A 72,089-nucleotide genomic window follows, 5' to 3' on the forward strand; every position below is an offset into this window, starting at 1 on the left:
GGCCACACCCTCACAGATTCTGATAAGAATAGGAATAATAATGTCCTGTCTAAAAAGCAATACGTTTTATTTTTATATTTTGCTTTTAGAGTAAGAGACATGCCAAAATTATGAGGCTGGTAAAGTGATAGATCTGACTTAAACCGGGGCTTTATGTCCTAAAAGACTGTACTATTTTTATCATATCTATTAGTAAGAGAAATATCTGTGCTATTTCTGCATATTTTCATGGCATGAAGATGGGAAAGTACAATATTTATGACTAATGATTTTCCCTCTTGCAATCCATTCTATACAATTGGATTTAGAGTAAGTGGCAATAATCTGCTTTTATTCTACTATTTTTCAAAATTAAAAAAAATTATTTTGTGATACTGTCAACAAATCCTTTCTCTAGTCTCTTTTTTTTTTTCCTCAGGAAAGCTTGGAATTGCTCCTATTGCCAGTTTCCTTCACTACTTTTCAAAGTCAATTTCATGCTTTCTTTTATGAAAATTAAACAGTGTCACCGAGAAATGTGTGACAGATGAACCTGGTCTTAACTCTCGTAGCTGAAAAACAAACCATGAAAGAACAAAGAACCAAGGCTACCTGTTTGTAACTTTTGAGTCAGTTTGAAAGATTTCGAATTAAAGGCTTAGAAAGTGATTTATCCATGTTGATTGATCCAGTAAGTGCTGACTAAGCTTCAGAGAAATACTTTTATTATTATTTTTAAGTCTGCTCCTCCACAGTCTAGAGTCTGTCTTGGATGTTAAATTGCAGACAAAATATTTTGCTCTATTCATTTTTATGTTTAATCTTAACTGAATTGATATGGACAGTAGAATGTTTTCTGCTTGCATTCTCAATTCTTCAGAAAGATCAACATTTCTTTAAAAAAAAAAATCCATGCTGCCTATGAAATATTCTTGCTAAAGCTTCAAACTCTGAGGCTATCAAGGTTTTGGAATTAACTACAAAGAGTACAAAAAGAACAGGGTGCAGAGGGGCCTGATGAAATACACCACTGTGAGGTAATCTGAAAAATATAGATTGTGGCTAAAGCTCCATATCCACTGGGAGTGGTTTCTCAAACAAATAAATTTCAAAAAAAAAAAAAATGATAGAAGGGAAGCCTATAGATTAAGAGACATATTAGCCAATTGCAATGTATTCACGTTATTTGAATTTCAATTCAAACAAGCTATCATAAAAAGTTTAATGGGAAAGCATGAAAACTAAATTTACATTTTATGATATTAAAAGAATATTTAGGTATTATAAGAGCATTGTCATTATGTTAAAAGGGACTCCATTCTTGAGAGATACATAAAAAATATTTATGGAAAAATTATGGGATATCATCAAGTTCTGAGATTTGCTTTAAAGTATTCAAGGGGTGTGAGTCAAAGATGGTATAAATTAATCAAGGTAGATGGTGAATTAAAAATTAATGAGGATTAATTGGACTGGTTTCTACTTTTGTGTGTATTTGAATATTTATACCTAAAATAATCAGCAGGAATAATATCAGCTATTTGATTTCTCTTTCAATAATTTTGTGTTTTCAGTTCTCTTTCTTGACCTACATGTTCTACTTTCAAATATTTTAAAATATTTAAAATGTGCTTAATTGTGACTTTGAGCAAATAACGGCCCTGTGCCTCCACGTTTCCTTCATTGTAAAATGGAGATAATAATAGACTTCCTTAAAATATTGCTATGACTATTAAATGATACAGAACATATAAACTACTTAGAACAGTAAATGCTAGCTCTTATTTTTAATATTATATTGCGTGAGGTGCTTACCTAATTTAATTTTATGTATTTGAGGACAGACTTGTAGCAATTTTTGTTTGTTCCATTTTGTCTTTTTGAATGACAAGTAAAAGGAAGTGAGGGTTATTTACTGTAATAAACAGATGTCGTAGAGGTTGTGATAAAAACATTCACCAAAATCCCACAAATTGCCGCTAAAGAAATTACTCATGTAACCAAATCCCACCTGTTCCCCAAAAACCTATAGAAATAAAAAATTTAAAAAGTTCACATATATGAAAGAATATTGAAAGAATGGAGATAGCCATTGTGACAGGTAATTTTATGTATCGATTTGATTGGCCTAAGGGATGCCCAGATAGCTGATAAAACATTATATCTGAGTGTATCTGTGAGGGTGTTTCTAAAGAGATTAGGATTTGAATCCGTAGACTGAATAAAGAATATGGTCTTCACCAATGCAGTGGGCATCACCCAATCCACTGAAGGCCCACATAAAACAAAAAGCTGGAGGAAGGGTGAATTTGCAATTTCTGAGATGGTGCATCCATTTTTCTCCTGCCCTTGGACATCTGTCCTCCTGGTTCTCAGGCCTTTGGACTCAGATTGAATTACATCACCAGCTTTCCTGTTTCTCCAGCTTGCAGACAGCAGATCATGAGACTTAGCCTCCGTAGGCACATGGGCCAATTCCCGTAACCTCTCTCTGTCTCAATCGCTGCCTCTGTTTCTCTGGGTAACCCTAATACCAATCTCCTCCATTGCTCTTGAAAATGGAATGATGATTTGCACATGAATATCCCATACATACAATTGTTAGTCATCAGAACAAATAACAGAATTTTTATCTATGGCAATGAGATATTAGGTAAAATGCCAATATAAAGATAAATAAGTTGTCAAGGTAATTCCTGGAGAGACTTTAAAGCACTGTGATTTAAAGACCTTACATTTTTGTTGTTGTTTTAACTTTTAAGTTCAGGGGTACAGGTGCAGGTATTTTGCATAGGTAAACTTGTTTCATGGGTGTTCGTTGTACTGATTATTTCATCACCCAGGTATTAAGCCTAGTAACCATTAGTTATTTTTCCTGATCCTCTCTCTCCTCCCTCTCAACTACCCTCTGAAAGGCCCCAGTGTGTGTTGTTCCCCTCTATGTGTCTATGTGTTCTCATCATTTAGATCCCACTCATAAGTGAGATCATGCAGTGTTTGGTTTTCTGTTTCTGTGTTAGTTTGCTGAGGATAATGGCTTCCAACTCCATCCATGTCCCTGCAAAAGACATGATCTTGTTCCTTTTATGGCTGTGTGGTATTCCATGGTTTAAATGTACCACACTTTCTTTATCTAGTCTATCATTGATGGGCATTTAGGTTGATTCCATATCTTTGCTATTGTCAATAGTGCTGCAATGAACATATGCATGCATGTGTCTTTATAATAGAATGATTTATATTTATTTGGGTATATACCCAGAAATGGAATTCCTGGTTAGAATGGTATTTCCATCTTTAGGTCTTTCAGGAATCACCACACTGTCTTCCACAATGGCTGAACTAATTTACAGTTCCACCACATGTATATGTGATCATGTCCTTTGCAGGGACATGGATGAAGCTGGAGGCCATTATCCTTAGCAAAATAATACAGGAACAGAAAGCCAAATACCACATATTCTCACTTATAAGTGATGAGAACACATAGACACATAGGGGGAACAACACACACTTGGGTCTTTCAGAATGTAGAGGGTGGGAGGAGGGAGAGGTCAGGAAAAAAATAACTAACGGGTACTAGGCTTAATACCTGCATGATGAAATAATTTGTACGTTATCTATGTTACGAACCTGTACTTGTACCCCCAAACTTAAAATAAAATTTTAAAAAAGATTTATTTTTATACTTTCTCTTGAGTTTTATAATTTTCACTCTTTTATTTTGTTCCATGATTCATTTTGAGTTATTTTTGTAGATGAAGTGAAAAAAAGAGTTCAACCTCAGTCTTTTTAAATGTAGATATTCAGTTTTAAAACCTTTTGCTCAAAAGACTGTTTTTCTCTTTTCCTTTTTTGAAAAAAAATCAGTTGACCATAATATAAGAGTTTATATCTAAATTCACAATTTATTTCATTGATTCTTTTTCATTGACTTATATGCCTATCCTTATGCAAATCATACTGTCTTACTATAGCTTTGTGTTTGGAGTATATTTTGAAGTAAAATATGTGAGTTCTCCAACTTAGTTTTGATTTTTGGGATGATTTTGGCTATTCTAGGTTTCTTACATTTCCATATAAACTTAAAATAAGCTTGTTAATTTCTACAAGAAAAAGCAGTTGTGATTTTCATAGACATTGTGTAAAAGCTATTGATCCTTTTAGAAAGTATTATCCTTTTAATGATATTAAGTTTTTCAATCCACGAACATGGTAGGGGGGTTTCTATTCATTTTAATTTCTTTGATTGCTTTAATTCTTTAATTTCTTTCAGCATGTTTTATAGTTTTTAAGTGTAAATTTCACCCATCTTTTGATAAGTGTCTGTTCATATCCTTTGCCCACTTTTTGATGGGGTTGTTTTTTTCTTGTAAATGTGTTTAAGTCCCTTGTAAATTCTGGATATTAGACTTTGTCAGATGGGTAGATTGCAAAAAACTTCTCCCATTCTGTAGGTTGCCTGTTCACTCTGATGATAGTTTCTTTTGCTGTACAGAAACTCTTTAGTTTAATTAGATCCCATTTGTCAATTTTGGCTTTTGTTGCAATTGCTTCTGGTGTTTTTGTCATGAAATCTTTGTCCTTAATTGTATGGCCTAGGTTTTCCTTTAGGGTTTTAATGGTTTGGGGTTTTATATTCAAGTCTTTAGTCCATCTTGAGTTAATTTTTATATAACGTATAAGAAAGCGGTCCAGTTTCAGTTTCCTGCAAACGGCTAGCCAGTTTTCCCAGCACTATTTACTGAATAGGAGATCCTTTCCCCGCATTGCTTGTTTTTGTCAGGTTTGTCGAAGATCAGATGGTTGTAGATGTGTGAGGTTATTTCTGAGGTCTCTGTTCTGCTCCATTGGTCTATATGTTGGTTTGGTACCAGTACCAGTGTCCCAGTACCATGCCGTTTTTGTTACTGTAGCCTTGTAGTATAGCTCGAAGTTAGGTAGTGTGACGCCTCCAGCTTTATTCTTTTTTTCTTCTTTTATTCTTTTTGCTTAGGATTGTCTTGGCTATACAGAGTCTTCTTTGATTCCTTATGAAATTTAAAATAGTTTTTTTCTAATTCTGTGAATAATGTCAATGGTAGTTTGATGGAAATTGCATTGAATCTATAAATTACTTTGTGCAGTATGGCCATTTTCACTATATTGATTCTTCCTATCCATGAGGATGGAATGTTTTTCCATTTGTTTGTGTCCTGTCTTATTTCCTTGAGAAGTGGTTTGTTTTTCCCCTTGAAGCAGTCCTTCACATCCCTTGTTAGCTGTATTCCTATGTATTTTATTCTTTTTGTAGCAATTGTGAATTGGAGTTCATTCATGATTTGACTCTCTGCTTGCCTATTGTTGGTGTAAATGTTGCTTGTGGTTTTTGCACATTGATTTTGTATCCTGAGACATTATTGAAGTTGCTTATCAGTTCAAGAAGTTTTTGGGCTGAGTTGATGGAGCTTTCTAAATATAAAATCATGTCATCTGCAAACAGACAACTTGAATTCCTCTCTTCCTATTTGAATACCCATTATTTCTTTTACTTGCCTCATTGCCCCGGCCAGAACTTCCAATACTATGTTGAATGGGAATGGTGAGAGAGGACATCCTTGTCTTGGACTGGTTTTCAAAAAGAATGCTTCTGGCTTTTGCCCATTAAATATGATATTGGCTGTGGGTTTGTCATAAATAGCTCTTATTATTTTGAGATATGTTCCATCAATACCTAGTTTATTGAGAGTTTCTAATGTGAAGGGATGTTGAATTTTATCAAAGCCCTTGTCTGCATCTATTGAGATAATCATGTGGTTTTTGTCTTTGGTTTTGTTTATGTGATGGATTATGTTTATTGATTTGCATGTGTTGAACCAGCCTTGCATCCAGGAATGAAGCCAACTTTATCATGGTGGATGAGTTTTTTGATGTGTGCTGGATTCAGTTTGCCAGTATATTATTGAGGATTTCTACAATGATCGTCATCAGGGTTATTGGCTTGAAGTTTTCTTTTTTTGTTTAATCTCATCCCTGTTTTGGTATCAGGATGATGGTGGCTTCATAAAATGAGTTAAAGAGGAGTCCCTCCTTTTCAATTATTTGGAATAGTTTCAGAGGGAATGATACCAGTTTCTCTTTGTATTTCTTGTAGAATTCAACTGTGAATCTGTCTAGTTCTGCAGTTTTTTTTTTTTTTTTGGTTGGTTGGTAGGCTATTAATTACTGCCTCAATATCAGAGCTTGTTATTGGTCTATTCAGGGATCCTACTTCCTCCTGGTTTAGACTTGGTAGGGTGTATGCATTGAGGAATTTATTCATTTCTTCTAGATTTTCTAGTTTATTTGCATAGAGGTGTTTACAGTTTATAGTTGATGGTAGTTTATATTTCTGTGGGGTCAGTGGTGATATCCCCTTTATCTTTTTTTATTGTGTCTGTTTGATTCTTCTCTCTCTTCTTCATTAGTCTAGCTAATGGTCTATTTTGTTAACTTTTTGAAAAAAACAAGCTCCTGGATTCATTGATTTTTGGGAGGTTTTTTGTGTCTCTACTTCCTTCAGTTATGCTCTGATATTAGTCATTTCTTACCTTCTGCTAGTTTTTGTATTAGTTTGCTCTTGCCTCTGTAGTTCTTTTAATTGTTATGTTAGGGTGTTGATTTCAGATCTCTCTAGCTTTATGATGTGGGCATTTAGTGCTATAAATTTCTCTCTTAACACTGCTTTAGCTGTGTCCCAGAGATTCTGGTATGTTGTCTCTTTGTTCTCACAGGTTTCAAGGAATTTCTTGATTTCTGCCTTCATTTAATTATTTACCCAGGAGTAATTCAGGAGCAGCTTGTTTAATTTCCATGAAATTGTGTGGTTTTGAGTAAGTTTCTTAGTCCTGAGTTCTAATTTGTTTGCACTGAGGTCTGAGACACTGTTTGTTGTGATTTCCATTCTTTTGCATTTGCTGAGGAGTGTTTTACTTCCAAATATGTGGTCAATTTTAGATTTAAGTGCCATGTGGCACTGAGAAGAATGTATATTCTGTTGATTTGGGGTAGACAGTTCTGTAGACATCTACTAGGTCTACTTGATCCAGAGCTGAGTTCAAGTCCTGAATATCCTTGTTAATTTTCTGTCTTGTTGATCTGTCTAATACTGATAGTGGGCTGTTAAATTCTCTTACAATTATTGTGTGGGAGTCTAAGTTTCTTTGTAGGTCTCTAAGAACTTGTTTTAGGAATCTGGTGCTCCTGTATTGGGTGCATATATATTTAGGATAGTTAGCTCTTCTTGTTGAATTGTTCCTTTTACCATTATGTAATGTCCTTCTTTGTCTTTTTTGGTCTTTGTTGGCTTAAAGTCTGTTTTGTCAGAGACTAGGATCGACACCTCTGCTTTTCTTTTTTTTTTTTTTTTTTTTTTTGCGTTCCATTTGCTTGGTAAATTTTCCTCCATCCCTTTATTTGGATCCTTTGTGTGTTCTTGCACATAAGATGGGTCTCCTGAATACAGCATACCAATTGGTCTTGACTCCTTATCCAATTTGCCAGTCTGTATCTTTCAATTGGGGCATTTAGCCCATTTACATTTAAGGTTAGTATTGTTATGTGTGAATTTGACCCTGTCATCATGATGCTATTTGGTTATTTTGCACACTAGTTGATGTAGTTTCTTCATAGTGTCATTGGTCTTCATATTTTGGTGTGTTTTTGCAGTGGCTCATACTGTTTTTTCCTTTCCATATTTAGTACTTCTTTCAGGAGCTCTTGCAGGGCAGGCCTGATAGTAATGAAATCTCTGAACATTTGCTTCTCTGGAAAGCATTTTATTTCTCCTTTGCTTAAGTAACTTAGGTTGGCTGGATATGAAATTCTTGGTTGAAAATTCTTGTCTCGTTCAAAGACAAAAAACCAAACACCGCATGTTCTCACTCATAGGTGGGAATTGAACAATGAGAACACATGGACACAGGAAGGGGAACATCACAACCAGGGCCTGTTGTGGGATGGGGGGAGGCGGGGAGGGATAGCATTAGGAGATATACCTAATGTTAAATGACGAGTTAATGGGTGCAGCACACCAACATGGCACATGTATACATATGTAACAAACCTGCACATTGTGCACATGTACCCTAATACTTAAAGTATAATTTAAAAGAAAATTCTTGTCTTTAAGAAAGTTGAATATTGGCACCCAGTCTCTTCTGGCTTGTAGTGTTTCTGCTGAGAGGTCTGCTGTTAGTCTGATGGGCCTCCCTTTGAAGGTGACTTGGACTTTCTCTCTGCTCCTCTTAACATTTTTTTCCTTCATTTCGACCTTGGAGAATCTGATGATTATGTGTCATGGAGTTGAACTTCTTGTGGAGTATCTTAATGGTGTTCTCTGTATTTCCTGAATTTGCATGTTGGCCTCTCTTGCTGCATTAGGGAAGTTCTCCTAGATAATATCCTGAAGTGTGTTTTTTTGGCTTCTTTCCGTTCTCCCTGTATCCTTCTGGCATTCTAATCCATCACAAGCTCGGTCTTTTTATTGAGTCCTATATTTCTTGAAGGCCTTGTTCATTCCTTTACATTGTTTTTTTTCTCTATTCTTGTCTGCATATCTTATTTCAGTAAGGTGGCAGTCAAACTCTGATATTCTTTCTTCTGCTTGGTCGATTTGGCTGTTGATACCCACGTATGCTTCACAAAGTTCTCTTGTTGTGTTTTTCGGCTCCATCAGGTCGTTTATGTTCCTCTCTAAACTGGGTATTCTAGTCAGCAATTCCTCTAACCTTTCATCAAGGTTTTTAGCTTCTTTGCATTGAGTTAGAACATGCTCCTTTAGCTTATCATAGTTTTTTAATACCTATCTTCTGAAGCTTACTTCTGTCAATTTATCCATCTGATCCTCCATCCAGTTCTGTGCCCTTGATGGAGAGACATTGCAATCATTTGGAGGAGAAGAGACACTCTGGCCTTTTGGGTTTCCAGCATGTTTTCTTTGATTCTTTCTCATCTTCATGAGTTTGTCTAGTTTCGGTCTTTGAGGCTGCTGACTGTTGGATGGGGGTTTTGTGGGGGCCTTGTTGTTGTTGTTGTTGATGTTGTTGTTATCACTTTCTTTTTTTTGTTTTTCTTTCAAACGTTCAGTCCCTCTTCTGTAGGGCTGCTTCAGTTTGCTGGGAGTTCACTTCGGGGCCTATTCATCTGATTCACTCCCATGCCTGGAAATGTCATTCAAGGAGGCTGGAGAACAGCAAAGATGGGTGCCTGCTCCTTCTTCTGGGATCTCTGACCTCGAGGACCACCAATCTGATGCCAGTAGATCACTCCTGTATAGGGTGTCTGACAATCCCTGTTGGAGATTCTCACCCAGTTGGGTGGCGTGGGGAGCCAGACCCATTTAACAAAGCACTTTGTCCTTTGGTGAAGAGGGTGTGTTTTGCTGGGGGGAAACCCACTCATCTGGGCTGCCCAGGTTCCTCCGAACTACCAGGAGGAGAGGCTAAGTCTGCTGGTCCACCCATTCTAGATTTTAACGACTTGAGTCTTATTTCTTTTTGTCTCGCTCAGTTTAAGCTCAAGGTTTCTCAATTTTGCTGATCTTTTCAAAAATGAACATTTAGTTTTATTAATTTCTCTATTGTTTTTCCATTTAATTTGTTTTATCTCATTTTTATAATTTTCTTTATTCTTTTTTTAAGTTTACTCTGTTCTTCTTTTTACAGTTTCTTAAGGTGGAGAGTTATGATATAGACTTTGCATCTCTTTACATTCCTCTTCTTCTTTTTAAATGTAGTTATTTGTCACCATAAATTTTCCTCTAAATAATACTTCAAATGTACTCCATAAGCTTGGGGATGTTGTATTTTTTTTTCATCTATCTAAAAGTATTTTCTAACTTTCCTTGGCATTTCTTCTTTATTCATTGATTATTATTAGTTTATTGCTTAATTTCTTAATATTTGTGAATTTTCCAAATTTTATTTAATGAATTATAATTTTATTTCATTGTGGTCAGGAAACACTACTACTGCTCCTCCTCTTAATTGCCTACTATCACAATTTCCATTGTTTTAAAAAGTACCCTCAAGTTTGGACTTCCATACACTCAGTTACACATAGTTATCTCTCTTGGGGAGAGCTGCACTGTTCACTGTTCTCTGTTCTTACTGTTTCTTCCTTCTGAGCTAAACATTTTTACTCCTGTTCTACAGCTGGAGGCAGGGAGAGTGGCCTGTGTCTCTCAGAGTAATAACTCTTCTTCATGATCAGGGCACTGGGCTGGGCTGGTAGCCTCTGGTCCTCTTGGCTTCTCTCTTCCAACATGGCATGTCCTCCTTATGACTGAACTTGGGCAAGTTTTATCCAGAGCCCATTATCCTCAACCTTCTGCTCAGGAAGTAGAGCCTCTACTGTATGAATGAAGGGTGAGTTTAAGAACGGAGGCTCAAAATTCTCAGAAACTCTTTCCTGGAATATAGTTTCTGCAACATGGAGCTAAGAAAGGAAAGAAATGCTGGTGTATTCCCTTTCCAAGAAGATAAGGCCATCTTTGTTTTATATCTAGAGGAAGAGGGAGCCCTGTGTTCTTAGCTGTACTTAACCAAAGTACAACTTTCCTTTTACTTAATTTTTTTGTTGATACATGTTAAATGTACATATTTTGGAGGTACATGTGATAATTTGACACATTCATATAATCAAATCAGAGTAACTGGAATATCTATCACCTTAAATATTTTTCTTTATGCAAAGAACATTCTAATTATTCCATCTAGCTATTTTAAAATGTACAATCAATTAATGTTTACAATAGTCACCCTACTGGTCTATCAAACACCAGGTCTTATTTCTTTTATCTAAATGTATATTTGTACCCATTAATCAACTACTTTCATAATGTTAACCTTGGAGAAGGAAGAGAAACAGTCATGGTTCAAATGTCACTGACTCTTGCTCTTTCTCAACATTGAGAAGTTGTTTTTTGAATAAATGTGTCTTTAATTGTTGGATGTTGTTAGGGCAATTTCTAGAGATTGTAAACTGTTATTTTTTAAAGAATTGTTCACCAGTTATGTTGTTTCATTGCAGAGATGGTCCATGAAGATCTTCACACTGCCATTCTAGAATGCAACTCTCTCTATTCTCACTTTGCCTCATTGCATAATCATCTGTATCTACGTTGATATGCACATAGTCAATTATTCTAGTATATGTATATTGTTTTATTCTTATGTAACTCTTCTAGTTTGCTTATTCATATTTACAAGGCCAAGAATGGCCATTAAGACTCAAGGCTTGTCTTATCTTATAGTAGGCACTTAATTATAATATATAAATAAAATAACTACCAGTGTTTGTATCTACGTTAAGCACTTTTAATATGACATTTCATTTAATCCTATAGCATACTATGAATTAGAAATTATGATCCTGATTTTACACAGAAAAATTTAGGTATGAGAGATTAAATAGCCTCTCAGGATTGAAACCAGACTTATTTTTCTTTAGAGTACATAACCACTCATCTGGTTATAATCAGATCTTAAATAAAACATTATCTGATTATAACCAAATAGGATGTTTTCTCTTTGTTTCAAATGTTGTAAGCTAAATATAGCTGTTTTCAGGGACACAGAAACATAGGGAATAGTGGGAAAACTGTTCTCACTTTCTCTCTCTTTCTCTGCATAACCTCCCACCACAACTTTCTCTTTCCTTAACTGATCCATTTCTCCTTTTTTATTACCCCCAAACATGGACTTTTGAATAGCTAATACATTTCACCAATGGTTATGTAATATTTTAAATAAGACATTTTGGATTCTTCTATAAAAATTATTCATTCCTTTTAGTGCTAGCAATTTAAATACTTTGACTGTATCCCAATTTGAAGAAAATACTTTTGCTCTATTTTAAGGCACAGGATACTATTATGAGTAATTTGTCTATGGGTTCAGATCTTCATAGCCATTTGCTCAGCTCACAGACTAACAGACTAATGCTCATCTAAGTCACATTTTAAGTATGTTTAGAAGAATGACAACAGATGTTAAAATAGGATACACAAAAATTACATTAAGTATCAAAGCTTTATTATTCAATTCAATTGTAATCTTGGTCAAAGATTTTTGAAGTTTGTTTATTTATTTTTTAGGAATCCTATTAAAGACATTGATGTCACATGATTTCTTTTTTCTGTTTTTAGAAAGTCTGCAGCAATACTGTTCCTTGGGATGTCTCCTCAGAGCCCAGCTGATCTTTACACATTTTCATAAGCTAGAAAGAAAAAAAAAGAGACTGATAGAAAAATAGTGAGGCACTTATAGGCTCTGATCAAAAGGGAATTTAAGCAAATATTGCATAGGTATGGCAAACATAGAACACCAAATCTCTGTCTTCTTGGTTTCTGTTCTCAAAAGCCATTTCCTTTTTCTTCAACATGCCCAGTGTTTCTCTATGACAATCACAAGTGGCCAGGTATACGTTCAAGATATTTTATACAAAGATATTGAAAATATTTAGATACACATAATTGCTTCCTTGAGAATAGATTAGTTTGAGCAGAGTGTTAAATTGTAGGCCCTGGCCAAGAAGTGGTGATGAAATTTTAGTTGAAGGATAGAGGTAGTTTGTTGAATTAAAAACCAATTTGGTTTCTAAGTTAACTTTTTTCTTATGGGCTACACATAATCATATAATTAAATACAGATTGTATATATATCAAGAAAATATAAGGCATATATTTTCTGCCTTAGAAAAATCAGGAAATAAGGAATATAAAGAGTGAAATAAGACTAATTCCTCTTACATAACAGGGCAGGTTAATTAAGTGATCATGAAAACGAGTAAGAAGCAGCCCTGACATTAGTGAATTTCTTTTAAGGCAAGAAGCTGAAATAAGCGTGATGGGAGTTTTAAAACACAAAGAACCAGTGACTAACTGTGGCCAGGCATATATTTTTCCAGAAATAGAAAAGAAACAAAAGTTCAGTTAAGAGATGATTTATACGTGACAAGAGAATTTACTGTCAAAGATATCAGTTTATTCTTAAATTTTATGCTTTTTCTGCTCTTGCTTTAAAAGACATCTTAAGCTTTCTTAAAGGTCATTACAGGTATCTGATAAATATTTAAGCTACCAACTTAACAAGAAGTTGTGTTTTAAAGAGAAAAGCATCTGGAAGGGAATTGTTTATTATTCCTCACATTTCCAGTGGCCTATGTCTAGGAAAACCCCCTGCAGTGGAGAAATTTGGATTTTAATTGGTAGCTTCCAGTACTGCAGGCTCAGTACTTAGGAGGAAAATGATTGGTATCAGTGGAGTTAGTCCTACATTTCCAAACATGTTAAGTGACAATAAACATCAAAATTTCCTTTTAAAGAAAGCACCTTTTTTTTTTTTTTTTTTTTTTTGCTATTCTTTGGAAGAAAAGAGATAGAGAACAAGAGGCTGTTCTTTGAAATACAATCTCATTTCCAAAAAGGCAGTGTGTTTGAAATCACAGCTATGGCAAGTATTAAGCTCATCTGCCTGTAAAGCACAAGCACAGCTGTTTCCCTATGGTGCATTGTTAGACTTTTTGATTTTCAAAGAACCAACGGAGCTAAGATACATGTAACCCTTTTTGTAACAGCTCCTCTTAGTGCTTAATCCCTCTGCACAGTCCCTCTCTCCTGCTAGGCAATTAGAATGGTCTGGAGCTTTTCAAAGCAATGGTACAGGTTGTCTTACCTTGATGTCCTGATTGCCCAAGACTCAAAGGGAAATTCTTCTAAAGGGGTTAAAATGCAGTGATCTCTTGCAAAGTCATGGTGTAGCCTAAAATCCAGCCTCCTGCAGGGAAGACAAAGGAAAGAAAGCAGGGTAGACAATTTAACAAAATGATATAGTCAATTCAACAAATACTTCTGTTGTCTCCTGCTTATAATAACCTAGTGTATTTGTGGCACTGTTCTCTGTGCTTTCTATACTTTATTTTATTTAATCTTTATAATGAACCAGTGATTAGCATATTTGTTGGTTTCCCAAGAAAAGCATGCAGTGTTCCTCTTGGGCCCTTTCCCAATCCTCTCTTCAGTCATTTGCTAAAAATGAGTTGAGACCAAGATCTAGTTGCCTCACCTCAAAAAGGAGGTATCCATATCTGGATCCCTCAAACTTCGGGTTTCATATTGGACTTTAGTCCTAAAGTATAATAATTTGCACAAAACACAGAAATAGTAACAGCTAGAAATGTTCTTCGCTCACTCTCATTTGGTAACCAGACTTTGAACAGTGGCATGAGGTGGTTACACTCTAGGCTTTGGGATAAATGGCCCTATCACTCTCACTCCTTTTCCTTTGTCACTAAGAGGTATCATTTTATATTTATTTATTTTACTGGGTAATTCATAAAGAAAAAGAGGTTTATTGGACTCACAGTTGCACATGGCTGGGGAGGCCCCACAATCATGGCGGAAGGTGAAGGAGGAGCAAAGGCACATCTTCATGGTGGCAGGCAAGAGAGTATGTGCAGGGAAACTGACCTTTATAAAACAATCAGATCTCATGAGACTTATTCACTATCACCAAAATAGCATGGGAAAAATAACACTCGCATGATTCAGTTACCTCCCACTGGGCCCCTCCCACAACCTGTGGGGATTATGGGAGCAGTTCAAGATGAGATTTGGGTGAGGACACAGCCAAACCATATCACCATCAAAATGCTAAATTGAAATAAAATTCAGACTTTGGTGTAGACATAAATGGAACAGGCTTACCTACTTTGATTTGAGGTCAAAAGGAAAAAGAGAAAACAGCAAATTTTCCAGCCTTTGTTACACACTTCTGCACTAGAGTTTGAGTTTAGAAAACCCCGCTTGCTCTGTGCTAGCTTCAAGGACTTCTTGGGCAGAGGTGACTATGGTAAGGCAAAATTGGGGCATGTGGCTTTGGTCAAATGTCAGAATGCCATCTTAATTGCCCTACAGTGCATAAAATCTCAACAGAATTGCTATTTCAGTTTCACACATGAGGTAACTCAATAGCAGGGAGTTTAAATAATTTGCTGAAGCTCATAGAGTGCTAATACATAGCAGAAGCTGACTTGGAACCCAGGGTCACCTAATTCCAGAGTTTTTACTCTTAACAACTATCTTACACTAAAACAGTTTTTAAGAATAAAGTAGCAATCCAGACCATGTACAAACACCAAGTGAATGGGGTGGTGGACTGTGCTAGTGAAATTGAGATGAAGTAGCTATTGCAGTGGACAATGAATCTTCATAAGGATCTCCTGATCCGTAATGAAGCACAAATACTGAAAAGCAAGGAACTTTAAGCAGGACACAGAAACAGGAAAGGGAAAGTCCAGCCCAGTTCAATATGGCATGCTTTCAGTGGGCCATTTGTAACCTGATACATTTATGTTGGTGTCCAGGAAGAATGCCCAATGAAATAAACCTGAAGATAGCCAGAAGCTCGGAGTCTCTCTCCCAACTCTGCTATGGTACCCCTCTTCCTGTATTCCCTCTTAGTGACCCCACCCAGGCCTTAACTCATTTAGAGAGCTCAATGTTTATTTTGACTTTACTTCTTCAACCACACACACACAAAAATAAAAATAAAATAAAAATCGGCCTGGGAAATTCAAATATATACTTTAAAAAACCATGAAGCAGAAGATGAAAATTTTGAAAATTCTGACATTGTATTTCATGCACCAAAATTGCCACTCCAGTTATAGAGTATTATCTCCTAATCAAAATTCTCCCTTTTCAGTTGAGTTAACAAGCTGTGAGTGTTCTTTCTTAATATTTGATTTTTAAATTAAGATGTTATTAAACTAAATAAAAGCCTAAATGATGTAAGTCATGTGAACGAACCTTATATGAATTTGAATACATGTAATAGAAGATCATGTATGATGTGTGTATTTTTATATTTGACACAAATTTCCTGAAGCTCTTTAAATAACATTGTCTTAAGATAGACCATAATGACATAACTTTTTTTATTTTTTGGTAAATATGAAATATCTGAAGTGTCCCCTGGGAGGCATGGGTTTGAAATTTACAAAGTTTTTCTGTTTAACATTTCTTTATTATGTTTCTCACATAATGTATGTTATTTTTCTATTTAAAGAACTAAACACAATTAGGAAATAAATTCAAAGATTCTAGTTTTTTTACTATGAATAATTGGACAATCTTTTTCATTAAAAAAAAAATTTTTGAAACGAGCCAATTGAGTATTTCAGGGCATTTCCCATAACACTTCATGCGCACGAGAAAATTTTTCTTTTCTTCCCTAGTACATCTTATTTGTCTTGGCGGAGAAAAGCCTGATGGTAATAATAATGAAGCTGTATTTTAGGAACAATCGAATGGGATTCAAATTTTGGGTTGCCATTGGATTTAAGATGTATATGTGTCTTTGTGGTAGGCAGGGAGTTCTAAACTCGAAATGCAACTGATTTGCTGTGCGACTTTTTCACTTGAGAAGTGTGCAAATTTCATTCTGCTTCCTCTAGAGCTATATTTGATGTGCTCATGTTAGTTTGTAAGTAGAGAAAAAGCAGAGTATGTAAGTTTTTATATACTATGGGTGGATTTGGAATACATTGGAGGATTTAGAATACTTTTTAAGCAGACGGCACTTTTTTTCAGATAAAGGCTCCAAAAATCAAATTTTATATAAAATCTATCAAAAAATATATTTTGGCTAAAATTGGCTGGAGTCCAGATTCCTGCCCACTCAGAGTCTTGTGATGGGACTGGAACACTAAGAAGCTCATGGAACTTTACAGCTTTGCCTGAAAACTTTTTGAAAACCTCTGCTTCTGACTACTTATTAGAATATGTGAAACTCTGGGATTAAAAAAAAGTTTCTCAAAGTGGAGGAATTAAAAAAGTATTCAAGGGAGGAAAAGAGCACAGCGTGGTCCTTTTTGTAGAAAAGCATATTTTCAAAATCTATTTGGAGTTCATTGTATTTGACAGTGTTAAAATGATATACTTGTTCCTAGCCCAGTATTTCAAATACCCAAATGTCTGAGGAAACAAAAACATGACTGAAATGAATCTATTAAGAGCCTTAAGTTCTTCTGAGATGTAAAGACTAAACCACTAATTTCACCTTAGGACTGTGATCATATGGTTTATGATGCCCCTGAAAACTTTTAGTCCTTGAGTCGGAAAAACTTCGACATCATCTGCTAGAAAATAACCTGGTGGAAAATACAAAGAGAATTAAGGTTCAATAATGACATATTCTGAATTTTGGAAGGCAATGCCTATTTAAAATAGTTGATCATGTGGTCAGACTCCTTGTCCCAATTTTTGGTTCAGAAAATATTGTATCCATAATTATGTGGGGTGTGCATGTGAATAACAAATACGTAGAAGACTAGTGGCAATCAAAGCTTGTAGAAGATTTAATTTAACAATAGTCCACAATTTTAGTCTAATATGGCTCTCTAAGAACAATGTTTATAAATTTTAATAATAAGATAAAAAGTAAAATAAACCTAACTGTATAAGAAATTGATAATATAAACTTATTAGATAATTATTTCAATTTATTCCAAAATAACTATTTTGACCATATATCCCTGATGATATATCTCTTAAGGGAAAAAATATAACCACAAAGAAATACTTGGCTTATCTCAATATTTCTTCTAAATAAGAATATTGTTTTTTTTGTTTTGTTTTGTTTTTGAGACAGAGTCTCTCGCTCTTGTCGCCCAGGCTGGAGTGCAGTGGCATGATCTCGGCTCACTGCAAGCTCTGCCTCCCAGGTTCACGCCATTCTCTGGCCTCAGCCTCCTCAGTAGCTGGGACCACAGGCACCCGCCACCATGCCCTGCTAATTTTTTGTATTTTTAGTAGAGACGGGGTTTCACCACATTACCCAGGATGGTCTCGATCTCCTGACCTCATGACCTGCCCATCTCGGCCTCCCAAAGTGCTGGGATTACAGGCGTGAGCCACCGTGCCCGGCAATATTGGTATTATTATTTTGAGGTAGATAAAACAAATAAGCAATTGTGTTAATGTCTTGAGAATCATTTTTGTTTAAGATAATCAAATAATTCAAATATGAACCTATTATTTAAATTTGAATATAAAATATATTGTTCTTTATTTCACTCTAAAAACATATATTTTCTGTTCTGTACATTGAGAAAACTTAGAACCAACAGTACTCCAGTAAAAATGAGCATTCCTACAACCAGACTACAGTCTATAAACATGATTTCTTACCAAAATGAATCAGGACTCTTTGAAGAAAATGCTGATTCTAGTTTAGGGTGATAAGTATGCAAGCTGAACCTGGGATACGGTCATGTATCACTTAATGTTGGGGATGCATTCTGAGAAAAGTACTGTTAGGCAATTTCATCATGTGGGAACATCACACAGTGTACTTACGTAAACCTAGATAGTATAGCCGGCTACACACCAAAGCTTTATGGTGTAACCTATAGCTCCTATGCTACCAATATGCACAGAATGTTACTGTACTGAATAATGTAGGCAATCGTAATGCAATGGTAAATATATGTGTATGTAAACATAGCTAAACATAGAAAAAGTACAATAAAATTCCCTTATAATCTTATGTGACCATTATCATATGTGGTTCACAGTTGACTAAAATGTCATTATTGGCACATGACTGCATTTTGTCATATCAAAAAATGGAAAAGCAAGTTAAAAAAGCTATCGTGGCCAGGCGTAGTGGCTCACACCTGTAATCCCAGTAGTTTGCGAGGCAGAGGCAGGCAGGTTGGGAGTTTAAAACCAGCCTGGCCAACATGGTAAATCTCCGTCTCTACTAAAAATACAAAAAATAGACAGGTGTGGTGGCGGGTGCCTGTAATCCCAGCAACTCAGGAGGCTGAGGCAAGAGAATTGCTTGAACCCGGGAGGCAGAGTTTGCAGTGAGCCGAGATCGCACCACTGCACTCCAGCCTGAGCAACAGAGCAAGACTCTGTCTCAAAAAAAAAAAAAAAAAAAGAAAGAAAAAAGCTATCTCAGTTCTCAGTTGTCTCACAAGGACAAAAAAAAAATTCTACCTGAAGAGACCTCCAGTAGCAGTTCAAAGATTTGACCGTTTGAGCATGACAAAGAATAATGACTATTAATTAAAACAGCTTATAAATATGAATTTTTGTAAGTCCATTAATATAAAACAAAACCACAAATTTACTGCTTATCTTTGGAGCAATATCTACTCATTTTTTAAACATGATAAAGGGAAGAAGCAAAGAATTTACCTGACATCACTCAAGCCTACCGATTGATTTTAGCATTACTAAGTGAAATAATCAGACATTTCATGTTTCCTGATGTAGTGCAATAACAAACATGCACAAAAAATCCATAGGATATGATCATCATTGAATCTGAATTTAATCAGTCCTCCAGTTTTAATAATGATCGAGGAACATGTTAAAAACACAACCCATATACAACCTGCCAAACCAATAATGTGGAAACTACAGAATGAATAATTTAGTTTATTTGAAAAATAGATCACATAAAAATGGGGAAATTAAAATATACCTTAAAAGTTACCAATAGAGCAATGAGGGACATTTATATAAATTTAAAAAATACAAGGCAATACTATAAATTTTATGAATTTCTATGTACATCGTATCAAAGTCATTGAATCAAACATATTTATTGCTTTTCCCCTCATCTTTGCTCTCAAATTCTCCTCTTCTGTTTGAATTAGATTCTTAAATATATCATTTAGTAATGTTCCTTTAGCACAAGAGTTTGAGAGTTACTGAACTGTCAGTTTCTCAATGTTGAAAATTATCTTTATTTTACCCTAATTATTGAATGATATTTTAGCTGGGTATAGAATTTTAGGGTGAAAGTTTTTTCCTGTCAGAATGCGAAGGTAAAAATTTTATTGTTTTCTAGGATCTGTTATAGAATGCTGTCATCAGTCTAATTAGTAATTCCTTTGAAGGTCAACCACCTTTTCCTTCTGTTTACTTTCACTATGTTATTTCATGTTCTATTTCATGTTCATTGTGCTATTTCTAAATGTGATTTAATTTTATTTACATTACTCTGGAGTCAGCTTCCTCCATTGATCCTTTGACCATTTATACTTTGTGGGTGACTCTCTTTCAAACTATGACCCCAATCCATTGAAACATTTTCCTCAACTGGTAGACAGAACTGTCTAATTTCCAATTATAGGACAAAGAGTCCTTTGTGAAATCTGGATTTGTGGTGATTGATCAGGTTCAGCTATGCTTCTGGACCAAATGTTTTTATTTCTAGAAGGCATTTGAAGCCTTATTCCTAGCTATTAAGGCTTATGTGATTTTGATGCTTTCCTGAATGTTTGGACCTAAGCTGGCTCTCTTCTGATACATTCTCTCCCCCTGTATAAGTAATTGAAACTTTCTCATTCAAAGTTTTCAACCTGAGTAGTAATTTTGAATACATTTTATCCAGAATTTCTAAGTGTTTGTAGAAGAGAGATTAGAATGGCTCTGTCTTGTCATCACAGCCTGCCATATTAACTGGAAATATCTGAACATCATTCCGTTTATTTTTAGTTATGGAAATATGAAAATATTGCTGACCAAAAATATCGTTTCCACTTTTTAGATGCTTGATATGTAATTGGAGATATACAGATACTCATAAAACATAAACAGAAAAAGGTTATTATACAGTGTTGCATAACAGTTTAAGCAGTATAGACTAGTGATTAAAGGCCTCAGATAGGATGATGCCACAGTGCCAAAATTTGAATCAAAGCTCCAGCATTTGACTGTGTAAATTTGAGCTAAACTTTTAATATCTCTATGCCTTAATTTTCCTTGTTTGCAAAATTTGGGATAATTTTACATATTCCATAGCCACTGGTAAATCAGTTAATGCTGACTCCTGTTCTATTCTCTATATCTATGAGATCAATTTTATTATATTCCACATGTAAGTGAGATCATGTGGTATTTGTCTTTCTGTGCCTGGCTGTTTTCACTTAACAAAATGTCCTCCAGGTTCATCCATGTTGTCACAAATAACAGGACTTTTTTCATTTTTATGGCTCACTGGTATACAGTTGTGTATGCATACCATATTTTCTTTATCCATTAATTCATTCATGTATACAGGTTGATTCCATAACCCTAGCTATTGTGAATAGTGCTGGAATAAACATGGGAATGCAGACCTCTTTTCTGCATACTGGTTTAATTTTCTGTAAATAAATACCCAGTAGTGGAATTGCTAAAACATATGGTAGTTCTGTTTTTAATTGTTTGAGGAGCCTCCATACTGTTTTTCTTAATGACTGACTAATTTACATTCCCACCAACAGAGTGCAAGGATTCCCCTTTCTCCACATCCTTGCCAGCACCTGTTGTCTTTTGTCTATTTGGTAATAGCCATTCTAACGTAGTGAGGTGATAAGTTATTGTGATTTTGACTTGTATTTCCCTGGTGATTAGTGATGTTGATCATTTTTTTTTAATATACGTGTTGGCCGTTTTGTATGTCTTCTTTTGAGAAATATCTATTCCGGTCTTCTGTTCATTTTAAAATTAGGTTATTTACTTTTTTTCCTTTCGAGTTGTTTGAGTTCTCTATGTATTTTGAATATTAACTCTTTATCAGATGCATACTTTGCACATGTGCTCTTCCAATCTATAGGCTGTCTATTCACTCTGTTGATTTTGTTTCTTTGCTGTACAGAAGCTTTTTAGTTTGATGTAATCTCATTTGTTTATTTTTGCTTTTGTTGCTTCTGCTTTTGAGGTCTTATCTTTCAGAAACCCCTGCCATACCAATGCCATGGAAAATTTCCCCTAGATTTTCTTCTAGTAGATTCATACTTTCAGGTGTTTAATGCACTTTGAGTTAATTTTTTTATGTGGTGAGAAAGATTCTTTTTGCAGTTTTCCCAGCACCACTTATTAAAGAGACCTCTTTTTCCATTGTGAATTCTCAGCACCTTTGTCAAAAATCAGTCAGCCATAAATGAGTGGATATTTTTCTGGGCACTCTATTCTATTCATTGGTCTATGTGTCTGTTTTTATGCTGGTACCATGCTATTTTGGTTACTTTTGCTTTGTAATAGATTTTGAAGTCAACTGGTATAATGCTTTCAGCTTTGTTCTTTGTGCTCAGGATTGCTTTCCCTTTTCAGGGTCTTTTGTGGTTCCATATAAATTTTAGGAATATGTTTTCTATTTTTGTGTCATTGATATTTTGATAGGGATTGCCTTGAATCTCTAGATCACTTTGGGTAGAATGAAAATTTTAACAATATCTATTCTTCATGTGAAGACTGTATATATTTTCATTCATTTCTGTCTTATTCAATTTCTTACATCAATGTTGTATAGTTTTCAGTATAGAGATCTTTCATTTCCTTAGTTAAATATATTCCAAGTACATTTTTAAAACTTGTTTTATTGTGACTTGCTTTATTGCACTTTGCAGATATTACATTTTTTATAAATTGAAGGTTTGTGGAAACCCCACATTAAGAAATTCTTTTGATGCTATTCTTCCAAGAGCATTGGCTCACTTAGGTCTGTATGTCACATTTTGGTAATTCTCATAACATTTTAAACTTTTATTATTATTAATATTATTATATCTCTTATGCTTTCTAGTCAGTGATTTTAGATATTACTATTGTAATTGTTCTGAGGTACCACAAACTGTGCCCATGCAAGATGGTGAACTTAACCAATAAATGTTTTGTGTATTCTATCTGCTCCACTAACAATCTGTTCCACCGTCTCTCTCCCTCTCCTCAGACGTCCCTATTCCCTGAGACACAACAATATTAAAATTAGGCCAAATAATAACCCTAAACAGAGCCACACATCTCCCATTTTAGATTGAAAGGTAATATGATTACGCTTAGCGAGGAGGGCATGACAAAAGCTGAGATAAGCCAAAAGTTAGGTTCTAGTACCAAAAAGTTAGCCAAGTTGTGAATCCAAAGGAAGTGTTCTTGGAGAAAATTAAAAGTGCTACTCCAGTGAACACACAAATGATTAGAAAATGAAACAGGTTTATTGCTCATATGGAGAAAGCTTTAATAGTCTAAATAGATGATCAAACCAACCACAACATCCCCTTAAGACAAAGTGTAATCCAGAGCAATGTCCTAATAAGAGGTGAAGCCAGCTGGACTTCCTGGGTCGAGTGGGGACTTGGAGAACTTTTCTTTCTAGCTAGAGGATTGTAAACGCACCAATCAGTGCTCTGTGTCTAGCTAAAGGATTGTAAACGCATCAGTGAGCACTCTGTAAAAACGCACCAATCAGCGCTCTGGGTCTAGCTAAAGGATTGTAAATGCACCAATCAGCACTCTGTAAAAATGCACCAAATCAGCACTCTGTGTCTAGCTAAAGGATTGTAAATGCACTAATCAGCACTCTGTAAAATGGACCAATCAGCCCTCTGTAAAATGGATCAATCAGCAGGATGTGGGAAGGGATAAATAAGGGAATAAAAGCTGGCCACCCCAGCCAGCAGCAGCAACCCACTCGAGTCCCCTTCCACACTGTGGAAGCTTTGCTCTTCACAATAAACCTTGCTGTTGCTCACTCTTGGGTCTGCACCACTTTTAAGAGCTGTAACACTCGCTGCGAAGGCCTGCAGCTTCATTCTTGAAGTCAGCAAGACCACGAACCCACTGGAAGGAAGAAACTCCGGACATGCCATCTTTAAGAGCTGTAACACTCACTGCAAAGGTCTGTGGCTTCATTCTTGAAGTCAGTGAGACCAAGAACCAACCGCAAGGAACCAATTCCAGACACACTAACTCTCTTCAATTCTATGAACATGAGCAAGCAGTAGGAGAAATTTAACTAACAGAAGTTGGTTTATGAGGCTAAGGTAAAAAGCTATCTTTATAACATAAAATTGCAAAGTGAAACAAGTGCTGATGAAGAAGTGTTCTTTCTACAGAAAGAACATACGTTAATTTAACATACATTAATTTAAAAATACTTTATTGATAAAAAATACTGACCATCATTTAAGCTTTCAGTGAGTTGTTATCTTTTTTTTCTGGTGGATGGTCTTGCCTTGATGTTGATGGCTCCTGATGGATCAGGGTGATGGCTTATAAATGGTGGGGTAGCTGTGAACATTTTCAAAAATAACAGTGAAGATTGCCGCATCAATGTACTCTTCCTTTCACAAAATAATTATCTGAAGCATGCAATGCTATTTGGTAGCATTTTACCCATAATGGAACTTTTTTTCAAATTTGGAGTCAATCCTCTTAAAACCTACTACTGCCTTTATTAACTATTTTTATAATATTTTAAATCTTTTAAAAATCATTTCAACAATGTTCACAACACCTTTACCAGGAATGGTTTCTATCTAAAGAAACCATATTCTTTCATCATCCATAAACAACTCCTCATCCATTCATATTTGACCAGAGATTGCAGCAATTTAGTCACATTTTCAAACTTCACTTCTAGTTCTAGTTCTCTTGCTGTTTCTCCCACATCTGCAGTTCCTCTTTCCACTGAAGTCTGATACTCTCAAAGTCATCATGAGAGTTGGAATAACTTCTTCCAAACTCCTGTTAATGTTGATATTTTGACCTCTTCCCATGAATAGTGAATGTTCTTAATGGCATGTGGAATACTGAATTCTTCTCAGAAGGTTTTCAATTTATTTTGCCCAGATCCATCATAGGGATCACTATCTATGGCAGCTATAGCCTTAGGAAATGTTTTTCTTAAACAATAACACTTGATTTAAAAAATCTTATTTGTATATGTGTATGGGTTACAAGTGTAATTTTGTTATGTGACTAGATAGCATCTTGGTGAAGTCAGGGCTTTTAGGATATCCATTACTCAAATAATGTATATTGTACTTATTAAAGAATTCTCATCATCAGCTCCCTAGCCCTGCAAATCTTCCAATTTTCAACTGTCTATTTTACATCCATGCAAACGTCTATGCAATATTTAGCTCTCACTTATAAGTGAGAATATGCAGTATTCGTCTTTCTGTGACTGACTTCTTTCACTTAAGATAATGGCCTCCAATTTAACCCATGTTGCTGCAAAAGACTTGAAACTTGAAATTACTTGATAATGCATGGGCTACAGAAGGGATATTGTATTAGCAAGCATGAGAACATTAATTTCCTTGTGTTCTTTCTACACCCAGTTTTTTGAGAGTTTTAATTACAAAAGAATGTTGAATTTTATCAAATGCTTTTTTACCGTCAATTGAAATGATCATATGGTTTTAGTTCTTCATTCTGTAGATAGGATGTATCACATTGATTGATTTGCTTATGTTGAACCATCCTTGCATCCCAAGGATAAATCCTACTTGGTCATGATAAATGATATTTTCAATGTATTGTTGAATTTGATTTACTAGTATTTTGTTGAGGATTTTTGCATCAATATTCATCAGAGATATTGGTCACTAGTTTTCATTTTGTGATTTGTCTTAGTCTGGTTTTGGTACAGAGTACTACTGGCCTTGTAGAATAAGTTTGGAAGTGTTACCTCCTCCTTTTGAAATAGTTTGAGTAGCACTGGTATTCATTCTTCTTTAAATGTTTGATAGAATTCAGCAGTAAAGCCATCAGGTCCCAGGCTTTTCTTGACTGGGAGACTCTTTATTATGGGTTTAATATTGTTACTTTTTATTGATCTGTTCAGGTTTTGATTTCTTCATGGTTCCATTTTCATAGGTTGTATGTGTCTAGGAATTTGTCCCTTTCTTCTAGATTTTTCAATTTGTTGTCATGTAGCTGTTAAGAGTAGCCACTAAGGACCTTAGTTATCTAAGCATTTCTGCAGTTATCAGTTGTAATGTTTCCTTTTTTATCTTTGATTTTATTGATTGGGATTTTTTCCCCTTTATTCTCAATTAGCCAGGCTAAAGGTTTGTCCACTTTGTTCAACCTTTAAAAAAAAAAAACAACACTTTTTGCTTCCTTGATCTTTTGTATTTTTTAACTTCACTTTCATTTATTTCTGTCCTGACCTTTATTATTTTTTCCTACTAATTTTGGGTTTGGTTTGCTCCTGCTTTTCTAGTTCTTTAAGATGCATCATTAGATTATTTGAAGTTTTTCTTCTTTTCTGATGTAGCATTTATAGCTATGAGCTTCCTTCTTAGTACTGCTTTCGCTATATACCAGAGGTTTTGATATGTTGTGTTTCTATTATATTTCAAGGAATTTTTCAATTTCTTTCTTCATTTCCTCCTTGACTTACTGGTCATCCAGGAGCATATTGTTTAATTTCCATGTATTTGTATAGTTTCTAAAATTCCTCTTGTTATTGATTTGTAGTTTTATTCCATTGTATCAGAGAAGAAACTTGATATTATTTCAATTTTTTGAATGATTCAAAACTTGTTTTGTGACCTAACATATGGTCTATCCTTGAGAATGATATCTGTGCTGAGGAAAATAATGTGTATTCTGCATCCATTGGATGAAATGTTCTGTAAATATTTATTAGATCCACTTGGTCTATCATTCAGATTAAGTCCGATGCTTCTTTATTGATTTTCTGTCTGGAAGATCTGTCCAAGGCTGAAAGTGAGGTGTTGAAGTCTTCAGCTATGATTGCATTGGAATCTCCTCTCTAATTCTTATAATATTTGCTTTGTACATCTGAGTGCTCAAGTGCTGGGTGTATATACATTTAAAATAGTTATATCTTCTTGTTGAATTGACCCCTCTATTATTATATAGTGACTTTCTTTGTCTTTTCATAAGTTTTTGTCTTGAAGTCTATTTTGTCTGATAGAAGTTGAGCTACTCCTACTCTTTTTTGGCATGGATTCTTTTTCCAACCCTTTATTTTCAGTCTATGTATGTCTTTAGAGGAAAAAAATGTTTCTTGTAGACAACAGATTAATGCATCTTGCTTTTTTAAACATTTAGCCCCTCTATGTCTTTTGACTGGTGAGTTTAATCCAATCAATTTGAGTTTACATTCAATGTTATTATTGATAAGTAATAACTTATTTCTGCCATTTTGCTATATGTTTTCTGGTTGTTTTGTGGTTTTCTCTTCGTTCTTTCTTTCCTTCCTGTCTTCTTTTATTGAAGGTGATTTTCTCTGGTGATATGATTTAGTTTCTTGTTTTTGATTTTTTATTTATCCATTGTATATTTTTTGGTTTGAGATTACCATGAGGCTTGAAAATACTATCTTATAACCTCTTATTTTAAGCTGATAAGAACTTAACACTATGCATAAACAAACAAGCAAAAAGAAAACAAATAAAAATTCTATGCTTTAACTTCGTTTCACCGCTTTTTAACTTTTTGTTGTGTCTATATCTTATTGTACTGTCCATGTTTTGAAAAGTTGTTGTAGTTATTATATTCAGTCAGTACATTGTTTATTTTTTCCTGCTTAGGACAAGAGTAGTTCACATGCCACAGTTACAGTGTTATATTATTCTGTGTTTTTTCTGTATGCTTACTATGACTAGTGAGTTTTGAACCTTCAGGTGATTATTTATTTCCCCTTAAGGCCCTTTTCTTTCTGATTAAATTACTCCCTTTATCATTTGTAGGACAAGTCTGTTGATGATGAAATCCCTCAGCTCTTGTTTCTCTGGGAAAGTTTTTATTTCTCCTTGATATTTAAAGGATATTTTCACTGGACACAATATTCTAGAATATTTTGTTTTGTTTTGTTTTTTTCCTTAAGCACTTTACATATGTCGTGTCTTCCCTCCTGGCCTGTAAGATTTCCACTGAAAAGTCTGTTGCCAGACATATTGGAGCTCCATTTTATTTTCTTTATTTATTTTCTTGCTGTTTTTGGAATCATTTTTTAATCCTTGATCTTTGGGGGTTTGATTATTAAATGCCTTGTGGTAGTCTTTTTTGGATCAATTCTGCTTGGCATTCTACAACCTTCTTGTATTTGGATATTGATATCTTTCTCTAGCTTTGGGAAGTTCTCTGTTATTATCCCTTTGAATAAATTTTCTTCCTCTGTCTCTGTCCCTACCTCCTCTTTAAGGAACAATAGCTCTTAGATTTGCTGTTTTGAGGCTATTTTGTAGATCCTGTTGGCATGCTTTATTGCTTTTTATTATTTATTCTTTAATCTCCTCTGACTGTGTATTTTCAAATAGCCTAACTTCAAGCTCTCTAATTCTGCTTGATCAATCCTGCTATTGAAGACACTGATGCATTCTTCAGTATGCCAATTACATTTTTCAGTTCCAGAATATTTACTTGATTCTTTCAAATTATTTCAATCTGTTTGTAAAATTTATCTGATAGAATTCTGATTTCCTTCTCTGTGTTGTCCTGAATTTCTTTGAGTTTCCTCAATACAGATACTTTGACTTGTCTGTCTGAAAGGTCACATATCTCTGTTTCTCCTAGATTGGCTCCTGGATCTTTATTTCCTTTATTTGGTGGGTTCATGTTTTCATGGATTGTCTTGATGGTTGTCTGTATTTGGGCATTGAACAGTTAGGTATTTATTGTAGTCTTTGCAGTCTGGGCTTGTTTGTACCCATCCTTCTTGGGAAGGCTTTCCAGATATTCAAGAGGACCCCAAAACCCATAACCTTAATCTATTGATAAGAAAACCATTAAATACACTCAGATTAGGGGACATACTGTAAGATACCTGACCAATACTCCTCAAGACTGCCAAGATCATAAAAAACAAGTAAAGACTGATAAAAATATCATAGGCCATGGGAAAATGGAGAAACATGAAAACTAAAAATAATGTGGTACCCTGGATTAGATCTTGGAACAGAAAGAGGGTATTAACTAATGGTAAAACTGATGAAACATAAATAGGCTGGAATTCAGTTAATAGTAACTCACCAATATCAATTTCTTAGTTTTGACAAATATAACAAAATGAGGTAAGATACTAACAATAAGGGAATTAGATAAGGCATATGCAAGATTTCTTCATATTATACTTGTAACTATATTGTAAATCCAAAACTATTCTAAAAGACACTTCATTTAAAACATAAAACAATTTTTTAAAATAAATTGTTTTAAATGTAGGTAAACAACATCCCATTACTGTAAAGTTGAATTAACAGTATTTTATACTTGAAGCAAACATGGAAAAAGAAGAGAGAATGTTGTCTTATTTTGACTGAGCATATATTAGCTAGTTAGTCTTAAATATTTAAGTAATTAATCCTCAAAAAAGTACAGTCACTGGGCTGTTTAACAACATAACACAGAGATTTCATAATTTTGTTCCATGTGGAATATCTTTTATGCTTGGTTTCAGTTAGGAAATTACTTTTTATTACAGCAGGTTAGGGGCTGTTAAACTACTGTCATTGCCACAGTGTTGGGCAGATCCTAGAGAATAATCAAACAAATAGAAAGCCCTTGGATGCTGACCATAGAGCAGAGTGCCACATTGCATGAACAGATGCCTTTTTTTAAAAAATTAAAGCAGGCAGCTGGCATTCTACAGGGTATGTTGGGGAGAAACAATCTTCTTAGCAGTCGTGTAGAAAACTGCATTTAAAATCTAAAGTGTGAATAACTGTTGATACAGAGAGCAAGAATTCTGATGAGAAATGCTAACTCAGCACTTCTTGCCAGGTTTGCAGCAGCATGAGACAGAAGGAAGAAAATCTGCAAAGCTTGAGTGAAAAAGTGGAAGGAACAGAGAAAATTACATGAGTAATCTCAGCTTCAGGTTTCTACCAGTTTCTTGGAAAAATACTAAATTCAAAATGAGTACCTAAACTATAATTTGTGTATGAATATTTGTGTTTAGCTATGATGAGCTATATGTTGTTCCCATTCTGTTGCCTTTTAAACATTCTCAATTGAATAATAAGATCAAGTGTAACTATTGATAGATATTTTGTTGTTGTTGTTCGTGGACATATCACAGCACCTAGAACAATGTCTGGCACAAAATAAATGCTAAGTAAATATTTGGTGAAGAGCAAAATGAATGATATCTCCTACTGGTGCCACGGGCTACTGATGTCTCTCAGTGAGGGCAGGGAGTCTTAGAGGCCGCAGAGAAGGAAAGTGTGTCTCTAGCCAATTTTTATTATTGGAACATCTGATAATTCCCTCTTGCTGGGCCACTAGGCTTTCCTGTTGTTGTCAGCAGAGCCCCTGTTTTATCTAGAGGAAGAATGACCTACTGGGCCAATGTTTTAGTCAGTTTCAGCTGCTATAACAAAATACAATAGACTGTGTAGTTTAAACAACCGACATTTATTTTCTTCCAGCTCTAGATTCTGGAGGTCTGAAATCAGGATGCCAGCACCATGGTCAGGTTCTGCTCAGGGCTCTTTTCCTGGCTCACATGTGATTCCCCTCTCAGTGTGTTTTCAAATGGCCTTTCCACAGGGCATGCAAATGAAGAGAGAGAGAGAGTGTTTTCAAATGGCCTTTCCACAGGGCATGCAAATGAAGAGGGAGGGAGTGGGAGGGAGAGAGAGAAAAGAATGAAGAGGGGTGAGGGGAGAGGGAGGGAGGGAGAGAGAGAGGGAGAGAAGAGAGTGTCCAATCTGTCTTTCTCCTCTTAGAACTATTTCCATCATGAGGGTTCTGCCCTGTAACTTCATTTAAACCTAATAACCTCTCAAAGACCCTACTTCCAAATACCATCACACTGGAGGTTAGGGCTCCACTATATGAATTTTGGGGAATACAAACATTCATTCCATAATAGCCACCTTCTGTTGCCAGCTTGAGCAGCTTGAGTGTCTAGAGATGCTGGGCCTGGGTCACCTTTCTTTGGGTAGGAGGTCCTATGAAGCTTTGATATTATGTCATTCCTTTAGTCCTTGGGTCTTTAATCAGTTTGCCTTCCTCTTCCCATTTTTTTCAGTGTTCTCTTTTAATTGCCTCTTGCATTATTTCCAGAATTTTTAGTTGTACTTAACAAGAATGAGCAGGGAGAAATGAGTCTATGCTGACTTGTTCTCACCGGAAAGTGCATTTAATTTTGAAGTCCACAGAAAGCTCAGCTAAATCTCAATGTCTTATTGCCATAAGCTTCCCACAATTATTCAACAACTTCAAGTCCAGTGGTTTTCCTGCTGTGATGTCAATAGCCAGAACAAACTACCTTCGCCTAGGGAGTCCCTGAGCTAAGTATTCTGTTAATAAAACCAACTTATAAGTTCTGTTCTTAAGCTACTTGATTACTGTGAGAGTGAACTCACTATATCAGAGAGCAAAAAGTGGAAAATTACTTTAAAGGGTTAATATTGGTCATTTTAATCTCATTGGCATAAAAATGTGCTCTGAGTTGTCTTATGGAATTTTCCTCTCTCTCCTTGGCAAGCTTGAGTCTCTTAATTTTGATTTCTTTTAGTTTTATTCAGAGAATTAAGATATCATTTGTGTTTGTATAAAAATGTTTTAACTGAGCTTATTATGCTTGAAAAGAAGTGACAATAACTATTTTGACTTATTACTTTCTGTCTGGTTAGGATAATCAAACATTCAGCAAGGAAGAATCAAAGCACCGTAGGTGGTATAAATGAGCATGAGAAAGAGCTTCCGAAAAATCTCTTCCAAATAGAGAACACATCCAGCTCCCTTCTCTCCCCTCTTCCCACCACCCACATTCTCCCCCTACTTTTAGACTATTCCTGAACCAGGAAGTAAAAGTTGTGAGTGGGAAGGGGTGGGGAGTGTGTATGTGTAACCAACAAGGGAATTTATTCTTTTGATGAATCATGATTGTACTATAATCACATATTCCCACATGCAGTCCTGAATTCCTGTGCCAGCATTCAACTCCCTTTGCAAAGCTGGCACCTTCTATTTCCTTCACCAGCATTTCAAGCAAAATGATATATCAGAAAATTAGAGCTATAAAGAGCCCTTAGATGCTCAAATTCCAGTGTCTCACTTACTGAAGAGAAATGGAGGACCTGGAACATTGTGGAAATCATTCAATTTCATATTCTTCTTATAGGCAGAGCTAGAGTTAGAAGCCCTATATTCTGGCTCCTGGGCCAGTGCTCTTTCTATGATATCAGGATGTCTCAGTTGTAGCCACCATAGCTCTCATGCTTTAACAAATATATTCAGTAAAGCTAGGAGTAGGTGAGAGGCTACCTCACTGCTGCGTAGGACTATAAAAATGTCAAAAAAAAATAAACAGGCAAACAAGTGATGACTGTAGCTGTAAAAACACAACTTGAAACATACACTCAATGCTATGATTCCTATGACTGGTACTCTGTGTATTCCCACATCTCTTTCATCTTTACTACTTCTTCTTTGTCTTTGTCTTTTTCTTTTTTTTTTTTTTTTTTGGATGGAGTCTTGCTCTGTTGCCCAGACTGGAGTGCAGTGGCATGATCTTGGCTCACTGCAAGCTCTGCCTCCCGGGTTCACGCCATTCTCCTGCTTCAGCCTCCCAAGTAGCTGGGACCACAGGCTCCCACCACCACGCCCGGCTAATTTTTTGTAGTTTTAGTAGAGACGGTGTTTCACCGTGTTAGTCAGGATGGTCTTGATCTCCTGACCTTGTGATCCACCCACCTCGGCCTCCCAAAGTGCTGGGATTACAGGCTCTTCTTTTTTTTTATTTTTTGCTTATAATGATAGGGACATTATAGGAGCTACAGGGGTATTTTTGTTTTAATATTAAAAATATTTCTACTGGAATAGGACAAAATGTCTCACAGCCAAAACCCAGGGACTTAAGGGAAAAGTCTAATAGCCAGACCAAGCAGAAGGTTCCCATTTCCCCATATGCCCAACTTTAACAGAGGCCCTAGCATGTGGGAAATATATGAATCTTTGAATGATATTTCCTATGATAAAGGCCTGTTTTATTCCAGGTTTTGTATATTAGAACAAAGAAATTGATGCAGATATTATTAGAGTGTTTAGCAATAATATGGAAAGAAGTCACAAAGTCTGTTAAGTTAACCATACATCAGAGCAGGATCAGAACCTGATATCTGAAGAGTTGGAATCCCACCTCTGAAACGAGGAGTTGTACCTGGGAGAGAAACAATATTATTAATTGGAAAATATTCCCTATAATGCTAGGATTAAATAAAAATGGATAAAATAAAAATGTACAAGACCAAACACTTCTTCATTTCTATATGGACCTGAATATCATCCTGTCTGGATGAAAAAGAGTAATCATAGTCAAGAGTAGGTACACTCATGGCAAATTAAGCAAGATTTGATTTTTAGCCATGGTGAGTTTGCAGACTAATTGCTCTAATATGTGAGGTGAATGAGGAGCTTATACAGAAACACAGGCAGATTTTGAAAGCATATCAGAGATCAAGGTGGTTTGACATAAGTTGGGAAACTATAAAGTTAATTCTGCTGATAAGGGGAATTTTCTCAGAGAGACAGAGAAAAGCTGAGGAAATAGAAATAAATTATTTTTAAGTGCTGTCTAATTATATAGCTATGGAAAAAAATTGTAAAGCTGTTGGAAAAAGTTGAAAAAAATTAGAATAAGCATATTTGAATATCTGAAAGATGATCATGTGGCATTGGGATTAGACATCTAGAGGATGTCACTGAAAGAACTAGGACCAGTGGGGAAAGTTACATGAAAACATATTTATGTGAACACGAGGAAAAAGTTTCCAAGAGCAAAAAGTGTTCAAAATAATAGTAGCTTTAGAAATGAGTAGTTTACTCTTATCATTGGTGGGATTCAAATATAGGCTTAATGTCATAATGAAAGCAGCATAAGGATGTATTAGTCCGTTTGCATTGCTATAAAGCAATACCTAAGACTGGGTAATTTTAAAAAGAAAAGAGGTTTGTTTGACTCATGGCTCTGCAGGTTGTACAAGAAGCATGGCACCAGCATCTGCTGTGCTTCCGGTGAGGGCTTCAGGAAGCTTTCACTTACAACGGAAGGCAAGTGGAGACAGTGTGTCACATGGTGAGAGAGGGAGCAAGACAGAGAGGAGATGCCAGGGTCTTTTTAACAATCAGATCCCATAGCAACTAATAGAGCGAGAACTCACTCATTACTGCCAGGATGGCACCAAGCCCATCATGAGGAATCCACACTCATTACCCAAATAACTCCCAATAGATCCCACCTCCAACACTGGGGAATCACATTTCAACATGAGATTTTTGGAGGGGACAGATATCCAAACTATATCAAAGGGGAGAATTCAAGAGTCTAACAGATTCGTAACTATAAAGTTCTTAATAAACCCTCACACAACAAAACTCAGCCTGCTATGACTTTGTGGAACTCTTAAGATTACTCTGGCTAGTTGAGCATTAGGAAAACAACAAGACCCTGGTTGGCCCTTTCAACCTCCATTCCAGAAACAGTAACTCAGTATCTTTAGGAACTATGTGCAGATTTTGACACCAGTGTTTCACATCAACCTGACTGTCTTAATTTCTCAGATTCAGTAAATGTCTGTATTCCCTCAGGAGAGCTACATCTAAGTGTTTGTGTTTATATAAATACACACATAATTATATATTGTTCACAATGGAAAACATAAATGGAACCCTTGCTAGTGGATATAACAAATACCTATTACATAAATCAGGTTCTTGGTAGGAAACATAACTCCCTCCAGATGGTTCAAATTAAGAGACTTTAATGAAGGGACTGCTTACAGAATTGTGGGTTGCATTAAGGTAACCAGGGAAAATTCTGAGGCCAGCAGTAGCTGGAAGCTATTATTGCTGCTAAGGATGAAGGTATCAGTGAGAGATCAATATTCCAGGAGCCCATGAAATCCCAAGGAGCTGCAGACTCTTCTGTGGACAGGGAAGTTGATAGCTACTGCCCTGCTTCACCAGGAATGAAGCAACAAGAACTTCTTTGCTTATTTGCTGTCCCCTCTTACTCTGTGATCTTCCAATGCCACTCTGTGGTCAATTCCTACCAGATGTCAGCCCAGCAAAGGGAGCCCTGCTAAAGCAAGGCTGGAAATGACAGAGAATGAATCTGGATGATCAAAGGTCAAATGAAGAGCAGCCAGCAAGCCAATAAGAGACAACAGCTGAAATGTAGCCCTCAGCCGTGACATATATTGCTAGACGTTGATTAGATGTGTGTTTTATTCTTGTTATTGTTTGTAATTTTTATTTTGTTCTTTTTTTCTCTCTTTTTTTAATTTTATTATTATTATACTTTAAGTTTTAGGATACATGTGCACAATGTGCAGGTTAGTTACATATGTATACATGTGTCATGCTGGTGTGCTGCACCCATTAACTCGTCATTTAGCATTAGGTATATCTCTTAATGCTATCACTTCCCCCTCCCCCCACCCCACAACAGTCCCCAGAGTGTGATGTTCCCCTTCCTGTGTCCGTGTGTTCTCATTGTTCAATTCCCACCTATGAGTGAGAACATGCGGTGTTTGGTTTCTTGTCCTTGCGATAGTTTACTCTGAGAATGATGATTTCCAATTTCATCCATGTCCCTACAAAGGACGTGAACTCATCATTTTTTATGGCTGCATAGTATTCCATGGTGTATATGTGCCACATTTTCTTAATCCAGTCTATCATTGTTGGACATTTGGGTTGGTTCCAAGTCTTTGCTATAGTGAATACTGCCACAATAAACATACGTGTGCATGAGTCTTTATAGCAGCATGATTTATAGTCCTTTGGGTATACACCCAGTAATGGGATGGCTGGGTCAAATGGTATTTCTAGTTCTAGATCCCTGAGGAATAGCCACACTGACTTCCACAATGGTTGAACTAGTTTACAGTCCCACCAACAGTGTAAAAGAGGAAAAAATGTTAAGGGCAGCCAGAGAGAAAGGTTGGGTTACACACAAAGGGAAGCCCATCAGACTGACAGCGGATCTCTCAGCAGAAACTCTACAAGCCAGAAGAGAGTGGGGGCCAATATTCAACATTCTTAAAGAAAAGAATTTTCAACCCAGAATTTCATATCCAGCCAAATTAAGCTTCATAAGTGAAGGAGAAATAAAATACTTTACAGACAAACAAATGCTGAGAGATTTTGTCACCATTAGGCCTGCCCTAAATTGCTCCTGAAGGAAGCACTAAACATGGAAAGAAACAACCAGTACCAGCCGCTGCAAAATTATGCCAAAATGTAAAGACCATCAAGACTAGGAAGAAACTGCATCAACTAACGAGCAAAATAACCAGCTAACATCATAATGACAGGATCAAATTCACACATAACAATATTAACTTTAAATGTAAATGGATTAAATGTTCCAATTAAAAGACACAGACTGGCAAATTGGATAAAGAGTCAAGACCCATCAGTGTGCTGTATTCAGGAAACCCATCTCACGTGCAGAGACACACATAGGCTCAAAATAAAAGGATGGAGGAAGATCTACCAAGCAAATGGAAAACAAAAAAAGGCAGGGGTTACAATCCTAGACTCTGATAAAACAGACTTTAAACTAACAAAGATCAAAAGAGACAAAGAAGGCCATTACATAGTGGTAAAGGGATCAATTCAACAAGAAGAGCTAACCTAAATATATATGCACCCAATACAGGAGCACCCAGATTCATAAAGCAAGTCCTGAGTGACCTACAAAGAGACTATTTTGTTCTTGTTGCTGTTTTCATAAGGCCTTTCAAGACAGGTTTGAGGTAGTGACTTCTTTTATATCTAGCAGCTCATTTCATGGAAGCACAAACCATATTCAGCTCTAATTTTCTCCTACATTGTCTTTCCTTTGGTTTTGTCGAAGTAAGATATTTCTCAACATTTCTCCTTACATTTGCCCCAAATGCTGCAAATCTGGTGACATTCTCTTTATCAGATAGTTGTATTGTTTATATTACTAATCTAATGATTGACCAATATGACTGCTGAACAAGTGATATAAAGTAATGATAAATTGTAGTAGCTACAATCTGCCTGTCATGCCAGCTGTTTAAACCAATGGAGTCATTACTAAAACATTGGGTGATATTCATGGACATAAGAAACTCAGTAATTTCAAGAACTGATCATTTTTGAAAGCATATCAAATATTGTATCTTAAGCCTTTGATGCTGACTTTTGCAAAACTGAATATTTGGAAAAAATACATATTCACTTCTTTTGAAGTTTCTCTTACACTGATTTCCCGAGATACTTCATATTTCAACCTAGAAATGTCTTTAGTTTTCTCTCTCTGCTTCCCTTTATTTAGTGTCCCCTAGTTTTCTCTTGTCTCTTCAGTCCTACATTCATCATCTAAACATTATTTCATAGTATTAATATTTAGACTTACAAGGCTTCTATAACACTGTAAATATGTTATTTAAAATAAGATCAATTTCATAGATTGGAGAATAGAAAGTAGAATTGTGGAGAGGGAAAAAAAGATCTTGTATTTCTAGAGTTTCCCAAAAATTTCAACACAAAAGTTAAGAGATAGTTTGCCCAGCACTTCATTCGGTCCCACATTACCAAGGCCTAAATCTGGCAAGAACACATATTGAATTACATAGAAAAAAATAACATCGGCCGGGCGTGGTGGCTCACACCTGTAATCCCAGTACTTTGGGAGGCCGAGGCAGGTGGATCACCTGAGGTCAGGAGTTTGAGACCAGCCTGGCCAACATGGCAAAATGCCATCTCTACTAAAAATGCCAAAATTAGCAAGGCGTGGTGGTGGGCGCCTGTAATCCCAGCTACTTGGAAGGCTGAGGAAGGAGAATCGCTTGAACCTGGGAGGCGGAGGTTGCAGTGAGCTGAGATCACACAACTGCACTACAGCCTGGGCGAAAGAGGAAAACTCCATCTCAAAAAAAAAAGAAAAAGAAAAAAAGGAAAAACAATATCTTCTTTAATGCTTCAAGATACAGGTTTACATTAATTGAGTGAAAGAACAATATATATTTATGTATCGATGATATTAATACATAAATATATATTTAACTCAGTTTTTTTATATCTATAACAAAATGGAACAAAATATTTTGTTATAGATATAAAAAAATTAATGAAAACTAAAATGAGTTCATGATCCTTAGCAAGAGTTTCAGAAAGAGAGGTATCTAGATAATTTAGGTTTTGTTAATATTTTCCCTTTATTTTTCTTTATAGTACTTGGTATTACTGAATATAAACCCAGGACATCCACGATATGGAAATAATATTAGAATTCACAGTAAAAGCAATAGGATAGGTAGCAAGAAGGATTCCTTTAGGAAAAGATGAACACTATGTAAATGACTAGAGGAAGGAACCAAGATAGGAAGGTCTTGGTTTTCAGACACATAAGCTTCTATTAGTGGAAGTTAGGACTGCCACGATACTGCTTTGATGGTGAGGTACATGGACCTAATTTCTCTCAATTATTGTGGGAACTTGTGATGTTTTTCTGACATTTCACAGTCATTAAAGAAGAGGGTTGTGTAAAACAGCGTTAGAGAGGATGGTCTCTTTTAATGTGGGTTACTACCAGCTTTTATTTCATTTCTATTTCCTCTCCAACCCTGTACGCTCTGCTAAAATTAAAAAACAAAGAATCAATTCCTCATTTCAAAGCAGGAAGAGGATCTTTTTCAGAGGACATATAATAAGGCCACTAAATCTCAGCTCATTTGGACCAGCCCATGGTGTCCTGGAAATGTAACAATCATACATAAATGTTTTATCAATTCTAATAATTTATTAATTATTCATATTTAACATTTTTACTTTAGAAAATGAGGTTACAACTTATTGAAAGTATTTAAAAATATCTGTAGGCCTACCATTGATACAGTTGTCGTTTCCTTAAACCTTCAAACTTGTTTTTGTTTGTTTGTTTTTGTCTTGGTAGCATGGCTTGACAACTATATCTAGTCAACATACAAACCAATAAGTTGTGACCCATTTGAGGGTAGAATATAGGTCTTGTTTGTTGTTTGAAAATTGTCCATTGATACCTTCAAGTAAGAGCAAAAAAGATCTTAAACTTAAAATTGTATATAATGGGGGCCAATAGGTTGGTTGAAAATTTTGTAAATATAAAGCATTTTGAAAATAAATACTACATTGTGCAAGCTCTGGTTAGCACATAAGTTGATGTTGCATGAAATAGGAAGATATTGGTGACACTGAGGTCACAATAGAAAAAGCAGTACTCATCTTGCTTTCTGCCATATACGACCACAAATTTTTACTATTTTAAGATATTGAATAACTAGCAACACATGTCTACAGTCCTTACCTTAAGGAGAAAAAAAGAGGTATCAAAGAGCTGATTTCAGAAAAATAAGTCAGTGAGACTTTTCAAAGCTCATTACTGCAAAAGAGGCAGCTATGCAGAAAAATAGTTCTAAAAATCTGCCCGGGGTCCCCTTGAGTCTGTTGCTGAATAATAAATTGTCTTTATATAAGGTGAAAGTTCATGAATCTAGGCAAAAAATAAAATAACAAAGACAGAGAAACTTAAAGATTGTCAATTTCTGAAGCTTACATAAGACTGGGATACATTCAAGTTTATCCAGAGTAGAAAATCCCCTTAGAATACCAGGGCATTTAATAAAAATCCCAGAAGAGTAAAATCTTAGAGTATGGCTAAAATAGCCCTGTAATAAAAGCTCCTAGATACCTTACCAAACAAATCTTAAAAATACCAAGTTAATTTGCAAGTAACATAATTGCCAGGCAAAATGAAATTTCATACACTATAAAGAAAACAGTAAAATCCAGTTGTGTAGTAAGAGAGCATCTACAAAGTCAAACATCAAATTAAAAAAAAATCACCAGACACATAAATAAACAGGAAAATGTGACCCATAACCAGAAGAAAATTCAGTCAATGAAAATAGACTCAGAATGGACAGAAATAAAGCAAATAAAGAAATAAAGCAATTAGCAGAAAGGAACTTGAAATAAATGTGATTAAAACTTGAGAAGACATGAACATACAAAGATAAATAGAAGATGTAAAAAGAGGCATGCACTACTTCTGGTGATCAAAAATATAGCATTTAATGTAAAGAAATTTGCATGAGAAAACATCAGTAAATCCGAAAACATAGCAATAGAAACTACCACAATGAAGCTGTGAGAGTAAAAATAAAGTGGAAAAAAAGCTGAACAGAGACTCAATTATCAATGGGAAAATAGCAGCCAACAAAGAAGTTGGAATTGGAAAGATGAAGGAAAATTATTTGAAGAATTAATGGCTAGGTCTTTCCCAAATATGATGGAAATTCTAAACACAGAGATCCAAGAATGTGGAAGAAACTCCAGCAGAATAGACACAAAATTGCACTATGATAAACTGTAATAAAATTCCTGAAAATAAATGATAAAGAAGTATTAAACACTGCCAGAGAAAAAGAGAGACAAAGAATTGCCACAAATTTCCCATTAGAAATCCAAGCCATTAGATAATGGAACAACATCTTTAAAAGGGTTAAAGAAACAACAGAAAACAAAACAAAAAAAACCCTGTCAACTGAAAATGCTACAGGAAGAGAAAATATCCTTAAAAAAAAAAAAAAAAAAAAAAAAAAAAAAAAAAGATACTTTGTGACACACATAAAACCTGAGAGAAATATTTGCCAGGAAACATCATGGCCCACTTAAAAATTACTCGAAAGATGTAAGTATGCCTGAAGTGTTGTTTGGTTTTGCTTTTTGTTTTGCTTTGTTTTATTTAAAGGAAGAAAATGTGGATCCCAGAAAAGTATGAAAGATTCATGGGGATCATGGAAAAAATTACAAGTTTTAGGAAGGATCTTTTAGTCAGATGACCTGCAGCAGGTACAAGAGAATGTGTCATTATCAGTAGCCAGTAAAAACTTAGAAAGTGCAAAGACAGGCCAAATGACTTCCTTCCTTTCTCTATTGGTTTACGATACGAGACAAAATAACATCCACCAGCATATCGTATTTCTAAACTCACCCAAACAAATTCCCTTGTGACACCTGTGGTCAAGACGGAAACATTTATGTATGATGACTATACACTTGAGTGTATTCTTAGTCAATTAAGGATTGTACTCTAAAAGTATTAGTAACAGAAAAACAGAAAAAATTAATAAACAGGATTTTTTGATAAGCATTTTCAATTATTGAAAGGAAAGTTTGTCTTAGAAGCTGATACTCTTTTACAATAGAAAATTTTTTTTTCTAATTAAGATAAATTTTATGCAGAGTAATGTTATGAAAAAATCATTGATTAAAGTATGCAAACTCTGCCTTTCAATAACTTATGACTTTCCTTATGTTAGTCTATTTCCCTGTGATTTTATAGTTTTTTTTGTGGGGGGGAGACGGAAATATGCACTATTTGGATTTTAAAAATCTCTAGACATTTTTACAGTTTCAATAATCTTTCTCTAAATTTCCATATAGTCACAAATCTCTTTTTGTCATTCAGCTACTTTTAAGTGGCAAGGTAAGACCACAGTTAATCCCTGGAACTGCATTCTCACAGTAAATCCATGGAACACTGAAGATGTAGTTTAAATTTGAAGCTCTGTTTAGTGTTTTATAATAACTTGTTTTTGCTAGATTTTTCTGAAGTGGTTAATAAACCTATTATAAACTCTGGGTAAAGGCAAATCCTTTAATTAAACACACCGAAACCGCCTAGGTACACACTGGATAAAAAATTAGAAGGCTTTTAAATATTTAAGAGGGAGGAATATAAATTGGTAAGAGAATATTATTGGAGAAGACAGGTTGCAGAAAGAATAGTGAAACAGAGATTAATTATTTCTCTCTCCTCCCCCAAAATAGTAGACATGATTACAAGTTGATAAAGTTCAAGGCATTATGATTGCTTCATCTTTGTCTAAGTTTTACTCCTCTTTCTTCAAGAACTTATTGATTTATAGAATATTTATTAGTGAAATATTAAAGGTGGGAGGTCTAGTATCTCTCTCTGTCTCTCTCTCTCTCTCTCTCACACACACACACACACACACACACACAGAGCCCACAAGTACTGCTCTTTCCCAAAGAAGCCTAAATATGTAGGCAAGACCTGAAACCAAGCAAACTGTGAGTATTCCAATGGAGACTTGTACAGGTGGTGAGGATTACACTGCTTCCATGACATATGGAGCCAAATATTTGAGGGTTATAAATATCCTTATTAGTCTCCGTATATTAAGGATTCTTAAATAGTAGTTTTATTAAATGAGCCAAATTTGAATTTTATTAATATTTATACTCAATATTACTTAAACACTTAAAAAATATTCTTCAAGTAAAAATTTATCCTGGAACTTTTCTTGATTGGGCAGTTAGATAATACTAGGAAGCATTGCCATCTGATTTCACCTAGGGCTTCACTGTCACCTCAAAATAATAACATTTCGGTCTCTGCTCATTCATGCATAAGAAACAGAAAGAATCTTATTTCATGACTTGAAATATAAAACTAAAGTTGTTCCTTTAAGAAAGAATTTTTTGAATCTATTAAGAGGCCCCAGGAGAAATGGAGGCACTCGGAAGTCTGGCTGTGGAGGAAGAAGTAAGAATATTAACTTCCATAGTTCAATTACTATCTATATCTTGGTGATGCTCAAATTTGTATCTCAAATCCAGATCACTCCCCTGAGATTTGGACCAACATGTCCCATTGCCTATTTTTATTTCTGCCCAGATGCTTCACAGGCAACTACACTGAACTGTGCAAAACTGGAACTTGTTTCCTCCTCTAAACCTTCTCTTCATCTTGGGTTTTCTATCTCTATGAAAGTCTCCAAACGAAAAAGTGGCTAAAATGAGGTGGGCAATGCTGCGACAGGCTGTGTTGGTAAGATAGGGGGAATAGTGTGATCTAACATGGACATGGTAGATCTTTCCATGAAAAGGCACTGGTCATTTTCTTACATCTGTTAAGAAAAGTTATGAAATATTTCAAATATATTTGTTTTGTTTTTGGTATTATCAAGTATTTTATCAAGCTTATTTTATATATTATCAAGTATTATGTCTCACAATTCCAAAAGTCATACATATTTCCCCCATTCTAGGATTTGCAATGGTATATAGCAATATTTGGAAGTGTAGTATAGCACAGGATACAGAATTTAGAAAGACTCCAGGGGCATGGGCTAACATGTTTAAGATGGCACCACCGCTTGCTAGATTCCCCAAAACAGAAACTATTTTCCTGGATTACTTATTCTCCCTCCTTCTGACTTCCAAGCAATCATCAACTACATTTGATTATGCCTTTCAAGTATTTACAAGAGTGTGGTGGGATTCTATTCACTGAAACCTACTCTTTTTTTTCTGCTCCAAGTTTCTCAGTCATGTGAGCATGCACAGAAGAAGCAGTAGCCAATAAGAAACAAGATATTATATGTGATTTTTAGTGATGTTCACCCCAAATGTATAGCTTTTCACTCCCCAGCCCCATGGCTTCCATATCATACTTTGAAGTTAAGTCTGTCTATGAACAATGAAATGTGAAGAGACATGACATGTATCATTTCCAGATGGATCCTTTAAAGGCCAAGGAGGGAATTCATCATGTCCCCTCTCACTTCTGTAGTGATCTGAGAACTGGGAAGCATATGCTAGCATGAAGCTTTACTATGTCAGCTTCCTGAGCAATTGTGATGAGCGGCAACCCCCATCAGCCCACATTGAACACGGACCAGGAATAAGAAATAACATTTTGATATGTTAAGCTTCCCACATTTTGGGTTTGTTCATCTTGACAATATAAACTAGTCCATCCTGACTGATGCTTATTATTTAAATAATAGTTGCGCACCTAATATTTATTTTTCTCCTATCCTCCATGGAGTGTTTCTCAGAAGACAATAGATTGAACAATTTGAAGAATAGCAGCTTAAGTGAAGTCTCTCATTTCTTTGACCATTAAGTGTGAAGTGCCTGAGACTATAGAGGAAACTGCAAACATGTCCTTCTTCACATGAAAGCAGGAAGGAGAAGAAATGAGAGCCAAGTGAAGGAGAAAGCCCCTTTTAAAATAGTCAGATCTCATGAGAACTAACTCACTATCACAAGAAAAAGATGGGGGAAAATGCTCCCATGATTCAATTATCTCCACCTTGTCCCTCCCACAACATGTGGGGATTATGGGAACTATAATCCAAGATGAAATTTAGCTGGGGACACAAAGCCAAGCCATGTCAATTTTCTTCATCCTTTTAGGAAAGGTAGATACTTAGAAACAGCATAGTTCCTCCTCCTTAGCAAATCTTCCCCTCTAATTTATTGGCATTTCTCACCTTAGTTTCACTAAAGAAACTGAGGTCATCATGACCCCCACCCCCCACAACTCTTAAGAGGGCTCCCTGACTCAGCCATAGTCGTCTTCTGTCAGCTTTTTATATTGCAACCCAAGTGATGTTTCTCTAAAAACACGTCTAAGCCTTCAGGATCCTTTTAAAAATCCTTCAGTGTTTTTTCTCATTGCCCTAAGATAAGGTACAAAATTCCCTACTAGGACCTATATGATTTTGCAATGTCTGGTTCTTCCTCTATTCTTGCCTTATCCTGCACCACTACTCATGATTTATTACTACCACCCTGAGCTTCTTTCAGTCATTCAAAAGCAGTATGTTCCTTATTGCCTCTAGGCAATTGCACTTACCATTCCACTTTATGGAATGATCTTCCTTTTCTTCACTGACTAGTACCCTACCAGTGCTTCAGGTTTTAAACTTAAGTGCCCGTTCCACTGGAAAATGTTGATGAACTGCTATTTGCAGAAATTATGGCAAAAGCAATCCTGGAACCATCTTGTACTTGGAAGGTTCTATTTCTCCCATCCTGACTTCTCTCCTATAAAAACTTAGAGATGTGAAGAACCAAAGGCAAGGGATGCTCTAGAATTTAGAGAGAAACTTGGTTTCATCTTTCCTAATATTATATATTAGTAGGATTGCAAATGTCACCTGAAGGTATTCACCTATAGAAATAAAGATCATGAAGGCTCACTTCAATTTTGTAATTGAAGGTCTTGGCCTGATCGGGTTCACAAAAAGGCCCATGCCCAGGATTCCATCCACATAAAGAATTATGGCTAAGGCCTTGTAATAATAAACAATGAATATTATTTTTGGACATTACTTTAGTCTTTTTTTTTGTAGATATACCATATTTTATTTTATTTTATTTTTTTGCCAAACCCCTACTGGTAGATATTTAGATTGTTTCTAGTTTGGACTATATTATATAATGTTTCAAGGTACTTTTTTTTTTACATTGTTAGTGTATCTTTTTTTGATTGTTTGTTTTTTGTTTTATTATTATTATACTTTAAGTTTTAGGGTATGTGTGCACAATGTACAGGTTAGTTACATATGTGTACATGTGCCATGCTGGTGTGCTGCACCCATTAACTCATCATTTAGCATTAGGTATATCTCCTAATGCTATCCCTCCCCCCTCCCCCCACCCCACAACAGTCCCCAGAGTGTGATGTTCCCCTTCCTGTGTCCATGTGTTCTCATTAATTCCCATCTATGAGTGAGAACATGCGGTGTTTGGTTTTTTGTCCTTGTGATAGTTTACTAAGAATGACGATTTCCAATTTCATCCATGTCCCTACAAAGGACATGAACTCATCATTTTTTATGGCTGTGTAGTATTCCATGGTGTATATGTGCCACATTTTCTTAATCCAGTCTATCATTGTTGGACATTTGGATTGGTTCCAAGTCTTTGCTATTGTGAATAGTACCGCAATAAACATACGCGTGCATGTGTCTTTATAGCAGCATGATTTATAGTCCTTTGGGTATATACCCAGTAATGGGATGGCTGGGTCAAATGGTATTTCTAGTTCTAGATCCCTGAGGAATCGCCATACTGACTTCCACAATGGTTGAACTAGTTTACAGTCCCACCAATGGTGTAAAAGAGTTCTTATTTCTCCACATCCTCTCCAGCACCTGTTGTTTCCTGACTTTTTAATGATTGCCATTCTAACTGGTGTGAGATGGTATCTCATTGTGGTTTTGATTTGCATTTCTCTGATGGCCAGTGATAATGAGCATTTTTTCATGTGTCTTTTGGCTGCATAAACCCCATTGTCTCAGCCCAAAATCTCCTTAAGCTGATAAGCAACTTCAGCAAAGTCTCAGGATACACAATCAATGTACAAAAATCAAAAGCATTCTTATACACCAATAACAGAAAAAGAGAGAGCCAAATCATGCGTGAACTCCCATTCACAATTGCTTCAAAGAGAATAAAATACTTAGGAATCCAACTTACAAGGGATGTGAAGGACCTCTTCAAGGAGAACTACAAACCACTGCTCAAGGAAATAAAAGAGGATACAAACAAATGGAAGAACATTCCTTGCTCATGGGTAGGAAGAATCAATATAGTGAAAATGGCCATACTGCCCAAGGTAATTTATAGATTCAATGCCATCCCCATCAAGCTACCAATGACTTTCTTCACAGAATTGGAAAAAACTACTTTAAAGTTCATATGGAACCAAAAAAGAGCCCACATCGCCAAGTCAATCCTAAGCCAAAAGAACAAAGCTGGAGGCATCACGCTATCTGACTTCAAACTATACTACAAGGCTACAGTAACCAAAACAGCATGGTACTGGTACCAAAACAGAGATATAGATCAATGGAACAGAACAGAGCCATCAGAAATAATGCCGCATATCTACAACTATCTGATCTTTGACAAACCTGAGAAAAACAAGCAATGGGGAAAGGATTCCCTATTTAATAAATGGTGCTGGGAAAACTGGCTAGCCATATGGAGAAAGCTGAAACTGGATCCCTTCCTTACACCTTATACAAAAATTAATAAGATGGATTAAAGACTTAAACGTTAGACCTAAAACCATAAAAACCCTAGAAGAAAACCTAGGCATTACCATTCAGGACATAGGCATGGGCAAGGACTTCATGTCTAAAACACCAAAAGCAATGGCAACAAAAGCCAAAATTGACAAATGGGGTCTAATTAAACTAAAGAGCTTCTGCACAGCAAAAGAAACTACCATCACAGTGAACAGGCAACCTACAAAATGGGAGAAAATTTTTGCAACCTACTCATCTGACAAAGGGCTAATATCCAGAATCTACAATGAACTCAAACAAATTTACAAGAAAAAAACAAACAACCCCATCAAAAAGTAGGCGAGGGATATTTTAGTCTTAAAGAAATGTTTGGTTACCTTAATCTATTCCTCTCTCCCAACTCCATTTAACTTATGTCTCCATTTTTTTCTTCATTAATTTTTTTATCTTTCACCCATGAGTACACTTATCATAATTGAATCATTTAGTTTGTTACTGTTCAAGTTGTTCTCCCATCTCCTTCCTCTTGTAACTACACCTATTGATAGAATAAACTATACCAATTATCCTCACTCATTCAACCTAGAGTCAATGATTTGATATGAATGATTTGACCCTACCTTAGTTTGTTATTCCAACTGACTCTTAGTGGTCAGGAAATTCCCTGTTATCCAAAGAGAGTAGCTCACACTCCCTTCTATGATTTCTCTGCAGTACAGTTATATGTCACTTAATAATGATAATACATTCTAAGAAATTGTATTGTGGTGTGAACATCATAGAGTACACTCACACAAACCCAGATGGTTTAGCCTACTGCATATCTAGGTTAGATGATAGAGCCTATTGCTCGTATGCTGCAAACCTGTACAGCATGTTAGTGCAGGCAACACTGTAGCAACAGTGACATATCTAAGGTACAGTAAATATAGGCAACACTGTGGCAACCGTGACATATCTAAACATATCTAAAGATAGGAAAGGTACAGTAAAAATGACGCAGAAAAGATAAAAAATAATATACCTGTACAGGGCACTTACCATGAATGCAGCTTGCAGGACTGTAAGTTGCTCTGGGTGAGTCAGTGAGTGAATGTGAAGGCCTATAATATTATTGTATTCTACTACAAACTTTATAAACACTGTGCACCTAGGCTACACTACATTTATTTGAAAATATTTTTTTCTTCAACAGTAAATTAACCTTTACTTAAATAACATTTTAACTTTATAAACTTTTAAGTTTTTTAACTTTTTGACTCTTTTATAATAACAGCTTAAAACACAAACACATTGTATAGCTATACAAAAATGTTTTCTTCTTTTATATCTCTATTCTGTGAGCTTTTTTATTTTTAGATTTTTTTTTACTTTTTAAACTTTTTTTGTTAAAAATTAAGACACAAACACGTTAGCCTAGGTCTACACAGGGTCAGGATCACCAGTATCACTGTCTTCTGCCTGCACATCCTGTCCCATTGGAGAGTTTTCAGGGGCAAAAACATGCATGGAGCTGTCATCTCCTGTGATAACAATGCCTTCTGGAATATCTCCCAAAGGACATGCCTGAGGCTGTTTTACAGTTAGCATATATTTGGTATACTCTAAAATGAAATTAAAAAGTATAGTAAATGCATAAACCAGTAACATAGTTGTTTATGTTATGTTTATGTTATTACCATTGCTGACCATAATGGACATACAACACTTTATGGTGCTATGGTTTTAAGGAATAGATGAGAGAGTTCTAATGCACTATGCTGGTGGTGAAATATCTTCCCAGGAATGATTGGATGACTGCAGATTACCAAGAAGGCTGGTGAATAGGTAACTATATTGCCTGTGAGGAACAACAGACTTAGAGTGACCAGGTCACTGCTTATTCTAAAATGCCCTTGCACCTCAGTGGTTGTATTCATGAGCTATTATATTTATGGATTTCCCAGACCACTGAAACCCAGAAACAAAAAGGATCATTTGGAAATTCCAGAATAGTAGATTAGCCTCAGGGTAAAACCAAACAAACAAATTTTATTAGTCTGTTTTCACACTGCTGATAAAGACATACCCGAGACTGAGCAAGAAGAAGGTTTAATTGGACTTACAGTTCCATGTGTCTGGGGAAGCCTCACAATCATAGTAGAAGGCAAGGAGGAGCAAGTCCCATCTTATACAGATGGCAGCAGGCAAAAAGAGAATGAGGAAGACACAAAAGTGGAAACTCCTGATAAAATCATGAGATCTCGTGAGTCTTATTCACTACCACGAGAACAGTATGGAGGAAACCGCCCCTGTGTTTCAATTGTCTCCCACAGGGTCCCTCCCACAACACGTGAGAATTATGGGAGTACAATTCAAGATGAGATTTGGGTGGGGACACAGCCAAACTATATTGTAAACAATAAAAAGGATGCCAGTAGCCAGGGAAAAGAGGCCTGTCTCAGCAAAAATCCAACAATGGCACTTGCATGCAGGGTCAATACTTACAGCCAGACACTTATTCTATGGCAACTGCTTACAGATCAGGAAGGTATATGGGAACACAGAGAAAGTCATAACCTCTGCAGATATGCAGAACAGATTTAGGGAGTTACGGGGAGAAGCTCAGCAAGAAATTTGAGAAGAGCTAGGGCTGGGTTCTTATGCCATACTTTCTTCCCATTCCCCACCGAAGGGCTATAGGAAAGGGTGAAGGGAGACTCGTATAAGGCCTTACTGTATATTGGGGCTTCTACAGCTGTTGCTGGCTTTTTCATGTGGACTCACTTGCTGTTCTTTTGTTAGACTGTATAATCAATTTGGACTTTCCGAGTTCCCTAAATTCAGCTCCAGTGAAAGGACAGGGTGGTTGAATGAAATCATTATCAACCCCCAACCATGATGGCTCCTTTTACATTTGACCAGAGGCATTGTTAAGAAATGAATATAACCCTAAAACTTGCTACAGCCATGCAATGGAAACAATCCTGCTTTCCAGGAGTAGACAAATGAATTAGTTTCCATAGAAAAGATTTAATGCAGGCAGAGATATTATGCAATGTGATTTCCCAGTTTAACGACTTTATCTGACTGAAACATTTTTAAAAAGTCACTAGTACTCTGCACTTCACTGTGGACCGTCAAAACTAAACAGAGAAGTGCCCTCTGTTCCATACTGGCATATATCATAAAGGTGACTTAACAAGTGTGTCTGTTACTGGCACTTGGTATGCAGCCTTGCATCAGCTTTCTCCTCAACCCCCACGATCCTTCACAAACAGGATTAAGATAAGTTTGCCATTCCCCACTAAGGAACCCAGTGCAAAATCACGGTCCTGAATCCTCAGCTAGTGATATATCATCAGTGGTTAGGAAAACCCTAGCATAATATGAATTACTCATTGGAATCCAAACATGTTATTAAAAACATTCTTGGTTTAAAAATTTTAACTATACACAAAATAGAAAGATTGAATATTAAACCATCATATATACATCCTATAATATCAACATGCACATTTTTAATATTAACATTTATCAACATTCTGACATTTTTGTTTCATTTACACTTCCCATATTTTTTTCCCCCTGGCAGTATCTTGAAAGAATTTCAGATGAATATTCATGGTATTTTTAGAGTGGCTCCACTAAGGAAATAGCTTGCATTGCTTTGCATGTCATCTACAGGCAGTCAGCTAAAGATGGAGTAATATGAGGATAAAAATCCAAAACCTTCTTAACACTATATGGGCAGCAGCTCAAAGTGACTTTCTCCAGCTTAATTTGGGGAAATATGGGCCTTGGAACCACCACCTAAAACAAAAGTGGGTAAATACCTGCTTGGAATCCATAGGTATTGGAAGCAGCATATTCCAGGTTTAAGGGTTTTATGATAGTCAAGTCACCAGACAAGTCACTTAAGTTCAAATGGGACTCAAAACAGAAACTCTTGAAAAGCTTTCAGGCATCAGTAAAACAAGATATGCCCTCTACATTTGGAATCAATGTTATAATTGTTGTCTGTGAATAGTCTTAAAGATGACTGTGCTCCTGCCAGTGAGATTCTGCCAATACCACGTGCTCGTGAATTTTTGAATTGGAGGATTTCCACCCACTGATGACCAGTACACAGCCTTTGGACCATGATGCTAACCTCTCCTGAAGTCATATACTAGTCTCACCAATGGAAAAGTCATGATTTCCTGACTTAAAATCCTCATCCATAAAGTGGGTCATCTCTGAACCAAAGTCCCATATGTTGAATTGTGAGTTCCTAAAATGCTCAATTTAAAAATGATTTTCTACTAGGATCAAAGCCTGGCCTTATGTTAACTTTATAATTCTCTTACATTACAATAATGTGAAGACTTTCCAATTCTCACAGCTATAGGGATGAGATCCTGAATGTGACTATGGTCATGAATGAGCAAAATCCTTGATTTTTATACAAAATTATCCAAAGTTAGATTCTAACTGCTCTTCCCAGTCTTATTTCTTGACTGCCATGGACTTAATTGTGTCCCCCAAAGTTTATATGTTGAAGCCCTGAGCCCTAATTTTATGGTATTTGAAGACAGGGATTTTTTGAGATATTTAGGCTTATATGAGGTCATGAGGATGAGCCCCTTATAATGGGATTAGTATCCTTTTGTTCTCACTTATACATGAGAGCTAAATGATGAGAACACATGGACCCATAGAGGGGAACAATACATACTGGGGCCTATCAGAGCGTAGAGGCTGGGAGGAGAAAGAGGATCAGGAATAATAACTAATGAGCACTATGGGTGATGAAATAATCTGTACAATGAACCTCCATTTCACGAGTTTACCTATGTAACAAACCTGCACTTGTACCCCTGAATGTAAAATAAAAGTTAAAAAAAGAGACCCTAGATAACTTGCCCTTCCCCTCTGCCACCTGAGGGCATAGCAGTAAGGCAGCTGTCTGCAAGCCAGGAAAAGATCCTTCACCATAACCTGACCATGCTGGTATCCTGACCTCGGACTTTAAGCCTCCAGAACCATGAGAAAATAAATGTCTGTTGTTTAACCCACCCAATCTATGGTATTTTGTTTTAGCAGCCAGAGGTGACTAATATCCTTGGCTTTTCTTCTCACGTCATGCCTGAGAGCGCTTATGAGCTCCCTCTACATTCAAATACCTCTCTTACTCCATTTCTGCACATTGACATTTTAATGATTTTTTTAAACCTAGAGCAAATGTTACCTCATACTCTCTTCTCTGACCTCTTAAAGCACTTCATATTTTCTTGTGACACATTTTCATTGTATTAAGGTTACTTATATTTATGACAAGCTTTCAGTAATTATGTGTCAGGAATTGCATTGCATGAGGTTAGGCTCTGAAGAAGAAACATAAAGTCAAAGTACCTGTCCCAAGGAGACCATGGTTAGAAGAGAGGGTGGACAATTAAATAGCCTTAGTCATAGGGTATGGCTGGGGCTCTACTGGAGGAGATGCGTCAAGAGTGGTAGGGGAGAGCAGAAGACGGGGTGGGTCCCACTATTGTCCATATTATTAAAGGCTTCAGGAAGAAGTGATGCCCAAACACAAAGTGTAAGGATGTGTGGGAGTTTCGAGATAGCCGAGAGAGAAAGAGAGAAAGGTATGCCAAGGAGAGTGTATCACATTTCCCCTCTCTGTTATGAAACTGCAGGTGCCTTCAAGGCAGGAATGGTGCTGATCATTAACAGACTCAAAGGACTTTTATGCCTGGTATAAAGGACAGATTAAATCAATATGTAATGTCTGAAGGAGATTTTTAGGATAAATATGGCCAGAATAGCATGTGGAATTTGGGTAACTGAAGGGCAATGGAACAAGAAGAGTAACATTCAATAATTTACACTGTTACTTAAGACTAGCCCTGCCATTATGAAAATTGGGGCATGGAGGAGGTTGCTTTTATTCAAGTCTGGATAGAAACTTAGGAATATAGCATATTTTTTGTCTTTGCATTTAGAGTCTCTGAGGACTTAATACTGTTTCTACTATCATTAAGAACCCCATCCTGTTATGCAAAGAGGATACTACTGATGGATGACCTATAGTTTGCACAGGATGATAATGAGGTTTCTGAGCCACCCACAGTTCCTCATTTCCTCTGTTCAGTCAAAAGGTACACATTTGTAAAGCCATCACCCAGGGCCAAGAGTATGAGCTATCATGGAAAGAACTTTCACCTCATTAGCTGCAAATTCTAACCAGCTAAACTAATCGGCTTAGAAGAGAACTATCTTAATAGTTTATAAATCATCATTTTAAAAAAACAGAAAAAGTGGAACATAAGAATTTGGAGTTAGGCTGCTTGAGTCCAGGTTTTAGCTCTATGTTTCCTTTATATACTAGACAAATCCATTCATTCCTTCATACCCAAGTTTCCAGAAGGAGTTGTTTGCATTTGCAGTCTTCACTTTGTCACCTGTGGTTCACACAGAAATCCATCTGATTGGCCATGGCATCATCATTCATACGTCCTCACTGGAAGGGCTACCACCAGAGTCTCCACTGTGTCCTTTATGTAGAGTAACTTAATTTTACTGCAATACATGATCCCTTTGACCACTCCACCCTACTTAAAACTGGTCAGATTTGTTTTCTTGCTTGTTTTGCCTTTTTCACAGATTTCCCTCCCCCTCAGACTCCTTTGCATGTGCTTGCCCAGAGTACTGCCTTCAGTTATTTTCTGTTTTCGTTTTAATTGTCTGATTAATTTAATCCTGTCTCCTTGGTTATGTAAATACTGATGGATCCAAAATGTAATTTTAGTCTGGGCTTCTAGATTCATGTATTCAAATCCACTTGGATGTCCATCCCATTGAACACGCATTTGAAATTGAACTCCATCAACATTTCATGCTTTTATCCACTTAATTGGTCAAGTCTGAAAACTAAGTTGTCCTGTGTTTTGTATTCACCTTAATATCTTCATCCCCCTTTTCTTCTCAGTGTATCCACTGCCCTTAATGGAGGCCTTGAATTGTTTCACTCTCCTACCTAATCTACACACCTCCAGGCCTGTCCCTTCGCTAAACTATTTTCACAAATGCTGCCAGGGATTTTTTTTTTTTCGTAAAAACAAATATAGTAATAATAATTTCCTAGTAAAATGTCTCCATGGTTTCCCTTTGCCTTCAGGCTGCTATCTAACCTCCTCAGTGTAATATATAAAGATCTCTCATAATTTGGCTGCTCACATCTGCAGTTTCATTTGTTATCATTCTACTGTTGGACCCTGTATTCCAGCTATCCTGCATCAATGGTGAATTCTTAGTCCGACAGTCATGTAGAAATCTGTTTCTTGTGAAATACTGATGTTACTGCCTGGAATACCCAGTGCAATTCTTTACTTAATTAAGCCTCATTGGTCATTAAAATTTAATTAACTTTTAGTGGTCCTTCCTAACACACACTGCTAAACTGCATCAGCAGCCAGTATTTTATATATTTTCATAACATTCTAGACTTACGTTCTGGCTAACAACAATATTGTATTTGGAGAAATTAGCTTCTCTCTCCATTGTACTGTGTCTCCTTGCTATTGGCACTGTGCATTAGTTTTCTTTCTCTTCTATCACACAACATTGTATCTGGCACAAAATAGGTATTCACAAAATGTTTTCTGAATAAACAGATCTGAGGTATATAGGTAGCTCTACCCTGTGTTAAAACTATATGAAATAACTGCCTATGTTACAGGTTCTCCATTTATCAGGAATTATAACAATATCTACCTCACAGGGTTGTGATGATTAAATGAAATGTTGCACATGAACAGATTTTGAAACTGTGAAGTACTTTGTAAAAAATTTCAAACCAGAGCTCAATCCTCAGTTATTGTCCTCAGTCAATACAAGTGTGTTTACATTTCTCAAATATGTTTGGATTTCATAAAATTTGCATACCATTCCAAGACAGACACAGCCATCACTTTTATATTCTGAAAACATTAATAAAAACAGAAGGCACTTAGCTGAGCCATTACGTTTGAGAACAGAAATGCAAGCAAAAGCATGATATATTAATCCGCTGATTTTAATGCCCAAGTAGGGATGCTATCTTAAACATATAAATACACGATTTAGATGTCTTCCTCTTGCATGTAAGTAGTAAAAATCACAACCCTGAAGAACAATTTTAGACAGCTTCTATTGATAAATTCAGCTGTCTGTTTTTCATCAGACCACATAGCTCTAAGGTGGAAAATAAGGCCAATACACTGTATTTGAAAGCTTTCTCTACAGGATGACTCAGTCTTCTGATTATTGTTCATTCTATTTCTTTTGCTTATGGAGCCACTAGGAGGTCAATTTAAAGTTTTCAGGAAGTCAGTGTGCTCATCTCTTGATTTATTGCTTAAATAAATAGCAAAAGAGTTAAATGGTCATCCTCTCAGTGGTGCTACATTCAGAAAATGACCAAGCAGAAAACATTGTCACCCTTAGCACTGTATTGTTATAGAGCTGGTATCTTCAAGGGAAAATATACTTCCTTTATTGATTAAAGTATGTTTCTGTAGCCTCAAAGTCAGGGAGTTACGGTTGGGAATATTAGATTCTTCACTCCTTCCCATGTGAAAGGGGATTTGTTAAGGCCCATCTGATCGCAGAAGATTTAAAGTCTCATTTCTAAGGGTCGGTCAATTCTGTGGTCCCTGCAGTATTCAGGAAATGATAGACTTTGACCTACAGTACTGTGTGTGTGTTTTTTTTTTTTTTCTGGAGAAATATGAATTTTTTTTACAGCAACAAATTTAATGACAAGGCCTATTTTGGAGCATGAAAAGTTAGATTTTATGAAAGGTTATGAGAGTGTGTCATGTGATTCATCTATCTGTTTATCTATGTATCTATTTAATTGTCAGTTAAAATATAGAACAGAAGAAGTTATTGCCCCATCTTCCCCAAACCTGAAGCACTATTGATTATTATAGTGCTCATTCAATATGCTAGAAAGGATTATTGATCAAACCCTTTCTGTCTCAATTCTTTTCCTTTTGTTGCTTTCTCCTTATTCACAGCTTTAAGTGACATACATAATACAAACAATGCTACTATATCATTATTATTTCATTTTTATCTTTGAAGTTCCCAACTATTTTTAAAATATTGTTTCAAAAGGAAATTTTACAATGATATTTGTGGTAGAAAAACTATTATCAGGTATCATATGTAGAAGGTTACTGTGTAAACAAAGCATAATAAAAATATTTAATTCCAGGAGCAGGACCCAATGCTTGTTTTCTCCCTGATAAAAAGGAATACTAGCTGTTAAGCACACCAAACATAATTGTTGTCTTCATTTAATCAACAATATTGAACTTAGTGTATGAGAAAGCCGTTGTACCCTGTGGTACCATGCTATTTAATGCTGTGTTCACTTACTGCTTAAAATTATTCAAGCGTGTCTGAGATTATTACACATTGCTTCAGCAGGAAATACTGTTGTTAACTGTTGTTACTGGAGTAACCAGAATCATGAATGGAACTATCTGTTATGGTTCATCTGGTACAAACCTACCTTTACCAAGACTGTAAGAGAAACTTTAGGATGGCTAATAGCAAATTCATATAGATAAATATTTATCATTCTCTCTCAACTGCCCCCCTTCAAAGACTAAAGATTGTGACAGATGTTCAGACAAGAAACTCCAATGTTTTAGTTTTCTCCTGCTGATGCTTATATTCTGCTTGGAAATTTATTGATGTATAATATACACTTAGAAAAATATACAGACATTTTCTATATAAAAATATACAGACATTACACTCCAAGCATCCATGTAATTTGTGCTCAAATCAAGAAACAGTGTATTACCAACATTTCAGAATGCCCTCTTATACTTCCTGTCACTACCTACCACCTGACTTCTAATACTATGGAGGGGTTGTGACTTTTAAAAAAGTAACTTACCCACTCACTACATACATATATTTAAGTCAGCTTTATTGACTTATAATAATAAAATCAATTGTAGTAATATGTTTTAGTGAGAATAACATTACTCTTTATTGAATATTAACACTGAGTATTCTTGTATATTTATTGAATATACTAGTATTTATTGAGTAATATTACTATTGGAGAATAATAATACTCTTTACTAAGTATAATGTTGAGTAATATACTTTACATCAAATAAAAGTCACTAACTTCAAGTGTAGATTTTTATAAATTTTGTCAAAAATATGCATTTGTGCAATGACCACCTCAATCAACATATGGAACATTTCTATTACTCCACAGTATTCTCTTGTCAACATTTACAATCAACTTCTCCCGCTACCACAAGCACAACCATTATTCTCTATTCCATCCGTGTAACTTAGCTGATTTTAGCATTTATATAAATTGAACCATGCATAAAAGTTTGTAATCTTTTGTGTCAACTGCTGCTGCTGCTGCTGCTGCTTCTATTTTTTTTTTTTCTTTTTTTTTGTGAGACAGAATCTCACCCTGTCACCCAAGCTGGAGTGCAATGGCGTGATCTCGGCTCACTGCAACCTCCGCCTCCTGGGTTCAAGCGATTCTCCTGCCTCAGCCTCCTGAGTAGCTGGGATTACAGGCACCCACCACCATGCCTGGTTAATTTTTTTTTTTTTTGTATTTTTAGTAGAGATGAGGTTTCACTATGTTGGCCAGGCTGGTCTCAAACTCTTGACCTCATGATCCACCCGCCTTGGCCTCCCAAAGTGCTGGGATTACAGGTGTGAGCCACTGTGCTGAGCTGTCAGCTTATTTCACTTAGCATGACATTAATGAGATTATATATATTAGTGCATATGTCAGTTCTTTGGGGTTTTTTTAATTGTTGAGTAATATTCCATTGAATAGTAATACTACGATCTGCTTGTACATTCATTATTTAATGGGCATTTAGCATTTTTGGCTTCTTGCTAAAAATCTTTATGCACATGTTTTTATGTGGTCATATGTTTTTATTTCTCTAGCCATTTTTTTCTTTTGCATTTTTATTTAGTCTGATAATTGTTGACTTTTAATTGGAGTTCTTAGAGTGTTAACATAATTAGTTATATAATTCTATTTAAAATTATTACCTACTATTTGTTTCTATTGGTTCAATCTATTTTTTGTTCTCCATCACCCACCTAACCCCCTGCTTTTGGGACCTCTTTTGTACGGTACTATTTCTTATAACTACATTTTTCTTTATTATTCATATATTGTTCCTCTTTTTTTTCTTTTTCAGTGGTTGCTTTACAAACATTTTCTGTAACTGTAAAAGATAGGTATTTTCAGCTTTGTGGGCTACATCGTTTCTTTTACAACCAGTAAGCTTTGCCTTTGTAGAACAAAAGCAGCTATAAACACATAAACAAATAGGCACAACCAAATTAGGGCCACAAGAGGCCAGATTTGGCTGTGGGATGTAGTTTGCTAATCCTTGCTCTAGAGTATAAAATATAAATTTTTAACTTATTGTAGTCTACATTCAAATATTACAGCACTTCCCACATAGTGTAAAAAATTTACACATTGTATAATAAATTTACTTCTCCCATCCTCTCTTCAATTGTTGTAATATACAGTTTTTATTTGTTACAAATGCCATGTACCTTAGTGTGTGTCATTAAAACGTAGTGATCTGTTACAGAGATTACATAATAAGAAAAATATTAAATATTAATGCACATATTTATAATTTTGGTTGCTCATCTGCTGCTGTCATTTTTAATGTAGATCCAAATTTGTTTCTGATGTCATTTTCTTTCTGGCTGAAGGATTTTTTTTTTGTATCTCTTGTAATAACCTGCTAGTTTTAATTCTCATAGCATTTATTTGTTGGAATATCTGTTTTTCACCTTTACTTTGAATAGATATTTTCATGAGATAGAAAATTCTAGGTTAACAATATTTTCATTTCAGTAAACTGAGAATACTGCTCTGTTGTCTTCTAGCCTTCATTATTTCTGAGAATTCTGCTGTGATTTTTACTGCACATGTCTTTTCTCTTTAGATATTTCAAGACTTTTCTCTGTCACTAAATTCAGACATTTGGTTAGGTTTTGCCTTCTTTTGTGTAAAAAAATAGTTTATTTTCTTAGAGCCTATTGAGCTTTTTGGATATCTGAGTTTAAAATTTTCATCAATTTTGGAAAATGCTGGCAGTTATATTTTAAAAGCATTTTAGTACCCTCGTCCTTTTTTTCATGGTACTCCAATTACATATATGTTGGTCTTTTGATATTATCCCATGGATCACTTGGGCTATGATATTTTTTTTCTTTCTTTGTTATTTTTGGTATGCTTCATCTAGGATATTTCTAAGTCTATGTTTTCATGTGCAATGACCTGTTCTGCTGTGGTATTTAATCTGCTGTTAATGTCATCCCATGTATTTTTTATATATGTTTATTTCTAGAAGTTCAATTTGTGTTTTTTGGTCTTCATTTTTCTTTTTATTTCATTTGTGCTTTCCTTCAAATGCTTTAACATATGTATAGTTCTTCCTCTTCTAAATTTCTTATGTCTTTTGTTATTTAGTCTGTTTCTGTTGATAGATTTTTCTTTAGATGTGGTTAATTTTATCCAGCTTATTTGAATATCTGGTAATTTTTGATTGGGTGTTGGATATTATAAGTTTTACATTTTTGAAAATTAAGTATTTCTACAGTTTTCGGAATTTGTTCTTGTGCACAGTTAGTTTATTTTACATCAGGTACATCTTTTCATTTTGCTTTTAAGGTTTATTATGATGGGTCTAAAAGAAACCTTTATTCTAAGGCTAATTTAATCTCACTACTAACCCAATGTTCTCTTAGGCAATCTATAAAAGCCCCATTCGTACTAATTCTCCTCTCTTTTGCAAACACAAATTATCCCCAAATCTGCCTGAGCTCTGGGAGTAGTTTGCCTGTTGGTTTCTAGTGTTTCTTTTGCTGACGTTGGGGAGTTTTATCCAAGGCAAAAAGCTAGATCAATTGCAGGACTTACCTGGGACATTCTCCTTCTCTCTTAGATCATAATTTTTTTCTACCTCTTGAACAAAGTCTACAAATAATTGCTTCATATATCTGCACAGTTTTATAGTTTGTCATCAAAAGGTGGTCATCGGTGTTACCAGAAGCCCCATTAAACTATTGTGATGAGTGGTTGCAAATTTACATGGTGAAAGTAATGTTGGCTTTGTTTGGTGATATATAGAGAACAAATTAGCCCAGAGTCAGTTGTTTTATCATAGCCAGATATAGGCAAGCTCCATGTATCTCCTTTTTAACACCTGACTGACTTCTCTCTAGGTATGCATTTAAAAAGGAGGTTGTGGAAGACTCTGAGTATATAAAAGGATGACATAAATTTCTAGATTTCATAATACCTTCCAAAAATATTTCCTCCAATGTTTAGTAACTAAGGATTTTTGTCTACTTACCATATTGTGGCATCATCAATCCCCTTCTGACTGTATTAGCCTAGATGTTATGATGTTTTCACATCAACTCATGTGTGAGCTTCATAAGTATTCTTGTTGAATTGTGTTGTCCTTATTTACTTATTTCCTCTTCCTATTATAACCTCACAATCATTCTGGTTTTAGCCCCAAACTATTAGGCCTAATGGCAATCTGTTTTCTGAAGAATTTGATGGGCTGTTTCTCTAGTCCTAAATGGCTATTATCTATGGGCACTTTAACTAAGGCATTAACCACAGCTACCTGGAACTAACAGGTTGCTGAGGTATTTTCGGTATATTCTACAGTGCTAAACAAAGTCAAAGTTAATATCACCATGGAAATTTGTTGCAGTAATGTTACTAGCAACATCAATGGCCATGTTTGGATAAGCATATTTTTCCATGATACATTGGAAATGGCCAAACGTGTAACCAACAATATTATTTTCTTGAAGGTGTTGATAATTTATAAGATTACAGAATAACGAACTCGTAATTTTACTGGAAAGTCTGCATACTTTAACCTTTCAGATATAATAAAATTTCAGTATGAGTAAGCAGTTATTTTTCAGTTAAATGATTATTCAATTCCCAAAGCTACAGGGTGCTATAGTAGGCATTACTGAGCAAATAAATCCATTTGTCTCCATAGTCTTTTTCAAAAATTGATTATAGGTTTTCACAAAGTTTCTAGCCAAAATATGGTTGTTTCAAATTTTCTCTTGCCTAAATTTAAGCAAATTTCCTCTTGGTGGTTTCTCAGTAGATATGGAGAAAAAGAAGTCATGGTTTTTTACATAAGAGAATTAATACATTTATTATTTCAATTTGCATAAAAGTATGCATACAATAATTTCCTTGGGATAAAAGAACTTAGTAAAATATTCTGAGGCATTCAATTTTTTAGTTATCAATATTATAAATAATTTAAAATAGCTCTTATAAAACAAGAAATGCCATCTGAAAAGGAATATTTTAAACTGTGATCGAAAGATCATCACCTCAAACCTTGTCAAATGAGGTCACACATGGAAAATGCCAAATTCCAGTAAAATATTTCACTTGCCAAGAGGAAAATTCTCCAAGACAAAAGAAGAAAAATAAGATAGGCAGATTGATCAATATTTAGCATTCTTTTTGGTTTGTTTGTTTGTTTGTTTTGAGACAGGGTCTCTCTCACTCTGTCACCCAGGCTGGAGTTCAGTGGCACGATTATAGCTCACTGCAGCTTCATTCTCCCAAGCTCAAGTGATCCTCCCACCTCAGCCTCCCAAGTAGCTAGGACTACAGGCACAGACCACCATACCCAGTTGATTTTTTGTATTTTTTGTAGAGACAAGGTTTTGCCATGTTGCCCAGGTGGGTCTCAAATTCCTGAACTCAAGTGATCCACCTGCCTCAGTCTCCCAAAGTGCTTGGATTACAGAAGTGAGCCACTGTGCCCAGCCTGAATATTAAACATTCTTTAATAAAGCTTACTGTCCTGAGAGTTCATACATATACACACCATACTTACCGACGGGCACAAAATCAGACACATGCCTTCACTCAAACAGCTTCCTACACTTATGCATAAAGAAAGTTACATCCAGGACTTTTTCTGAGGGCCAAATAAGTCAGTTTCTAACCTCTCCCTAAAGGTACTTTTTGTTCCTTTAAGGCGGGGATTATTTAGAAAACTATTAGAAAAAAAAATCTAATTTTTACTCTACACAGTTTATGAAAGTCATGATTTTACCAATGATATCACACTTAGCTGTCAGCTTCTTTTCTTCCCTAACCCATAATCTATGCTTTATCATTTATATTCTTATTATATATGTTATCTGCTTCCTATACTTCCTCCTTTTTTGCTGACATACCTACATTCTCTTATATAGATGTGTGAGTGTTGACAATTGTATTACTAGAGTGAAGTAAAATAAAGTAAATGTTTTTTTTCTATCTTTTTTGCTATCTTGCAAACCAACGTGCAGACAATTTCTTAAAGCAGAGTTTATTTGAAATTATCTGTAAATATTCTATTAATATGTAACAGGTTCTGTGGCTACCTCTGAGAGGCATTCTTAAAAATTTTCTCATCTAATACATATTCATTACATAGAATTTTGAAAGTAAAAAATTGTTTAAAGACTAAGAATAATATATACTATCATGTAATAATAAATATGTTAGTATTCAGATTCTTATAAGCTTTCTTTTTTACTTTCTCTTAATCTCCCTATTCACAAAGATATATATATTTTAAATTTTGAATTATTTCAGGTACAATTTGGTATTCTTCTATTAAATATTGTGCCAATTTTCTCACATTAAAATTTAACGCATTTGTTTCAATTTACCGGCATTGTAATATAAGTATTTGAGCATAGAACACAAAACTAATTTTGGTGGGCAATAGAGTTACTGCTTATTGTAAAATATTTTTTAAATGCACTAAAAAAGAAGATTTCAATTTCCAGCAACATGGCTTATTACATATTCTGAAAACGCTCTTGTTAGGTCATAAAACATCAGAAATGCCTAATTAAATGCTGTAAAATACACTTTTAAATGTATTGCTGGCCTGGTAAAAAAGATGATCAATCTTTAGAGTCTAAGAGTAAAGTCCAGGCTGGTAAGTGAAGAGAAAAGTCAGGGCAGTATGGAGTCATTTGCCACTGTCTCATAGTTGAAAATCTTAGGTTTTAATGGACCACAGGATATTTTAAAAACCTTCGTTTATGTAGTAATAGGAAACCATGAGTAAAATTCTAAGTCCAAGAATGCTGTTCCTCAGTTAAATACTACATCCATTCCCATTATATATCTCTGGGTAGATTAAAAAATGACATTAAAAAAGTCAAAAACCAAGAATACAAAACCAAGCAAGCAAACAAAATTTTTTCCTGATAATTTATAAGCAATAGTTGTTCTATATATTTTGAAGTTTGAAGGCCCAAACTGTTGTAATTGTAAGCCCCCTCCCCCTCAAACAAATTCATTTTTAAAAGGCAGTGGGTTTATAAAATCTCTGAGCACTGGCCAGAAACACATAAATCCTCACTCATGAAGCTAGAATACTGTGTGAGAATGTTGTCAAAATGTTGAGAAAACAGAAGTGACTAGCTAGATTGTATATCTGGTGAAAGTACCTGTTAAGAAGAAAGAGGAAATAAAGATACTGTCAGATAAAATGGTACTTACTAACTGCATGACTTTGGGCAAATTACTTCATCTTTCTAAACTTCAGTTTCAGCATTGGTGAAAACGAGCCAAGAATATTGCCTCTCTCACAGGATTCTGCTAAAGATTAATGGAGTCAACACATATGTAGCATCTGGAAGAGTTCATGGTAAGCAATAAAATGTTATCTGTTAATATTACAGTAAACATGCACACCAACATTCTTTATTTCCCCACCAATTGGCAGAGTTTCCTACTTCTATTCTCGTTTCTTACGTGGTTCATCTTTGTTTACATTTTTTTTGGTCAGGATGATTACCTGAAGGATAATTTCCATGTAATAAAATGTACCTATTTTCAGGGCTCACCTGATGAACTTTGGTAATTGTTAGCACTCATGTAGCTATTACCACACTAAAGATTAAAAAATAAGTCCCTTGTCCCCAAAAATCATCTTCATATCCCTTTGTCATCAATATCCAAAATATAGAAGGAATTCATACAACTCAATAGTAAAAAACAAACAGCAAAACCAAATAACTCAATTTAAAAATGGGCAAAAGACCTGAATAGAAATTTTTCTAAACTGCCCAATAGGTAAATAAAAAGGTGTTCAACACCAATAATCATCAGGGAAATGCAGCTATAGTTTAAAAATAATGTAATGTATCATAGAAATTTCTTAAGAGAGTAATATATCTTAGTATTCTCACCACACAACAAAAAAAAGGTAACTATGTGAGGTAATGGATATATTTATTAGCTTGATTGTGGTAATTTTTCCACAGTGTATAGATATATGAAACATCATATTCTACACCTTAAATATATACAATTTTTGTCAATTTTACCTTAATGAAACTGAGGAATAAAAAACTTTTCCCCAATTGAATTACCCTGGTAACTTTATTGAAAATAAATTAAACATACAGATGTGCATCTATTATGGACTATATGTCATACACACACATATATACACAATTTCCATGCCAACATTATAGATATAATTTTATATATGTTATATGACGCATATGTAATGAATATAGATATATAATTTTATATGTTATATGATACATAGTATGACATGTAACTTAATATGTTATATGATATATAATAAATATATGATATATATTTTCATGCTTACATGAACACAACATTTTTTTAATTACTTTTGCTTTAGAGTAAATCCTGAAATCAGGTAAAGAATGTCATTTGGTCCCACCGTTATTTTTCATTATTAATTTTCCTATTAAAATTCCTTTGTCTTTTCATATAATTATCATATCAATTTTAATGGGGGTAAAATGTGATGTTTTGATACATGTATACAATGTATAATGACCAAATCAGGGTAATTAGCATATCTACCACTTTAAACATTTATCATTTCTTAGTGTTAGGAACATTTGAAATCCTCTCTTCTAGTTATTTGAAAATATATAGTAAATTATTATTAACTTCAGTTACCATTCAGCACTATAGAACACTAGAACATATTTCTCCTATCTAGCTGTAATTTTGTATTCATTAAGCAACTGTTCCCTAACCCCTCTACCTTTCCCATCCTCTAACAACCACTGTTGTACTTGCTACTATGGAATCAACTTTTTTATCTTCCAGAGATGGGTGAGAACATGTGGTATTTATCTTTCTGTGCCTGGCTCACTTCTCATAACATAATGTCTTCCAGGCTCATCTACGTTGCTGCAAATGACAGAATTTTATTTTATTTATTTATTTTTGGTTAACTACTATTCCATTGTGTGTATATAGCATATTTTCTTTATCTACTTATCTGTTAAAGGACACTTAAGTTGCTTTCATATCTTGATTATTGTGGATAGTGCTGAAATAAACACAGGAGTGTGAACATCTTATTGGCATACTGATTTCTTTTCCTTTGGATATATACCTAGTAGTGGAGTAGCTAGGTCACATGGTACTAATATTTTAATTTTGTTAGTAACTTTCATGATGTTTTCTTTAATGGCTATAGTAGTTTACATTCCCAACAATGTGTAAGAGTTTTCTTTTCTCCGCATCTTCACCAGCATTGGCTATATATTTTTGTCTTTTTGATAATAGCTATTCTAATAGGTATGAGATATTATCTCATTTTGCTTTTGATTTGCATTTTCCCAATCAGTATTGATGTTGAGCATTTTTTCATATACTTGGCCATGTGTATGCCTTTTTTAAAGGAATGTCTGTTCAGATAATTTGCCCATTTTAAAATTGGGTTATTTCTTTTCTTTCTGTTGAATTGAGTTTCGTATATATTATGAATATTCATCCCTTGGCAGATGAATAGTTTGCAAATATTTTACCCATTCTTTAGGTTATCTCTTTATTCTGTTGATTGCTTCCTTTGCCATACAGGAAGTCTTTAGTTTGGTGTAGTTCAGTTTGTCCATTTTTGCTTTGCTTGCCTATGCTCTTGAGGCCTTATCCATCAAATTTGCTCAGAACAATGTCCTGAAGTGTTTTCTCTGTGTTTATTTCCACTGGCAGTTTCATAGTTTTGGGTTTTACATTAAATTTTTTAATCCATTTTGAGTCAATGTTTGTATATGGCAAAAGATAGGGGTCTAGTTTCATTCTTATGCATATGAATATCCAGTTTTTCCAGCACTATTTATTGAAGAGGTTTTCCTTTCACCAGTGTATATTCTTGGCACCTTTGTTGCAAATCAGTTGACTGTAAATATGTGGATTTATTTCTGGGTTCTCTACTCTGTTCCATTGTTCTGTGTGTTTTTATGCCAGTACAATTAGTTTGTAGTACATTTTGAAGTCAGGTAGTATAATGCCTCCAGCTTTGTTATTTTTTTCTCAGAATAGCTTTGTCTATATGGGATCTTTTATGGCTCCACATAAATTTTCGAATTGTTTTTTCTATGTCTGTGAAGAATGTCACTGGTATCTGGATAGTGATTTCATTAAATGGGTAGAATTGCTTAGGGTGGTGTGGTCCTTCAAACAGTATTAATTCTAATCAATAAACATGAGATGTCTTTACATTTATTTGTGTCGTCCTCAATATGTCCTATCAGCGTTTTATAGTTTTTATTGTAAGATATTTCATCTCCTCGGTTCAATTTATTCCTAAATATTTAGTTTTTTGTAGTTATTGAAATTGGATGGCTTTCTTAAATTCTTTTTTTGCAAGTTTGTTACTGGTGTATACAAATGCTACTGATTTTTGTATGTTAATTTTGTATCCAGAATTTTACTGAATTCATTTATCCATTCTGAGAGGTTTTTTTGGTGTAATGTTTAGGGGTTCATGTCATCTGCAAACAGGAAAAATCTGATTTTCTCCATTCCAACGTGGTTGACCTTTCTATTGCTGAAATGCTCTGGCAAGGATGTCTAGTACTATGACAAATAAGAGTGGTGAAAGTGGGCATCCTTGTCTTCTTCCAGTTCTTAAAGAAAAAGCTTTTCCTCATTCAGTATGATGTTAGCTGTGGATTTGCCATGTGTGGGACTTTATTGTGGTCAGGTGCACTCGTCTGTATTAATTTGCTGAGAGTTTTTATTATGAAGAGATGTTGAATTTTATCAAATAGTTTGTATATGTCCATTGAGATAATCATATGGTTTTTGACTTTCACTCTGTTGATGTGATGTATCACACTTATTGATTTGCATATTTTGAACCATCCTTATATTTCCAAATAAATACCACTTGGCAATAATACATAATCTTTTTGATATGCTGTTGGAATTTGTTTGCTAGTGAGAATTGAGAATTGTTAAAAATCTGTGTTCATTAGGGATGTAGTTTTCTTTTTTGTTGTGTCCTTGTCTGGTTTTGGTACAAGGGTAATGCTGGCCTTGTAGAATGAATTTGGAAATTGTTCTTGCCCTTCGATTTTTTGGAATAACTTGAGAAGAATTGGTGTCAGTTTTTAGAAGGCTGGTAATATGCAACAATGAAGCCATCTAGTCCTGGGGTTTCCTTTGTTGGGAGACTTTTTATTGAAGATTAAATCTCGTTAATCATTATTGGTTTCTTCAGGTTTTGTATTTCTTCCTGTTTCAATCGCATTAAGTTGTATGTGTCTAGGAATTTTTCCATTTCCTCTAGATTTTCCAGTGTGTTGGGACACAGTTGTTCATAATCATCTCCAATGACCCTTTGTGTTTCTGAGATATCAGGTAATGTCTAATTTTTGGGGGGATTTTATTTATTTGGGTCTTTCTTTCTGTCTCTCTTTTTTTAGTTTTGTTAATGATTATTGATTTTATTTATATTTTTAAAAACAAGTTTTCATTTTATTGATATTATTACTTCTTTAGTCTCAATTTCATTTATTTCAGCTCTGATCTTCATTATATTGTTCATTTGATTAATTGTGATTTGTTTTTTTTTTCTCCCTTTTGTATTTTCATGATGTTCACCATTAGGTTGTTCATTTGAAATCTTTCTTATTTGATGTAGGCATTTATTGCTATAAAATTGTGTCCTAGTATTGCTTTTGCTCTCTCCTATATGATTTGGTATGTTGTATTTACATTTTCATTTGTTTCAATAACATTTTTAATTTTCTAAAACTGCCTCATTGTTCAGGAGGATGTTGTTTAATTTTCATGTATTTTTACAGTGTCCAAATTTCACCTCGTTCTTAATTTCTAACGTCATTTTACTGTGGTCAGAAAAGATGTGATTTTGACTTTAAAAATTTGTTGAGACTTTTTTTGGTTTAATATATGGCCTATAATAGAGAATGTTCTATGTGCTGATGAAAAGAATGTGTATTCTTCTTTTGTTAAATGAAATGTTCTGTAAATGTCCTTTGGGTTCATTTCATCTAGAATGCAGTTGACATTCAATGTTTCTTTGTTGACTTTATATCTGGATAATCTGTCCAATGCTAAGAGTGAGCTGTTGAAGTTCTCAATTATTATTGTAGTGGAATCTATTTCTCCCTTTAGATACAGTAATATTTGCCTTATATATCTGGATGCTTGGGTGGTGGATGCATACATATTTACAATTCTTATATCCTCTGGCTGGATTGATTCCTTTATCATTATATAATGTACTTATTTGTCTCTTTTTACAGTTTTTGGATTATAGTCTATTTTATCTAAGTATAGCTTCTGATGCACATTTCTGGTTTCCATTTATGTGGAATATCTTTTTCAACCCCTCTACTTTCAGTCTGCTTTTATTTAATGTAAAAAAAGTTTTTAATACAGGGTCAAGCTTGGTCACCCAGGTTAGAGTGCAGTGAAGTGATCATAATTCATTGTAACCTTAAACTGTTGGGCTCAGGCAATCTCCCCACATCAGCTTCCTAAGTATCTAGGAATACAGGCACCTGCCACCATCTGGCTAATTTTATTTATTCATTTGTAGACACAAAGCCTTGCTATGTTGCTCAGGTTGGTCTTAAACTCCTGGTCTCAAATGATCCTCTTACTTCAGCCTCTCAAAGTGCTAGGAACAGACATGCACCACCATGCCTGGCCCTATGTGTGTTTCTATAGGTGAAGTGATTTTCTTGTAGGAAGCATATAATTGTGTCTTGTTGTCTTATCCATTCAGCCAGTCTATATATTTAATTAAAAATGTAATCCATTTACAAAGTTATTATTAATAGGTGAGGAATTACTCCTGTCATTTTCTAATCATTTTCTGGTTGCTTTGTATTTCCTTTGTTCCCTTCTTCCTCTATTATTTTTATTTGTGGCTTGGTAGTTTTCCACAGTGATAAGCTTTGACTCCTTTCTCTTTCTCATTGTATAGCTGCTCTATCAATGAGTTTTATACTTTTGTGTGTTTTCATGGTGCTAGTTATCATCTTTTCACTTCCACATGTGCAACTTCCTTAAGCATTTCTTGCAAAGTCAATCTAGTAGTAATGATGAATTCCCTCAGTGTTTGCTTGTCTGGGAAAGACTTTATTTCGCCTTCAGTTGTGAAGGATAGCTTTGCTGGGTATAGTATTCTTGTCTAGCAGGTTTTTTTTTTTTTCCCCTTTCTTTCAGCACTTTGAATATATCATCCCAAGCTCTCCTGGCTTGTAAGGTTTCTGCTGAGAAATATGCTGTTAGTCTAATGGAGTTTCTCTTATATGTGACTTGATGTTTTTCTCTTGCTGCTTTTAGAATTCACTCTTTATATTCGAATTTTGACAATTTGATTATAATGTGCCTTGAAGAGGACCTTTTTTGGTTAAATTAATTTGGTAACTTTTGAGCTTCCTGAATCTAGATGTCCATATGTCTCCAAGACTACAAAAGTTTTTAGCTGTTATTTTATTCAATAGGTTTTCTATGCCTTTCTCATCTCTTCTCCATCTTAAAATCCTATGATACAAATATTTGTTCACTTAATGTGTCCTATAAGTTCTGTAGGGTTTTCTTTTTTCTTATGTATGTATGCATGTATGTATATATTTTTGTCTGTTTTATTCCTTCTAGTTCAGAAACTTTATTTTGCTTGATCAAATCTATTGTTGAAGCTCTTGATTGTATTTTTTATTTCATTCCTTGAATTCTTCTGCTCCAAGATTTCTGTTTTTTAATATCTATCTGTGTTGAATTTCTCACTTAGATTATAAATTGTTTTCCTGATTTCTTAAATTGTGTATCTGTATTCTTTTGTGTCGTGCTGAATTTCCTTAATTATTTTTAATTCCTTTTCAGTAGTCAGTGAATTTCCTTTTCTTTGTGGTCTTTTACGGGAAAATGGTTGTGTTCCTTTGGAGGTGTAATATTTCCTCGCTTTTTCTTGTTTCCTGTGTCCTTTTGTTGATGCTTGCCCATCTGTGGGAACACATGCCTCTTCCAGTTTTATGGACTAGCTTTCGTAGGGAAAGATTTTTCCCTCTAGATGTGTCCTATAGTGTTGGCGTAGTGTGCTTTGGTTTTGGTTCTGAGCGGGCACAATAATGAGTCTCTGTGTAATTTTTTTTTTTTATTGTACTTTAAGTTTTACGGTACATGTGCACAATGTACAGGTTAGTTACATATGTATGTATACATGTGCCGTGCTGGTGTGCTGCACCCATTTTCTCGTCATTTAGCATTAGGCATATCTCCTAATGCTATGCCTCCCCCCTCCCCCCACCCCACAACAGTCCCCAGAGTGTGATGTTCTCCTTCCTGTGTCCATGTGTTCTCATTGTTCAATTCCCACCTATGAGTGAGAACATGTGGTGTTTGGTTTTTTGTCCTTGCGATAGTTTACTGAGAATGATGATTTCCGATTTCATCCATGTCCCTACAAAGGACATGAACTCATCATTTTTTATGGCTGCATAGTATTCCATGGTGTATATGTGCCACATTTTCTTAATCCAGTCTATCATTGTTGGACATTTGGGTTGGTTCCAAGACTTTGCTATTGTGAATAGTGCCGCAATAAACATACGTGTGCATGTGTCTTTATAGCAGCATGATTTATAGTCCTTTGGGTATATACCCAGTAATGGGATGGCTGGGTCAAATGGTATTTCTAGTTCTAGATCCCTGAGGAATCGCCACACTGACTTCCACAATGGTTGAACTAGTTTACAGTCCCACCAACAGTGTAAAAGTGTTCCTATTTCTCCACATCCTCTCCAGCACCTGTTGTTTCCTGACTTTTTAATGATCGCCATTCTAACTGGTGTGAGATGGTATCTCATTGTGGTTTTGATTTGCATTTCTCTGATGGCCAGTGATAATGAGCATTTTTTCATGTGTCTTTTGGCTGCATAAATGTCTTCTTTTGAGAAGTGTCTGTTCATATCCTTCACCCACTTTTTGATGGGGTTGTTTGTTTTTTTATTGTGAATTTGTTTGAGTTCATTGTAGATTCTGGATATTAGCCCTTTGTCAGATGAGTAGGTTGCGAAAATTGTCTCCCATTTTGTAGGTTGCCTGTTCACTCTGATGGTAGTTTCTTTTGCTGTGCAGAAGCTCTTTAGTTTAATTAGAACCCATTTGTCAATTTTGGCTTTTGTTGCCATTGCTTTTGGTGTTTTAGACATGAAGTCCTTGCCCATGCCTATGTCCTGAATGGTAACGCCTAGGTTTTCTTCTAGGGTTTTTATGGTTTTAGGTCTAACGTTTAAGTCTTTAATCCATCTTGAATTAATTTTTGTATAAGGTGTAAGGAAGGGATCCAGTTTCAGTTTTCTACATATGGCTGGCCAGTTTTCCCAGCACCATTTATTAAATAGGGAATCATTTCCCCATTGCTTGTTTTTCTCAGGTTTGTCAAAGATCAGATAGTTGTAGATATGTGGCGTTATTTCTGAGGGCTCTGTTCTGTTCCATTGATCTATATCTCTGTTTTGGTACCAGTACCATGCTGTTTTGGTTACGGTGGCCTAGTAGTATAGTTTGAAGTTAGGTAGCGTGATGCCTCCAGCTTTGTTCTTTTGGCTTAGGATTGACTTGGCGATGTGGGCTCTTTTTTGGTTCCATATGAACTTTAAAGTAGTTTTTTCCAATTCTGTGAAGAAAGTCATTGGTAGCTTGATGGGGATGGCATTGAATCTATAAATTACCTTGGGCAGTATGGCCATTTTCACGATGCTGATTCTTCCTACCCATGAGCATGGAATGTTCTTCCATTTGTTTGTATCCTCTTTTATTTCCTTGAGCAGTGGTTTATAGTTCTCCTTGAAGAGGTCCTTCACGTCCCTTGTAAGTTGGATTCCTAAGTATTTTATTCACTTTGAAGCAATTGTGAATGGGAGTTCACTCATGATTTGGCTCTGTTTGTCTGTTGTTGGTGTATAAGAATGCTTGTGATTTTTGTACATTGATTTTGTATCCTGAGACTTTGCTGAAGTTGCTTATCAACTTAAGGAGATTTTGGGCTGAGACAATGGGGTTTTCTAGATATACAATCATGTCGTCTGCAAAC

General features: G+C 35.3%; 1 long non-coding RNA gene across 1 annotated transcript; it reads right to left on the reverse strand.

Annotated features, from left to right (window-relative positions):
- Positions 1-12,017: 12,017 nt before the first annotated feature.
- On the reverse strand, positions 12,018-48,888 carry LOC134761798 (uncharacterized). Its single transcript, XR_010140938.1, has 4 exons — positions 48,744-48,888; positions 14,362-14,467; positions 13,674-13,775; positions 12,018-12,216 (listed from the first exon to the last, which is right to left on the reverse strand). It is a non-coding gene; the product is annotated as an uncharacterized LOC134761798 (long non-coding RNA).
- Positions 48,889-72,089: the final 23,201 nt, after the last annotated feature.

Source organism: Pongo abelii, chromosome 6, assembly GCF_028885655.2.
Source record: "Pongo abelii isolate AG06213 chromosome 6, NHGRI_mPonAbe1-v2.0_pri, whole genome shotgun sequence".
Lineage (NCBI taxonomy): Eukaryota > Metazoa > Chordata > Mammalia > Primates > Hominidae > Pongo > Pongo abelii.